Source organism: Ahaetulla prasina, chromosome 5 (assembly GCF_028640845.1).
Source record: "Ahaetulla prasina isolate Xishuangbanna chromosome 5, ASM2864084v1, whole genome shotgun sequence".
NCBI classification, from domain to species: Eukaryota; Metazoa; Chordata; class Lepidosauria; order Squamata; family Colubridae; genus Ahaetulla; species Ahaetulla prasina.
In genome coordinates, this window is record NC_080543.1 from 1,913,179 (window position 1) to 1,974,126 (window position 60,948).

Below are 60,948 nucleotides of genomic sequence, written 5' to 3' on the forward strand. Positions count from 1 at the left end.
TGCCACACCCACCAGGCCACGCCCACAGAACCGGTAGGGAAAAATTTTGGATTTCAGCCCCACCTCTTATCTTCCTCTTCCCTTCTAGCACTGATGGTGTTACCCAGTTGGGTCATGAAATATCTGCAAGAAAACCATCAGGCCCAGAGAGCACCAAGGCCACACAGTCCTCCTCCTCTTCCTCTTCCTCCTCCTGCTCCCCCTTCCTCCTCCTCCTCCTCTTCCTCCTCCACAAACCCTATCCACTTCTAGCACTGATGGTGTTACCCAGTTGGGTCATGAAATATCTGCAAGAAAACCATCAGGCCCTGAGAGCACCAAGGACCACACAGTCCTCCTCCTCTTCCTCTTCCTCCTCCTGCTCCCCCTTCCTCCTCCTCCTCCTCTTCCTCCTCCTCCTCCACAAACCCTATCCACTTCTAGCACTGATGGTGTTACCCAGTTGGGTCATGAAATATCTGCAAGAAAACCATCAGGCCCAGAGAGCATCAAGGAGCCCACAGTCCTCCTCCTCTTCCTCTCCTCCTGCTCCCCTTCCTCCTCCTCCTCCTCTTCCTCCTCCTCCTCCACAAACCCTATCCACTTCTAGCACTGATGGTGTTACCCAGTTGGGTCATGAAATATCTGCAAGAAAACCATCAGGCCCAGAGAGCACCAAGGAGCCCACAGTCCTCCTCCTCTTCCTCTTCCTCCTCCTGCTCCCCCTTCCTCCTCCTCCTCCTCTTCCTCCTCCTCCTCCACAAACCCTATCCACTTCTAGCACTGATGGTGTTACCCAGTTGGGTCATGAAATATCTGCAAGAAAACCATCAGGCCCTGAGAGCACCAAGGACCCCACGGTCCTCCTCCTCTTCCTCTTCCTCCTCCTGCTCCCCCTTCCTCCTCCTCCTCCTCCTCTTCCTCCTCCTCCTCCACAAACCCTATCCACTTCTAGCACTGATGGTGTTGCCCAGTTGGGTCATGAAATGTCTGCAAGAAAACCATCAGGCCCTGAGAGCACCAAGGACCCCACGGTCCTCCTCCTCTTCCTCTTCCTCCTCCTGCTCCCCCTTCCTCCTCCTCCTCCTCCTCTTCCTCCTCCTCCTCCACAAACCCTATCCACTTCTAGCACTGATGGTGTTGCCCAGTTGGGTCATGAAATATCTGCAAGAAAACCATCAGGCCCAGAGAGCACCAAGGAGCCCACAGTCCTCCTCCTCTTCCTCTTCCTCCTCCTGCTCCCCCTTCCTCCTCCTCCTCCTCTTCCTCCTCCTCCTCCACAAACCCTATCCACTTCTAGCACTGATGGTGTTGCCCAGTTGGGTCATGAAATGTCTGCAAAAAACCACCCAGCTCCAAGAGCACCGAGGGCTCCACAATCCCATTATTCTTGTCCAAGGGAAGAAAACACCATTTCTGGCTGCTCGTAAACTCGATGCATTTCAGGTCTGCAACAGCAAAAAGAATTGCCACTGCAGCTACGGATGGGCCCCTCCTCACTGCAGCGGCCGGGGGTTTGGAGGAAGCATCGACAGTGGCCCGGCTCCTGAGCGCGTGAGTAAGTACCCCAGAATCCCCAGGTCTTGTTTGGCAGTCCTTGGTTATGGTCTTTTTCTCCTCCTTGGCTTCTCATCACCATCAGCTCAAGGCTGGACTTCTGAAAACTTGTGTTTTCGAACACGTTGCAGGTAGTCCTCGACTTACGACCCCAGTTGAGCCCAAAATTTATGTTGCTAAGTGAGACATATGTCCCCCCCCCGCTCACGTTCCCACAGCTACAAGCCAGCCTTGCTGTGGCAGCCCTGAAGATTTCCAAAATGGTTTCAGGGCTGACATTAAGCAAATTCTGCCCCATTGGACGACATTCCTTGCCTAAAGTCATTAAGTGAATCACTGCAGTGGTTTAGTAACCTGGTTGTTAAGTGAATCCGGCTTTTCCCCCTGACTTTGCTCGTCAGAAGGTTGCAAAAGGGGATCACGTGGCCCCCCGAGACGCTGCGACCGTCATAAATGTGGGTCAGTGGCCAAGTGATCACATAACCATAGGGGTGCTGCAACGGTCGTAAGTCTGAAAAAGGGACGTAACTCCCTTTCTTCAGTGCTGCTTTAACTTTGAACGGTCACTAAACAAATGAGGAATGAGGGGCCATGATAGCTCAGGCTGTAAGAAGCCTGTTATTAGAACACAGCAGCCTGCAATTACTGCAGGTTCGAGCCCGGCCCAAGGTTGACTCAGCCTTCCATCTTTTATAAGGTAGGTAAAATGAGGACCCAGATTGTTGGGGGGGGCAATAAGTTGACTTTGTAAATATACAAATAGAAATGAGACTATTGCCTTATACACTGTAAGCCACCCTGAGTCTTCGGAGAAGGGCGGGATATAAATGTAAATAAATAATAAAAAAAGGAATATCTGTAATGGCTGTTGCTGAGAATTTGGGGAGTTCAAATCCAAAATATCAGAGGAGGCTAGCGTAGGGTTGACCCAGGAGCCAACTGTGGAGCCTTCTTCTGCTAGAGCTTCTACCTGTCACTTGGTCCTGAGGGTTACCTTAGAGGTCAGAAGGTCAACCTGTTTTGTTGCTATCTTCCAGAATCGAAAAAAACTTTAATGCTCGGTTCGATTATCGGGGTGGCTTTGCTTCTCCTGGCCCTCACCGCGATGCTGAAGAAGTTCCTACCAGTGTGGTAAGCAGGAGGTTGGGGAGGAACTTGGGCCAGTCCTGGGGGCTGGGGAAAGCTCGGACGAGGGCTCTGCGTCGGAGGCAGAGAGGGAGCTAGACAGCAGCGAGGCAGAGGAACAGCTGGAGCCCGTTCCCACTGTGCGCATGCGCAGAGCTGCCAGAAAACAAGAACAAGTAAGAAAACAGGGTCGACTCAGGAGTAAAGCCACACCTTGGAGGTGTTTGGCCCCTCCCATAGGAAACAAAAGAGGAGCGAACAGGGAGGGGGCTTTTGCAGGAAGCAATTCGTTCGTTCCGTGACTCCAAGAGACTCTGTGCCAAGTTTTGCCTTGTACAGCGGATGGAAAGAAGTTATGTGGCAGCTTGCCAAACGAGGTAAGGTATGCTGAGAAATATTCCTTTGAAAAACTGTTTGGACAAACCTTGCTGACTGCGAATGAACGGAATTCGCAGTCGTGTAAATAAAAGAGGTTTTGCCAGGATCAGTTCCTGCCTCCTGCTTGTTAAGGGAGCCTAGCTCAGACCAGGACCATCCTGGCCCAAGACAAGTTCTTTTGTCTCAAGAGGTCAGAGTTGAGAAAAAGGGGAAGTATTGTAGTGGTTTGCTAAGAAGAAGGATGAAAACAACCCCGGGTTTTTCCAATTCTTTCTCTCTTCCATCTCAAAAGCGCCACAACTTGGAGGCCTCGTCCGTTTCAGAAGGACTGGAGGAACATGGTCCCGACCCACAAACTGCTGATCGAAGGGTAGGCAAAGAACCAAGGCAAACGGCTTTCCGTTTTAGGTGGTAGACAACCAGGGTTAGAACTGACAGCACAGAGACGGGCAGAAGCTGGCTACAGACTAGGACTTACAGAATAGTTCTGAAGAAGATGCTTGGAGAAGATGCTCAGGTCTCCAAAGGTGTCTATGCCACCAAAGATCAGAAGAAGAGAAGCTATTCTGTGCAAGTCTTCTCTGGGACACTCTATGGACATGAAGGTTGGACTCTGAAGAAGCAGGAGAGGAAGAAGATGGAGGGTTTTGGTCTTTGGGGTTGGAGGAATCTCCTGAGAAGACCATGGACAGCCAAGAAAATAAATGAATTATAGATGAAATCAATCCACAGGTCTCACTCAGGATGTGGATGACCAGGTTCAAATTATCCTACTTTGAACACAGGATATCAAGACCCAACTGTCTTGAGAAGCCCATAAGTCTAGGAAAGTTGAAAGGAAGAGAAGAAATGGAGGACCAACAGAATGTGGATGGGTTCCAATTACACTGCTGTAAGATATACCATTGGAAGACCTGAAGGACCAGATTGAAGACAGATCTTCATGGGGAAAATTTGTGGTCAATGAGAACTGATCTGATGGCAGATAATCAATCCATGTGAAGACTCGGCTGCCTTGACAAGTCCACAATGCTAGAAAAGTTGGAAGGAAGGAGAACAGACTGACCAACAACAAAGGGGGAGGTCTCAGTGACAGCTATGATGGGGGCACCATTTGAAGAGCTGAAGGACCAGGTTGGGAGCAGATCCTCCTGGAGAAAATTTGTCTATATAGTCACCAAGATTGATCACCAACCTGATGCCATGTATCGGTCAATCCACAATACAAATGTAGAAAAATGGGGCAATCAATAGCATGGCGGTCCTGTACAAGAAGAGCTGGAGACTGGGAATTGGGAAGGGAAGGTGGAAATCTGGATGGCATAAAGAAGACCAATAGAAGAGAATATTTGTAGCTCTGGGTTGAACTTGGGGGGGGTGGTCCTTGGTTGATCTCTGAGCTTGGTGGCTTTCTTGCAGACATTTCATGACCAAGCTAGGTAACATCATCAATGCTAGAAGGGGGTAGAGTTGGAGGAGGAGGAGGAGGAGAAGGAAAATGATTGTTGGTTCCTTAGTGCTTTCTATGTTTTCTTGCAGATGTTTCATGACCAAACTATGTAACATCATCAGTGCTAAGAGGGAGGAGGAGGAGGAGGAGGACTGTGGGATTCTTGGTGTCTCTGAGCTTGGTGGTTTTCTAGCAGACATCTCACAACCCAACTAGGGAATATCATCAGTAGTAGAAGGGAGGACTATATAGAGGAATTACTGTATATAACTAGAGTGCTCTTTGTATATATACAATCATTTGACCTGTTAATGTTGATGAGAATCTTCTTGCTGGTTCCTTGAGTAGAAGTTTCTTTACTGTTTGGTTATTTGTCTGAGCTGGCTGTTCCTTGACCGGGGTGTTGTTTGCTGCTTGATTGTTGGTCCAGTGTTGATCTTGGCGTTAATTCTCGGGGCCTTGGAGCTTTCTGAGCTCGGTGGTTTTCTTGCAGACGTTTCATAACCTAACATCACCGGCGCTGTAGCAGTACTAAGTACCCCATTCTCTTTTAAAACTGATGACGCTGCTTAGTTGGGTCATGAAACATCTCCAAGAAGACAACCAAGCTCAGAAGAGAGCACCAAAGGACCCCGCCTCCATAAATAACGGAGCATGGAGGAATGGAGCTGGTCTTGAAGTTTGAGGAACCTTCTCCGTGAGAATTCCTCTCAAGCGGCCAAGAGATCCCACCCCCGCCAAAGGATTATTATTTATTTATTATTTATTTATTTATCATTTACATTTTTATACCGCCCTTCTCCCGAAGGACTCGGGGCGGTGTACAGCCAGGATTAAAACAATTAAATATACAAAATTAAAATATCAATTAAAATACATATTCAATAATGGCCAAATTAAAACCGTCAAATTGACCCAAACTAAAATACCCCATATAAAATTATTAAAAATTCAAAATTTGAAAATTTAAAAATCAAGCCAGTCCCGCTTGGATAAACAAATAAGTTTTCAATTCACGGCGAAAGGTCCGAAGGTCAGGTATTTGGCGTAAACCCGGGGGAAGCTCGTTCAAGAGTGTGGGAGCCCCCACAGAGAAGGCCCTTCCCCTGGGGGCCGCCAGCCGACATTGCTTGGCGGACGGCACCCTGAGAAGACCCTCTCTGTGTGAGCGTACGGGTCGGTGGGAGGCATAAGGTAACAGCAGGCGGTCCCGTAAGTACCTGGGCCCTAAGCCATGGAGCGCTTTAAAGGTGGTAACCAAAACCTTGAAGAGCACCCGAAAAACCATAGGTAGCCAGTGCAGACTGCGCAGAAGTGGTGTTACCCGGGAGCAACGTGAAGCTCCCTCAATCACCCACGCAGCTGCATTCTGGGCTAACTGGAGTCTCCGAGTGCACTTCAGGGGTAGCCCTATGTAGAGAGCATTGTAATAATCCAGACGAGAAGTGACGAGAGCATGAGTGACTGTGCATAAGGATGATAATGGTCCTTCAGAAGATGGAAGAGAAACTACCAATGACTACATTTCCGTAGCCTAATATCTTCACTGACCTTATACCTTTGGCTTCCATGATCCGCTAGGTCAAGGGTCTGCAACCTTAAACACCCAAAGAGCCATTTGGACCCGTTTCCCACAGAAAAGGAAACACTGGGAGCCACAAAACCCTTCCCCGTGCCTGACTATTTTTTGAGCGGCCATAAAACTAGCATCAGTAGTTGAATTAAACGTTCTGTTTTCTTCTGAAACTTTTCTTTTCTTGGATTTATCCATGGTTGGCTGACCGGGGGTTGAAAAGCTCAATATATTGCATGCCGATGGGTGTCGCACAATGGCGGTTGTGACGTATATTTTGAGTGACAGGGAGCCGCAGCAGAGGGGTGAAAGAGCCCCATGAGGCTCCAGAGCCACAGGTCACTGACCCCTGTGCTAGATGGAAGTCCCACCAACCTTTCTCTCTTTTGCAGGATTAGATATGGAGGATTGCTCAGGCAGAAAGTGTCCCCAGAACCCATCGATTCTGCTTTTGAAAGCACTGTGAGTATCTCCATCCCGTCTCCCCCAAGCTTCTCCTTTTCTTTGAAAAGCCTGGGGGCTCCTGAAAACTGCCAATGGTTTGAAAGCATCACCCCACCTTGGCCCATCGGTCTATGATTCCCGTCACCCCTCCACCTGGGGATGGAAGAACAGAGAGGAGAACCTTCCAACTGTCTTGACCGGACAACTTCAGACTTTGGAGATACTGGCCCAAAAGCTGGAAGTTTCTCCATGGCTCATATGGTAGATCTTTGCCATTGACTTGAGTCATTAAGCGGAAGAAGGTCCAGAGCAGTGGAAGTTAATGGGGTGCTGCTAGGGCTTGAAGGTCCAGGGCAGAGTCTGGCTCTTCGGTCAGTTCCTGAAGATAGGAACAAAACCATCTGCAAATCGGTAAGTGACCTCTGAACTCTTTTGCTGAATGGTGAGATTAAAGCCTAATGATGCACGCTTCGTACCCCTTGTCCACTTCCCTCTACCTGCTTGCTTTGAGTGACAGATTCTCCGTTTGTAGGGATCGGTGGCGGAATCCATTGAGGAGTCCACGGAAGGATCGGCAGGGAAAAATCCAACCCCAAACCGGATCTGAATCAGGATCATGTGATTTATTGGATGAGCTTTCCCCCCCCCCCCCCAGCCGTTTCCACCTTGAAAGACAACATGGCTTTTCCCTTGGGGCTTTTCTCAGCCCTGAATTGCTCTGGGACTCCAGAAAGAAAACATGTATTAAATAATAGCCACAGATACCATTCTAATGAGTCGGTTGCTTTTTTCATGCCCAGCCCCAGCTCGGATTGGGGGGGGGAACTGGAGGAAAGCACCCTGAGTTGCAAGAGAAGTTTAAAAATAAATCAAGGGTGGAATTTCTGGGTAAGGATGGATAGATGGATAGATAGATAGATAGATAGATAGATAGATAGATAGATAGATAGATAGATAGATAGATAGATAGATGATAGATAGATAGATAGATAGATAGATAGATAGATAGATAGATAGATGATAGATAGATAGATAGATAGATAGATAGATAGATAGTTAGATAGATAGATAGGAAAGAGAGAGAGAGAGAGAAAGAGAACATAGAAAAATGGATGGATGGATGGATGATGGATTACATAGAAAACAGAGATGGATGGGTGATGAGAGAGAGAGAGAGAGAAAGAAAGAGAAAGAGAAAGAAAGAAAGATGGATTGATAGATGGAGATAGATAGATAGATAGATAGATAGATAGATAGATAGATAGATAGATAGGAAAGAGAGAGAGAGAGAGAGAGAGAACATAGAAAGATGGATGGATGGATGATGGATTACATAGAAAACAGAGATGGATGGGTGATGAGAGAGAGAGAGAGACAGAGAAAGAAAGAAAGATGGATAGATGGAGATAGATAGATAGATAGATGATAGATGGGCAGATAGATGATAGATAGATAGATAGATAGATAGATAGATAGATAGATAGATAGATAGATAGATAGATAGAAAGAACATAGAATGATGGATGGATGGAGATGGATGGATGATGGATTACCTAGAAAACAGATGGATGGGTGATAAATAAGAGAGAAAGAAAGATAGATAGATAGATGATAGATAGATAGATAGATAGATAGATAGATAGATAGATAGATAGATAGATAGATAGATAGATAGATACAGATAGACAGACAGGTATGTAGACAGGGAAAAGGGAAAGGGGAGGGGAGGGGAAGGGAAAAGAGAGAGGAAAAAAGGAAGGGGAAAAAGGAAAGGGAAAAGGGGGAGGAGGAGGAAAAGGGGGGGAGAAACAAGGAAGGGAAAAGGAAGGAAGGAGTAGGAGGGAAAAAGGAGAGAGAGAGAGAGAGGAAAGAAACAAGGGGGGAAGAGAAAGAAAAATGGAGTAGGAAAGAAAGGGAAAAGGGAGGAAAAAAGGATGGGAGGGGAAAAAGGGGAAGGGGAAAAGAGGAAGGAAGGGATTCACAGCCAGTTTTCTATCACTGGAACTTGACATCAATACGAGATCAAGGCTTCTGGGTTTGTTATTATTATTTTTAATTAGCAGATGGTGCACCGCAGCTTCAAACCATTTGAAAATCAAATCCAGAAGGTGACCAGAGGCAAATCGTGGGCTGCTCGGAGCACAACACCAAGAGTCTCTGGTAGGAGCCGAGGAAGTTAAGCAGAGACTGGACTGGACAGCCACCTGTCTGAACCAGTAGAAAGTCTCCTGCTTGAGCAGGGGGTTGGACTAGAAGACCTCTGAGGTCCCTCCCAACTCTGATATTCTAACCTTCTAAGTCTGAAATAAGCAAATACAAGGAATATGTGCAGGGGCCCAGAGCTTCACAGAGGGATTCAATGCATCTGAGGCGGTCCACCAATGATGCTCCATCACTGGAGATTTTCGAGAGAAGCTTTCGAGATCTGGAGATTGGAGAAAAAATGCCTAATGGAGCTTCTCGGTCATTCAGGTCATGGTTGTCCCAAAGATGCTTTTGTCAAAAGGCAACTGGTTGTCGTTTTTCCTTGAAAATGTTTCGCTTCTGATCCAAGGAGCTTCATTCAGTTCCGACTCATCCAAGAAGCTTCAGTCAGAACTGAATGACGCCTTCTTGGATGAGAAGCGAAACCTCTTCAAGAAAAAAACAAAAATTCAGTAACAGAGTTGTTAATGCCTGGAATGCACTACCTGACTCTGTGGTCTCTTCCCCAAATCCCCAAAGCTTTAACCAAAAACTATCTACTATTGACCTCATCCCATTCCTAAGAGGTCTGTAAGGGGCGTGCATAAGAGCACCAGCGTGCCTACCGTTCCTGTCCTAATGTTCCCTTTGATTGTATCCAATTTCGTATTGTTTATTCCAAGGTGTGTTCTAAAAAAACAGCTTTAGAGAAGTTCCATCTGCAATTCTCCACAAGACTATATTGTAAATATTGGAAACCAGAAAGTACACAAGAAGTATTCTAGCAGGAATGAAAAATATCCCAGTTCTGCACTGCAATTATCTTAAGAAACATATGCACGTCTCTATTGCAAATCAGTAACTTGTTCCCTGATATTATTTCTAATTTTTACCCTCCCATTTGATAGTGTCTGACTGTCAGAGACTGGAGTTTTCTTGACAACCTTTTCCAGAAGTATTTACCATTGCCTCCTTCTTAGGGCTGAAATAAAGTGGCTGGCTCAATCACCCAGCTGCCTTTGTGCTCAAGACGGGATTAGAATTCATAGCTTCCCTGTTTCTGACCTGATGCCTTAACCACTACACTGAAGTGGCACTCTCTTTTTTTAAAAAAAAATATCTTGCAATATTTATAATTATATAATTAATTTATAGCTTTTATTAAAGCTTTGGGCTTAAAACAAAGCTGTGCATGAAACTTCTTATAAATCCCTATATATTCCCCAAGTGAATCAGATGAGCCCTGTGTGGATGTATGTGGAAATTATTAGAATTGCAATCTCCCCAAAAAATGACAACACTCCGTATCCCACTCACGAACAATTCCACAATTGTCATTTTAAGTTTTTGTCTTTTATTGGGAAAACCCCCCCCACTATTTTTAGAAAACGGCAGTTTATGCAAGGAACAAAACAGAGTTTTCTACCTCTTTTTTTTTTTAACTGCATGGATAAAATGCACCAAAAAAAGGGACAAAGCAGAGATGGAAAATATTTTTTAAATCATCAGTTTTTCCTTTTGCAGACAGACCTCGACTTACAACAGTTCATTTACTGACCGTTTGAAGTTAACATCTGTAACAATTCACTTAACAATGGTGGCAAGAAAGATCGTAAAATGGGACAGAGCTCACTTAACAAATGTCTCACTTAGCAACGAGAAATTTTGGGCTCAATTACGGTCGTAAGTCGAGGAGCACCAGTATCTTCAAACCTCCAAAATCAAATTCCCACTCCCCAAAATAGATAAAAAAAAGTGGGCCTTAACAAATCGGTTAAACGACAGACATAATTGAAAAACACAATCACAATTAATTGAACAGTCATTCCCTGCCGAAATCAAATCCCAATTCAGCCTTTGATTGTTTGACAATGCCCGCAGAATTTAAAAATAAAATAAAATTTAACAACAACAAAAAAAAATAAGCTCAACTTTTCCCATTCCAAAATTGCTTTGCGAATCGAGGTTCCCAAAGCCTTAAAATGTTTGTAGGTCAGGGTTGAACTGTGGGGATCCTTGGTGCTCTCTAGAGCTTGGCGATTTTCTTGCAGGCATTTCACAACCCAGCTAGGGAACGACATTAGTGCAGTGGGGATGCTGCACAAAGGTGAGGTTACTTTGTTTGGTAATGAAAGAAAATGCAAGAAAATTGCCAAGCTCAGGCAGCACCCAAGAATGTTGATCTTAAAGCAGGGATGTTGACTTTGCCAACTTTTAAGACTTTGGGGGACTTCAACTTCCAGAATTCCCCATGGCTGGGGAATTCTGGGAGTTGAAGTCCACCAATCTTATAAGCGGTCAAGATTGGACATCCGTGGTCTAAAGGGAAGCAAAACCAACCCCAAATATAGACCCTAAAGTCTGCTTTGCAGGTCCTGGATTAAAATCCTCTTTTGCTCAAAGGAGGGAGGGAGAGAAAGGAGGGAGGGTTTCAGGACAAAACGAAGGAAGGTTGCCGTATGTTCTGGCTTTGATTGCTTTATTGACTTTTAAAGCTCAGCATGATCTAAGCGGGAAGATGGCCGGCAGCCTATTTCAGCTTCTTTTCCGTCATGAGGCTGTCGTGAAGCTTGGAGACCTCGGGTTCAAAGGTTTCCATTACTAAGGTCCCATTGCCATCGAAGAATTTGGCGATGGATCGGGTGAATTCCGCCTCTCTCTGCTGCCTGCTTCGGCCGCTGATGAATGTCATCTTCAGGCTGTATTTGTCATCAAACCTGCCAAAAGGGAAGGGACCCAGACAGGATGGCTCAAGAACCACCCGGCAGGTAACGCCGGGGGTACTTTCCAAAACTCAGTGAAAGGAAGGGAAATATAAATTATAAAACAACGTAACATAAAATAACATAAAACATAAAACAATACAGAACAATGTAATGTAATATAAAATACAAATACAGACAAATAATAATACAAAATAAGGTAAAATAAAGTGAAATATAAAATAAAAAATAACATAATGTAAAATATAACATAAAATAAAGCAAAATTTAAAAAAATGAATAAAATATAAAATAAAATAAAAATACAACATATAAAATAAAAAAGTAAATAATATAAAATAAGGTTAAATAAAAATTGAATAAACTATAAAATTAAAAATTAAAACGATATAGAATGAAAAAAATAATAACATAAAATAAACACAAAATAAAATAAAAATTAAAAAAAGATAAATACCAAATAAAACAAAATAAAGAATAAAAGATTAAATTGTGACCTCCTGATGATAGAGGTACTCCTCACTTAATGACCGGTCACTCAGCCGTGGGTTGAGAAAAGGTGGGAACGCTTTTGCTGAGTTTGCAATCCAAATTATTTTGCGGCTGCATCCATGCAGGATGGCTTCAACATAACTCTGGGCATGGGGGGAGGGCCAATGGCTGGGCTTCTGGGACCTGCCCTGATTCCACACACACACACCCCTGGGATAACCCTTTCCCTTCTAGGCAGGCTTTAGGGGGTCCTGGGAGAGAAAGGGGGGGGGTTACCTTTTCAGACTGGAGGAAAGCTGCCAGATGTCGTCCGGGTCCATTCCTGTGGGGTCTTTCCTGTGCGCTACCAGGAAGATGCTCTTCTCCTTGTATGAGGTATAGATGGTCAGAATTCCCATCATTACGAAATACGTTGGGCCAGGTTAAAGAAAGAGACCAGAATCATAAAATCCTAAGGGACTTCAGAGGTCTTCTATCTAGTCCAACCCCTGTCCAAACTCGGAGACCTTATCATCCCAGACAACTGGCTATCCAACCTTTTCTCGAAGACTTCCAGTGATAGAGCACTCCAAACTCAAAGAGGCAAGCTGTTCCATCCATCCACCAAGCCACCTACCCACCCATCCATTGATCCAACAATCCAACCAACCAACCATTCATTCACCCATCCGTTCATCCACCCATCCATTGATCCATCTACCCACCCACCCATCTCTCTCTCTCTCTCCATCCATCCATCCATCTCCAATCCATTGATTCATCCACCCATCCATCCATCCATCCATTGATCCATCTACCCATCCATCCATCCACCCATCTCTCTCCATCTATCCAGCTACCTATTCATATCTATCCATCCATCTACCCATCCATCCATTGATCCATCCACCCATCTCTCTCTCCATCCATGCACCCATCTATCCACCCATCCATCCATCCACCCATCCACCCATCTGACATCTCTCTCTCCATCCACCTATCCATATCTATCGACATATCCATTGATCCATCCACCCATCTGTCCAACAATCCACCCATTCGTTCATCCATCTGTTCATCCACCAATCCAATGATCCACCCACCCACCATCTGACCCTCCATTCATCTCTCCTTCCACCCACCCACCCTCACCCACCCATCTCTCTCTCTTTCTCTCTCTCCATCCATCCATCCACCCACCTACCTAGCCTGTCTGGCTCATCCAGATGCTTGAATGTTGATAAATTGTTTTAATTTTGGATTAGGAGCTGCCCAGAGTTGGTTAAGAGAATGGGTGGCTATGTAAGGGCATAAATCAAAATTAAGTTCAGTTAAAACAAAACGGAAAATTCTGAAGGAATGGAGACCACCCATCTGTAGAGGTCAGAATAAATACAGGTAGTTCGCTATTTACAACCGCTGGTTTAGTGACCAAAGTTACAACTCCGGCCCACGAGAAGACCCTGGGATAAAGAGATAATAAATGAGATAAACCAGCGGTTTCTTTCCACTCGAAAATGGGCAGAGCATCAGACTTGGGAAGCTCAGCTAAGCCGAGCATTCCCTTAAACCTGGCACCAAAAAAAAAAAAAAAAAAAAAGATGGCAGGAAACTTAGCTCAGGCCTTCCTAGTTGCCCAACAAAGCAACCAGCAACGGCTGGAAAGCGAAGAATTCTCTTTCGAGACAGGGAGCAGCGGAAAAAGGATATGACACCACGCAGACGGCAAGCACCGGCTTCGATTCCGGAAAGGGGTGAAGATAATCCCATATTAAAGCCACAATGGCGAAGAGGCAGGAGATGGTGCAGATGATAAGGCGCCCGTCGATCAAGCAGAAGTTCTCTACGTATTTATACTTTTCCAAAAGGACCTGGTGGGGAAAGGAGGGCCCACGTCAGCCCGGGACTTGCACCCTCAAAGGGAAGGAAGGGGTTCGCCGATAAGAAGAGAATCATTGGGGCTCAAGGTTGGAATGGGGGAGGGCTTGGCGAACCATCATCGGTGCTAGGAGGGAGGGGGCTTTGCAGAAAGGAGGAGGGGGGAGGGAGGAGGAAGAAGAGGACTACGAGGTCCTTGGTGCTCTCTGTGTTTGCTGGTTTTCTTACAGATATTTTGTGACCCAACTGGGGATCTCTCCCTCCATGCTGGATGGACGGGACTGGGGTTTGCACGGAGGAGGAGGAGGGAACTATGGGGTTCTTGTTGCTCTCTGAGCTGGGTGGTTTTCTTGCCGACATTTTGATAACATAATCAGTGCTAAAAGAGGAAGGGGGGCTGCAGAGAGAAGGAGGAAGAGGTAGAAGGATGAGGATTGTGGGATCCTTGGTGCTCTCTGAACTTGGTAATTTTCTTACCGATGTTTGGTGACCCAACTGGGGAACATCATCAGTGCTAGAAGGGAGTGGGGTGTGCAGAGAGGAGGAGGAGGAGGAGAAAGAGAAAGAGGATGACTATGAGGTCCTTAGGTGCTCTCGGAGCTTGGTTGTTTATGCTTGGCAGACATTTCATCACCCAACTAGGAAACATCTTCAGTGCTACAAGGGAATGGGATTTTTGGACTGGAGGAGGGAAAAGAGGAGGAGGAGAAAGAGAAGAAGAAGAGGAGGAGAGGGAGGACTGGGTGCTCTCTTGAGTGTGGTTGTTTTCTTGTAGGCATTTCATGACCCAACTATAGAACATCATCAGCGTTAGAAGGGAGTAGGGTTTGCTTGTGATGAGGGAGCTGTCAGGGAGGCAGATCAACAGCTTGAGAAGGAAAGGGGTCCTTAAGCAATGCATGAAAACAAGCGGGGGGGGGAGGGCTGGGGGAATTAATAGGAAAGACATCGGAACTGGGGGGAAGAGTCCATCTATTCTATTCCAAAAGGGAGGAGGGTTTTTTTTTTTACCTTTTTGGCGGAGTCATCCAGTGAATTCTTCACCGCTGACCCGTCCCATTTGTCCACTTTCACGGGTTTGTCGTCGATTTTCCACTGTGAGGCAAAAAAAGTTTAGAAACAAATTTAGGGGGTTAGAAACAAATTGGGGGGGGGAGGAGGAGATGGCAAATGCTTCCTCACTTCCGCCCCGTGTTGGATTCACACAAAATTAAATTAAAACAACTGAATTATGCTTGGTAGGTTGTGTGAAGACTGTTGTTTGTCTTAACAAGCACTACTCTGGACCTGGTTGTGAAATTCAGATTTAACAACACAACTGCTGCTGGTGAAAAGACACACACAGGGTCGTCTTAGCAATTACATCAGAATTTAGAAATCATGAAGGCAGCCAGAATTAGCTTTCGTATAAAGCATTTCATCAATAATAGCTCAGGCTGTTAAGAAGCCTGTTATTAAAACACAGCTGCCTGCAATTACTGCAGGCTCGAATCCCACCAGGCCCAAGGTTGACTCAGCCTTCCATCCTTTATAAGGTAGGTAAAATGAGGACCCAGATTGTTGGGGGGGGCAATAAGTTGACTTTGTAAATATACAAATAGAATGAGACTATTGCCTTATACATTGTAAGCCGCCCTGAGCCTTCGGAGAAGGGCGGGATATAAATGTAAATAAATAAATAAAAAATACTACAATGAAACATGCGACCTTGCAACAATACAAGATGTCTTTTTTTAAAAACAAAAAAAATTGAGAAAAAGGAAAGGCGTACTTTCAGGAATCCTTAGGGGCAGCCATCTGCCCGAGAGAAAGTAATGGCGCTCACTTTTGTAGGATTCCAGAAAGTCCGTAACACAGGAATGGGCAACTCTGCAACTTTAGGACCTACGGACTTCAACTCCCAGAATTCCTGAGACAGCCGGCTGAAAGCTTTGCTCACACAAGCACAAAGCCCTAAGCACCAGCCTGAAGATGACGAGTGAGACCTCGTTGAAACGTCGCCAAGATACTCTCAAGCTTACATGGGAAAAGTCCTGAATACGCTAAGCCCTACATACCTATACCTGTGAAAACCTACGAAAATATATTATACAAGCATTAGACTTACTTCTTCAATGATAATTTCACCCACTATTTACCCAAAGCTCTTACTGGGCAAACTCTTCATCAAAACTGTATGACAATCAGGTGGATCACCCCCACCCACCGATCCCAAACCCCCAAGGGGACACACACACAACAATATGCTGTCCGATATGCTATGTAGCATGAAGGACCTAGTGCCAATGTTAATATTAAACATACTCCAATTTTCCTGAAATGCCAAATTTCTAGCATCTTCTCGTGCAAAAGCCACGAGGGTCTTGAACCCCGTAATAGCACCTGACTAAAGCAAGCAGAAGCTGGATCATGGCTGCCCGTGGATGCTCTCATTCGAACTTTGGAGTGCTGCTAGAGACGGGGAATTCTCGACCATTCTTTTTTTAGCAACCATTCAAAGCTACAGCAGTTTTGAAAAAAAGTGACTTAAGCCGTTTTTCACACTTACGTCAGTTGCAGCATCCCACTGGCCATAGGATCGGACGCTTGGCAACTGGCTCATCGTCCCAAAGTCACTGATCTCCGTTCGCGACCTTCTGCTTGGCAAAGTCAATGGGGAAGTCAGATTCACTGAACCACCACGCGGCTAACTTAAAAACGCCAATGATTCACTTAACAACTGTGGCAAGAAAAGTCGTAAAATGGGGCAAAACATACTTAAGAACCGTCTTGCTTAGCGAGGGAAATTGTAGGCTCAATTGTGGTCGTAAGCCGAGCACTAACCTGTATATGAACACAGCCTGCTGGAGTCAATCAATTAACTCTCTTATTAATGTCTAACTAATGTAACCTTACCTCACTTCTCATTTTGGTGCCTCTTCCTCCTACCGGTTGACTTCCTGTTGCTAGCTTCAAAGAAAGACACATCATCCTTCCTGAAACCCAACAGCCATATCTAAAAAAACTCAACTGTCAACGGTCTGGGATGACAACTTAATTCTAACCTTTTTTAAAAAAATCAAATTGGGCAGTAAACCTGCTTGTGGACCAGAATGCCCTCAGGCAAGAGCTGAAAGGCTCAGATCCAGACAACACCGTGTGTTTTCATTCTCAACACAGAAGCAAGGAAAAGAAAGCAGTGAAGTCAATGCTGCTATAAAAAGCAAAAACCGACGTCTGGACAGGACTAGAAATGAATAATTATTTGATTTTTTGTTTTCAATCTAAGGAAAGCTGCACAGGGTGAGGGAATCTGCCTGTGAAATTGAAATGAGACCAGAAGAAAACAGAGAGAAGGACATGATTCCCTTTAAGAATAAATAAGCGCAGCAAAAGAGGAAGGATTCCACACAGTACTTCAGACGTTTAAATACAGGTAGTCCTCGACTTATGAGCACAAGAGAGTCCAAAATTTCTATTGCCAAATAAGACATTCATTTAGTGAATTTTGCCCCATTTTACAACATTTCTTGCAAAAGTTGTTAAACTAGCAACATAGTTGTTACTTTGAGTTTCCTTGTCAGAAGGTCACAAAAGGGAATTGTATGACCCCGGGACACGTAAATATGTGACCGTCATAAATATGAGTCAGTTGCCAAGTGTCTGCCTGTGGGGATCCTGCAACGGTTGTGTGAAAATCAGTCACAAGTCACTTTTTTCAGTGACGCTCTAACTTCGGATGATCACTCAACAAATGGTTGTAAATTGAGGACTTATCGGTATGCGTATACTCTGATACTTGGGAACTGTAGCATGAAAAAAAGGATTAAAACACCACCCTCTGAAAAGCCAACCCAGCATTCCAAAGATATGGTCACTACTGTGTTCACAAGGCAAAGTTAAGAAACGTGGGTTAAGATTTACGTAATATGATGCAGGGATTAGTTCACCTTAAGCACACCAATTTTTGAGGGTGTGTGTATGTGTTTAGGACGCTGTTCAAATCCAGCTTGGTCCAGTGGAGTCATTTTTATTTTATTTAGCATATGGCCTCTACAGCAGTCATGCAGTCACTGACATACCACACTAATAAATAAACACATTACACAGGTAGTCCTCCATTTACGGCTATGCTTGAGCCCAAAATTTTTCTTGCTAAGGGAGACACTTGTTAAGTGAATTTCCCCCCATTTTATAATTAATTGTATTTTAATAGTATTTATATTGTAATATTATTGTTTATTTTATCTGGCTGTGAACCGCCCTGAGTCCTTCGGGAGAAGGGCAGTATAAAAATTTAAATAATAAATAAAATAATATAATATAACAACAGAGTTGGAAGGGACCTTGGAGGCCTTCTAGTCCAACCCCCTGCCCAGGCAGGAAACCCTACACTATCTCAGTCAGATGGTTATCTAACATTTTCTTAAAAATTTCCAGTGTTGGAGCATTCACAGGCAAGTTGTTCCACTTATTAATTGTTCTAACTGTCAGGAAATTTCTCCTTAGTTCTAAGTTGCTTTTTTCTTTGATGAGTTTCCACCCATTGCTTCTTGTTCTACCCTCAGGTGCTTTGGAGAACAGCCCGACTCCCTCTTCTTTGTGGCAACCCCTGAGATATTGGAACACAGCTATCATGTCTCCCCTAGTCCTTCTTTTTATTAAACTAGACATACCCAGTTCCTGATGAAAGGTCACGATTATGACCTTTCCTGCCACAGCTGTTAAGCAGATCACCGCACTTGCTAACTTAGTCACATGTTTGTTAAGGGAATCTGGCTTCCCCATTGACTTTGCTTGTCAGACGATCACAAAAGGGGATCACGTAATCCCCAGTACAGTGCAACTGTCATAAAGACAAGTCAGTTGCCAAGCGCCACAATTTTGATCGCATGTCGTGACCTCAGGACACTGCAAATGTCATAAATAACGCCAGTTACCAAGCATCTGACTTTTGATGACATGATCTGCAACAGTCATTAAGGGTGACAAACAGGTGTAAGTAACTTTTGAATGTGTCGGTATCATTTTGCTAAATGCTAAATGAACTATTTCAAGTTGAGGACCACCTGTACGTACCAGCACAAATATCAATGTAAATAAATAATCAACCAACACACATACTATAAAGTAATTTTACCTTATAAAGTAGTTATAAGGTAATTTTATCTTAAATTAGTAGATACAGACTCATAAATAAAAAGTGCACAATACAACATAGGAGATAAAATACTAATTTAAGGTAAAACTACACTCTCCCTGCAGCTGTTAAGTTAGTAACATGGTTGTTAAGTGAATCTGACTTCCCTGTTTGTCAGAATGTGGCAAAAAGCGGATCACGTGACCTCCAACCGTCATAAAGACAAGTCAGTTGCCAAGCGCCCGAATTCTGATCGCATGATGTGACCCCGGGACACTGCGAATGTCACAAACACACGGCAAGCATCTGACTTTGGATCACGCAACCAGGGGGATGCTGCAACAGCCGTTAAGCGCGGCAAACAGTCATAAGTCACTTTTGTCTGCGTCGCTGTCATTCCGGACACTAAATGAACCGTCGCAAGTTGAGGACCACCTGTACATACCAGCACAAATATCAACAGAAGGGCCGGTTAGCTCAGGCTGGTAATAGCCTGTTATTAAGAACACCGAAGCCTGCAATTATTGCAGGTTCGAGCCCGGCCCAAGGTTGACTCAGCCTTCCATCCTTTATAAGGTAGGTAAAATGAGGACCCAGATTGTTGGGGGGGCAATAAGTTGACTTTGTAAAAATATACAAATAGAATGAGACTATTGCCTTATACACTGTAAGCCGCCCTGAGTCTTCGGAGAAGGGCGGGGTATAAATGTAAACAAAAAAAAAAATAAAAAATAAAAATAAATAAAAATAAAAACATCCAACAAGAGACACATACAAAATCATATTTTTTTTTAAAAAAAAATACGTGGACAATTCAATATATACAAGATTTAAAATCCTAAATATAAGGTAGAACTACGGTCTCCCTGCAGGGTCAACCCGTGTGAATGCGGACCCTTAGAAATTCCCAGCTGGCCAATCAACGACGAGCAGCTCTTACTCTCTCCCCCCTCCCACCCCGCAAATCTGCGTCTCCCAGGCGGGCGGCTGAGGATTCTGGGAGTTGTAGTCCCGGCGCTTCTGACAGGCGCGGGGTTATCCCAGCGGGGCTCGGGCTCTCTCTCCTGAGGCGGAGAGGCCCCCTCAACTCCCGGGGCGACGTGGAGAGCCAGCCAGGCCGGCCTACTCGGGGTGGGGAGACGCTGCTGAGGAGAACCGGGAAGGGGAGGCCTTCACCCCGGGCGTTCTTCCCTGCCTCGTCCCGGAGGGGCCTTCTCTCGCCCCGCGACGCCCCGGAGGCCGAGGGGCCTCCCGCCCGAGCCGCTACCTTGTCCAGGATCCCGTTCTTGTTGGCTCCGCCGCCTCCGCCTCCCGCGCCGCCGCCTTTCGCCGCCATCTTGGCTCCTCTTTTTTCCCCCTTCGCGACCTGTTCGCCGCCGATTGGCTGAGCGGGGAGAGCCCGGCGCAAAGCACGCCGGGGCGGGGAAGCGCCGCCCTATAGGAAGCCGCGCCCGCGCGCGCGCGGAGCGGCCTGGGAAGTGGAGTTCCCGGCGGGCGGGTTGCCATGGCGACCGAGGGGCATCGGGAGGGAACCGTGAGGGAATCGTGGTTCTTTGGACCGGCGAAAGGAGCCCGAGGAAGGAAGGAAGGAAGGCCGGCTGGTTGGGGTTGAAGCCGGAGTCGGAGCCGCCGTCCTCCCTCCTGCGGAGGTGGGGGGGGGAGAGAGAGAAAAAGCGCGGGAGGCGTTCTAGCCACGGGAGGACGCGACGCTCTATGGTTTGCTCACACCCCCCCCTTTATTAAGAAACTTTAATTATGTCCTTTTTTCCCCCCTCCTGTTCATTCATTCATTCATTCATTCAGCTGTTTTTCCCCAAGTTGGGGGCTCTTTCCAGCCTGGGAATTACAAAGCCCATCTCCTGCCCCAGCTGGTCTGGCCCCACAACTGGGGCGGCTGTGGATTATGGTTTATGTCGTCCTCGCCCGTCACATACTGGGGGAGGAATAGAATGCAACGAATAAGGTAGAAGGGACCTTGGAGGTCTTCTAGTCCAGCCCTCTGCTCAAGCAGGAGAACCTATACCATTCCAGTCTATTCTTAAAAGCCTCCAGGGATGGGAGCAGCCACAACTTCTGGTGGCCAGATGTTCCACTGGTTAATCGTCCTCGCTGTTCAGTTTCTCTTTAATTCCAGGTTGCTTCTCTCTTTGGTGAGTTTGGTTCTCGCCCTGGTGCCTTGGAGAATAATTTGAGCCCCTCATCTTTGTGGCAGCCCCTCTAATATTGGAAGGCTGCTATCAAGTCATCCCTAGTCCTTCTCTTTGTTAGACTAAAAGAGTTGAAAGGGACCTTGGAGGTCTTCTAGACCAGTGGTCACCAACTGGTGGTCCGCCAGAAAATTTTGTCGGTCCGCAGAAAAAATATTTGCATTTTTTATATTGTACTAAATACTATTTATCTTTTTAAAAAATTCATATTAGTGATCCTCGAGATTTAAAATTATGTATTTAGTGGTCCCTGAAGTCTGAAAGGTTGGTGACCCCTGTTCTAGACCAACCCCCTGCTCATGCAAGAGACCTGTACCATTCAGAAGAACAGAATAACAGAGTTAGAGGGGACCTTGGAGGTCTTCTAGACCAACCCCCTTGCTCAAGCACGGGATCCTATACCATTCCAGACAAGTGGCTGTCCAATCTCTTCTTAAAAACCTCTGGCGATGAACCCCTTACAACTTCTGGTGGCAAGCTGTTCCACTGGTTAATTGTCCTCACTGTTAGGAAGTTTCTCCTCAATTCCAGGTTGCTTCTTTCCTTGATTAGTTTCCATCCCTTGTTTCTTCTCCTGCCTTCAGGTGCTTTGGAAAATAAGTTGAACCCCCTCCTCTTTGTGGCAGCCCCTCAAATACTGGAGCATTGCTATCATGTCACCCCTATTTCTTTTTTTTAGAGTAGCCAAACCCAAATCCTGCAGCCGTTCTTCATATGTTTTAGTCTCCAGGCCTTTGATCATCTTAGTTGCTCTTCTCTAAAGAGTAACTTTAGTTGCTTTCTAAAATCTCAACATCTTGTTTGTAGGTATGTTGATCAAAATTGGTTGCAGTTGCAGGTTGCAGACCTTGGCAGTTCCCCACTTTAGGGGTCAGGGCAATGGCTGCCTCCACAAGACATCCTCTTAACCTGGTCAGGCCAACGTCAGCAGAGACATTGGCCCAAACGGGCAAACCTGGGTCAAGGTTAACTTTTAGCTTTTGGTGGTGGTTGTTTTTCGGGGTTCGGTGTATTGCATAAACTCAGAAAAAAGCGGTTACTTCAACAACCACGTACGGTGTGTTAATGCAAACCCAGCCTGCAAAGTTGATAGGTCGGTGTTTATCGAGCAGCCTGGCCTACCTTGCAAGGTTGTCGGGAGGATTACTATATTCCTCAGTTTAGGATCACAACTGAGCCCCAAATTTCTGTTGCTAAGCGAGTCATTTGATGAGTTTTGTCCTGCTTTGTGACCTTTCTTTCCAAAGTTGTTAAGTGAACCGCTGCAGCTGTTAATTTAGCAACAGGGTGGTTTAAGTGAATCTGGCTTTCTCACTGACTTTGCTTGTCAGATCACTTGACCCCAAGACATGGCAACTATCATAATGTTATTTACATATTTTGCTAATATACAAACAATACAGATGAAATTGGTTTAAAGAATGATCTTATATTGTAACGATATACAGTCATCAGACGGTGCAGTCAAACTTTGGGAATTGAAGCAGAAGTAATGGACAAGGGTGGTTTAAAATCTGGGATTTCTAAGCCCAGGGTGTTCTGTCTCCCTCCGCACTTCACAGAGAAGACGCAGAGACTCGTGTCCCACAGTCCTTTATATTTGCAACAGACCTGATTTTCTGGCCTGCCAAGTTCTGAGTTATTTATCTCTTACGGAGACAGAAGCCCACATGTCCAAGATCCGTTGCCAAGAGCTCATAGGAAAAAGCCTTTGCACAGTCCAGGCCTTTAACTCCCAAACGACCGATCTGCAGTTTGCACTTGGTAGCTTTTGTCCGTCACAAGAGCCAGATGGCAACTCCACCCGCTTTTATCCCCTGTGGGGTGTGGCTCAGTGACTCAACAATCTCTGAGCCTGCCACACCTCTTCCTTTGCTGCGCGCGCTTATCTTTTCGTTGCTGCCTCGGGTCAATCCAAGATTGATCCTCAGCAGCTGGAGCCTGAGGTGTTGCCAGGGAGGAGGAGGGTCCGGGAGAGGGAGGCCTTATCAGCTCCTCCTCCTGGCCTGCAGCTGGAACTTGGGGCGGTGCCAGAGAGGAGGGTCCTGGAGAGGGAGGCCTTGTCGGCTCCTCCCCATCACTCTCAGAGTCATCCTCCTCCATGAGGACAAGCTCGGGGGGGCGGGGCGGAGTCACAACACAGGGTTTGAACAGTTATAGCCACCCCAACCCGAGAACACGCATGGCCCTTTGCTTACTTTGTAGCTGGCATTTGCTGCGCACCGTGAGGGGGGCGGCAGGCTCCGTGAGGGGGGGGACGAGGTCTCCGGGGGCTGGCATTGGAGCGGGACGTTGCAGCAACGGTTCACGTTGATTTGAACCCTCACATCGCCATGTGTCACCCGCATTGCTGGTCTGGGCAGGTGGTGGTTTCCTCCTGGCAGGGCCTGCTGAGAAGGGTCCCTCTGGCCCGTGTCACAGAGGTCTGGCTGCTTTGTTAAGCAGTGACATGAGGGGGGGGGTTTTGCAAAGGGGGACAAATAACAGAATCAGGAGGGACCCTGGAGGTCTTCTAGTCCAGGCGTCTCCAACCTTGGTCCCTTTAAGACTTGTGGACTTCAACTCCCAGAATCCCTCAGCTAGCATGGTCCTGAACTTACAACCATATGTTTAGTGACCCTGTGAAGATAACAAGGGCACTGAAAAAAAGTGACGACCGTTTTTTCACGCTTAACGACCATTGCAGCATCCCCACGGTCACGTGATCAACATTCAGAGTCAGCTTGGCCACTGACTCGTCTTTATGACGGTCGCAGCTTCCTGGGGTCACCTGATCCCCTTCTGCGACCTTCGGACCAGCAAAATCAAAGGGAGAAGCCAGATTCCCTTAGCAACCCTGTGACTCATTTAACAGCTGTTGTAATTCACTTAACAACTGCGGCAAGAAAGGGGTGAAACTCAACAAATGTCTCGCTTAGCAACAAAACGCTTGAGCTCCATTGTGGTTGCAAATCTAGGACTACCTGTAAACTTCAGCATTTACTCAGTTATGCAAATATTCAGGATTTCTATGACATAACTAAACCATAACTTAACCATGCGCTCCAAATAGTCTAACAAAGTGAGGTTCAGAGACCATTGTCTTGTCTGGGGTTCAGTCCGCTTGCGGGGAACCATCATTTCGAGCGGATGAAAACTTTTGTGGTTTTATTTCTCTAGGAACCAGGAAGTAATTTTATGCCTCAAGCTCGGCAGATGCAGATGCAGGACTTTATTGAGGGAGATTTCAAAAGCTGGAAAGGTGTTAATTAACATTTTGGTTTGCCTGAAGGGCTGAAAGAAGACCATGGCGGCCTTGTATAAACTGGATGATGGGCAGTGTTACCCCACCAACTGTTTTCCAGCGAAAAGCCTTTTGCAGCCACGATACGAAGAAGGTAACGTGTCCGGATAGGCAGTTTTTAAGAACTGGGGAAGGTTCAAGGATCTTTGCAGCTGAAAAAGGAGAGAATTCTGGAAGCGCCTCCCCAGAGCGGCCCTGCTTATCTTTCTAGAGTAGTGCTACCAGTTTGTAGCCTGTCACCCTCTCAAAACATTGAGGCAATGAAAAGGTCTCCCAGTTGTGCAACTGAGTGCAAATGTATTCTGTGAATGTCTCTTCTGCTCTGTTTGTAAAAGGAAAAGATTCCCGTAGAAGAGAAGATTTGTAGCTCAGGGCTGAACTTTGGGGTCCTTAATGAGCTTTTATGCCTAAGCCAGGACTAGAACTCACGGTCTCCTGGTGATTGGCCAAAAGTCACCCAATCATCTTTCATGGCTAAGGCAGGACTAGAACTCACCATCTCCTGGTGATTGGCACAAAGTCACCCAGTTGGATTTTATGGCTAATTTGGGACTAGAACTCACTGTCTCCTGGTGATTGGCCAAAGTCACCCAGTTGGGTTTTATTTATTTATTTATTTATTTTGTCACAGCAATATATGTAGGAATCATACAAAAGATTATATAGTATATAAACATATATGGGTAAATATAAGGAGGTATAAGCATATATATAGAAAGAAGAAAAGAAAAACAATAGGACAGGAACGGTAGGCATGTTTGTGCGCTTATGCACGCCCCTTATGGTCCTCTTAGGAATGGGGTGAGGTCAATAGTAGAAAGTTTTTGGATAAAGCTTTTAGGATTATGGGAAGAGACCACAGAGTCAGGTAAAGTGTTCCAAGCACTGATGATTCTGTTACAGAAGTCATATTTTCTGCAATCTAGATTAAAGCGGTTTACATTAAGTTTAAATCTATTAGTTGCTCTTGTATTATTGCAATTAAAGCTGAAGTAGTCTTTAACCGGAAGGACATTACAATAGATGATTCTGTGAGTTAAACTTAGGTCTTGTCGAAGGCGACAGAGTTCCAGGTTTTCTAAGCCTAGGATTTCAAGTCTGGTGGGATAGGGTATTCTATTGTTTTCAGAGGAATGGAGAACTCTTCTTGTAAAATATTTCTGGACACGTTCAATTGTATTGATGTCAGAGATGCCTAAGGCGGGACTAGAACTCACTGTCTCCTGGTGATTGGTCCAAGTGAACCAGCCGACTTTCACACCTAAGGTAGAACTTACCATATACTGGTTTAACCACTAGACTAGACTAGACTAAAGGAACTTAAAGTTCACCTTAGTTGAGTTCTCCTAACCGGGTGCACCTGGTTTTTGTTTCTGCACCTATCACTCCAGGAGCCGGTCACTGGCAGGTGGCTCGTCATAATGTGGAGAAAACCAAAGTCGAATGGCTGTTTGGCAGGAAGGTTGCCCAGCAGAGCTGGCAAGAGTGTTTGCGGAAAGCCCAGTGCCCCAGGCCAGAGAAAGTCCTCAATGGGGCCCAGCTGGTGAGCGTGGTCTTCGTTGTGCTGCTTGGTTCTCCTGCCCGTTGCAGAGGGTTAGACTAGATGACCCTCAGGGTTCCTTCCAGCTCCACAACACTAGGTGGAGCCAGAACAACGAGGCCCTGTTGAAGAAAGAGGTGGCTGTAGCTGCTTCGACTGCCCAGGCAGCCGCCTGATGGACCTTGCGGAGGGTCACTTCCGCCTTCTAGAGTTGTAATCTTGTATCAGGGACGCGGTGGCTCAGTGGCTCAAATGCTGAGCTTGCCGATTGAAAGGTCAGCAGTTCAGCGGTTCGAATCCCTAGTGCTGCCGTGTAACGGGGTGATCTCCCGTTGCTTGTCCCAGCTTCTGCTTCGAAAGCACGTAAAAAATGCAAGTAGAAAAAACAGGGACCACCTTTGGTGGGAAGGGAACAGCGTTCCGTGCGCCTTTGGCGTTGAGTCATGCCGGCCACATGACCATGGAGACGCCTTCGGACAGCGCTGGCTCTTCGGCTTTAATCCTCTCCCTAGAGTCGGGAAGGATTAGCACTTACGTGTGAGGGAAACCTTTACCTTTACCTTATTCTTGTATCGCCAAGGCATAGGACGTCGGTTTTTGGCAGCAGGGACTTGACTTTTCCGTTCTTGCTTGGCTGACTTCACTTTCTCTGGCTTGTGGTTTCCAGATTAAGCTCCACCATGTGCAAACACCTTCGGATTTGTGCTCCGTGAATATCAGCCACCAGAATTTCGCCTTGGTGAGTAGGAATTCTGAACCTGCAAACATCCCTTTGCTTCAGGGGGAGGGGCCGGGTGGGTCCTCCAGATGTTGGGGTACAGAGGGCCCTGGGCCCTTTCGGATCGCATTTTGGGCGCCTTGGTTCACTTTTTCTCTTGGGTGGCTGGGACTTGCTTCTTATTTTCACAGGTAGTCCTTGACTTACAACTGTTCACTTAGTGACCGTTCAAAGTTACAACGGTGCTGAAAAAAGTGACTTGCTTATGACTGCTTGGCACACTTTACAACCGTTGCAGCATCCCCATTTGGTCACGTGATCAAAATTGAGCCGCTTGGCAACTGATTCGTACTTACGACGGCTGCAGTGTCCCCTTTGGCGACCTTTTGCCAAGCTGAGCCTACAGGGGAACCCACGGTTCACTGTGTTATTAGCGTCACAGCCGCAGTGATTCGCTTAACAAATGTGGCAGGAACGGTCGTAACACGGGGCAAAAAAACTCACTCAACTCCTCCCTCGCTTAGCAGCAGAAACTCGGAGGCTTCAGTTGGTCCAGAATGCAGCTGCGCGGGTGATAGAGGGAGTCCCACGTAGCTCCCATGTAACACCGCTCCTGCGCAGACTGCATTGGCTTCCTGTTGCCTTTCGGGTGCATTTCAAGGTTCTGGTTACCACCTTTAAAGCGCTCCATGGCTTAGGGCCCGGGTACTTACGGGACCGCCTGCTGTTACCTCATGCCTCCCACCGACCCGTACGCTCACACAGAGAGGGACTTCTCAGGGTGCCGTCCGCCAAACAATGTCGGCTGGCGGCCCCCAGGGGAAGATCCTTCTCTGTGGGGGCTCCTACTCTTTGGAACGAACTTCCCCCGGGTTTACGCCAAATACCTGACCTCCGGACCTTTCGCCGCGAATTGAAAACATATCTGTTTATTCGCGCGGGGCTAGCTTAAGCTTTTTAAACTGTTTAGTTTTTAAATTTTAAATTTTATTTATGTTTTAAACTGGGGTTTTTAGATTTATAAATATTTTAATTTCTCGGCCGATTGTGTAATAAGTTTCTTAATTTAGTTTTTTAAATTGTATATTGTGTATGTTTTTTAGCCTGGCTGTACACCGCCCTGAGTCCTTCGGGAGAAGGGCGGTCTAGAAATTCAATAAATAATAATAAATAATAATAAAAAGAAATCTCAGGCTGCATTGGGGTTGTAAGTCGAGGGCTAACTGTAGCTCAGAGGGATTCTGTCAAAGGATGGGGTGCTGGGCCACCTCCTGTGGGTCAGCTGGTCAGTGAAGGTACCGAGTTGTTTGCTTTTCCCGTTTCGACAGGCAAGGGAGAGCGACTTCATGCAGTTCGATTCCGTCGCTTACATCAACGCCACCGAAAACCTGCTGACTTTACGTAAGGAAACAACACCCGTAATTTCCAGGGTGGCTTGGATGGGTCATGTCTGGTTGGTCCATTCTGACTAGAGGCGGTGCTGAAGTTTATGTGTGTATTTACGTCATGTGATCAAAATGAGGCAACGGGCATGTCATTAAGTGAATCTGGCTTCCCCCACTGACTTTGGCAGAAGCCTCACCAATACGTGCTGGTCACTTAAGCACCCAAATTTCTATCACGTGGCCACGGGGATGCTACGATGGTCATAAATATGAGGACAGGTTGTAAGTCCCTTTTTTTTGGTGCCATTGTAACTTTGAATGGTCACTAAATAAACGTTTGTAAGACGAGGAGTAGCTGTAACCGGTAGCTGTAAGCAGGTGCCAAACTTTTATGCCAAAATAAAAACTGCGTATATGAGCAGGGTTGTTTTTTTTAAAAAAAAACCCACACCAATATTTTTGGCAATATCAGGGAGATCTTTCATTAGTGGTGGTTAAAATACCACCGAATGTTTTATCATTGGCTGCTGGATCCTTGGGCCAAAACAACAGTCTATTTCAGATGGCCGCCTTTTAAACATGTCTCTTATTTTAACATTCATCTAGAAACTTTTCGTAGCTTTCCTGGCCTTCGGGAGCTGGAACTTTCTCTGAACGGTCTGAGGAATCTTAAAGTGAGGACTGGGGATTTTCCTCACTTGGAAGTAAGTTCGGAGGGCAAAAGTGAAAGTTGCATGAATCCCAGCTGGGAATCGGGCAGGACGGGGTTAATTTTTTTCCAATTTAAAAACCAGTTTCACATGTTCTATATATTGTGTGTACACTCCATTTGGAAAGGCCTCCTCAGCTCCAGGCACTTTTGCTGCTAAATTGCACGTTATATTTGATAGATAGATAGATAGATAGGTAGATAGATAGATAGATAGATAGATAGATAGATAGATAGATAGATAGATAGATAGATAGATAAATAGATAGATAGAATGAATAGAATAGAATAGAATAGAATAGAATAGAATAGAATAGAATAGAATAGAATAGAATAGAATAGAATAGAATTTTTTTATTGGCCAAGTGTGATTGGACACACAAGGAATTTGTCTTTGGTGCATATGCTCTCAGTGTACATAAAAGAAAAGATACCTTCATCAAGGTACAACATTTACAACACAAATTATTATTATTATTATTATTAATCATACTTATATACCGCACCATCTCCCGTAGGACTCAGGGCGGTTATGATGGTCAATATATCAATATAAATCATAAGGCTTACCAGCAACAAGGTTACAGTCATACAGTCATAAGTGGAAGGAGATGGGTGATGGGAACAATGAGAAGATTAATAGTAGTGCAGATTTAGTAAATAGTTTGACAGTGTTGAAGGAATTATTTATTTAGCAGAGTGATGGCCTTCGGGAAAAAACTGTTCTTGTGTCTAGTTGTTCTGGTGTGCAGTGCTCTATAGCGTCGTTTTGAGGGTAGGAGTTGAAACAGTTTATGTCCAGGATGCAAGGGGTCTGTAAATATTTTCACGGCCCTCTTCTTGATTTGTGCAGTATACAGGTCCTCAATGGAAGGCAGGTTGGTAGCAATTATTTTTTTCTGCAGTTCTAATTATCCTCTGAAGTCTGTGTTTTTCTTGTTGGGTATAGATATAGATATATATGTAGGTCTTTGGTTATTTGGGTTTTCTCCCGCGTAAAATTGGAAAACAGATATATATCTATATATCTATAGATATCTATAGATATAGATGATAGATAGATAGATAGATGATAGATAGATAGATAGATAGATAGATAGATAGATAGATAGGCAGGCAGGCAGGCAGGCAGGCAGGCAGGCAGACAGACAGACAGACAGACAGACACTCATTCCCTCACTCACTCACTGTCTCCTGGTCATCCAGCTGGGTTTTGTGCCTAAGATGGAACTAGAACTCACCATCTCCTGGTGATTGGCCCCAAGTCACCCAGCCAATTATCATGGCTAAGGTGGGACTAGAACTCACCGTCTCCTTGCGATTGACCCAAAGTCGCCCAACCGGCTTCTATGCCTAAGCCAGGCCTAAAAGCCATCCAGCCAGGTTTGGCGCCTAAAGTGGGACTAGAACTCACCATCTCCTGGTTTCTAACCTGAAGCCTTAACCAATAAACCATGTTTATCGTGACTTCCACGCTTGCTGGAATTAGACTCCTCTGAAGCGGGTGCCTTGCAGTGGTGGGTTGTTACTGGTTCGATCCGGTTCTTGCAAACCGGTAATAACGGCTGCGAGAGGCTCCGCCCACCCGCCTGGACGTCATCACAGATGATCTGTGCATGCGCTCCCGTTGCGAACCGGTAGCGAAGGTAAGTGAAACCCAGCCCTGGTGCCTTGCCTTTTTTTCCATTCTCAAGCTAATAATGGTTTAAATGGGGGCTAAGGCGTTTTGCTTCTTCCCCAGATCTTGGATCTCTCCTACAACAACTTATCTCCTGAGGATGTGCAGTCGCTGGGAATTTTACCGCGTCTGAAAGCTCTTCACCTGACGGCCAACGGACTTTCTTCACTTCCCCTCAATCTGGCTGCCCCGGAGAGGTAAGTTCCTGGCCGACCTAAAAGGCAGGTCCCCTCTTCTGTGAGCCCAAGGAAGCCTATTTAGGATTTCCCATGTTGGTTTACTCACCTGGATCCTGGTTACCTTCCATTCAGCTCAGCGTCTACGAAATTGTGAGTTTTATCTTGCCAATAAAGGGGAATATTTATAGCTCAGGGTTGAATTGTGGGGTCCTTGGTGCTCTCTGAGCTTGCTTTGTTTTCTTGCAGACGTTTCATGACCCAACTAGGTAATACGATCAATGGTAGAAGGAAGTGGGATTTGCGAGGAGGATGTTGTGGCCCGCCAACAGCCAGCAGAACTGGCAGCAGATTTGGACAGTGAGGAGGTTGGGGAGGAACGTGGGCCGGTCCTGGAGTCTGGGGAAGGCTCGGACGAGGGCTCTGAATCGGAGGCATAGAGGGAGCCAAGGCCATCTGGTAGTTCTTTGCTGCCTCCGGAGTCTCCAGAGTTTGACATCAGTGAGGCAGAAGAACAGCCTGAGCCTGTTCCCAGTGTGCACATGCACAGAGCTGCCAGGAGACAGGAACACTTAAGGAAACAGGGTCAACTTGGGAGTAAGGCTTGGAGATGACTGGCCCCTCCCATAAGACATAAAAGAGAAGCAAATGGAGATGTGAGTTTTTGCAGGAAGCAATTGATTCATCTGGCCGATTCAAGATTTGAAAATTCTTTTTGTGACTCTGTACCAAGTTTGGCCTTGCCCTGCTTCTGGAAATGAGCTCTTTGGCAGCGTTCCACGTGAGATAGGTGGGTGTTCCTCCGAAAGACTGTTTATCAAGCCTTGCAGACTGTAAATGAAAGTAATTTACAGCTGTTTGAATTAAAGAGGTTTGCTGGGACTAAACTGCAAGGTGCACTGAATATGTTACCTAGCTGGGTCATAAAATGTCTGTAAGAAAATGATCAGGTTCAGAGAGTACCAAGATCTCCATAGCGTCCTCCACCACCACCACCTCCTCCTCCTCCTCCTCCTCCTTCTCCTCCTCCTTGCAAATCCCACTCCCTTTCGCCACTGATGATGTTACCTAGTTGGGTCAGGAAACGTCTGCAAGACAACCACCCAGCTCAGAGAGCACCAAAGTTAGCTTCTCCGAAGACAGCGAAGAGAAGCAGGTCGACAGCCACAGGAGAGTTTTCCATATAACCCAGAATTCCTGTTTGGACTTGAGTGGATTTTCCTCTGGGAGATGAAACTAGGACTTTTGTCTCAGTTCCCCAAGAAACAGAAGGTGGGAGAGGACAAGGGGAGAATGGCAGGCAGGAGAAACAGCAAAGATGGGGATTAAAGTGGCCCGTAGACGTTTTCTCTTTCTGTCAACAGCTGGAACTGCCCGAAGTTCCCAGCGTTGGAGGTCTTGCTTCTAGATGACAATCATCTCTCCGACTCCAGTGTCTTCCTCAGTCTGGCCAATCTTCGAAGGTAGGCGAGACCTCACCGGTTTGTAGCCTCTTCAAGAACCCTAACCAATAGCTTTTCGAATGGAAAATCATTCGAAGGAGAGAAGCAACCTAGAACTAAGGAGGAATTTCCTGACAGTGAGAAGAATTAATCAGTGGAACTGCTTGCCTCCAGAAGTTGTGAATGCTCCATCACTCCATCACCTTTGGGACGACCGTGACCTGGATGGCTGAGAATCTCTACTATAGACTTTCACCTGCTGGTGCCCCCAATGGGGTGACTTCCACGTAATTTTCGAGCTTTCTGTAAGAGATGAGAGATGGCAGATGACATTAATGGTGGCGTGGGTTTGCCCCCAAAATTTGTTTAACAGATTAACAGAGTTGGAAGGGACATTATAGGTCATCTAGTCCAACCCCCTGCTCAAGCAGGAGACCCTATACCATTTCTGACAAGTGGCAGTCCAGTCTTGTCTTGAAAGCCTCCAGTGATGAAGCTCCTACAACTTCCGAAGGCAACTTCTGTTCCATGGGTGGATGGTTCTCACTGTCAGGAAATTTCTCCTTATTTCCAGGTTGAATCTCTCCTGTTCAGTTTCTGTCTGGCCTTCAGGTGCCTTGGAAAATAGCTTGATCCCCAACTCCTCTCTGTGGCAGCCCCTCAAATATTGGAAGACTGCTATCCTGTCTCCCCTGGTCCTTCTCTTCACTAGACTAGCCAGGCCCAGTTACTGCAATCGTTTATCGCATGTTTGAGCCTCCAGTCCCCTCATCATCCTGGTTGCTCTTCTCCACCCTTTTTCTAGAGTCTCAACATCTTTTTTATAGTGTGTTGACCAAAACTGGAGGCTGTACTCTAGGTGTGGTCTTACTAGGGCTTTATAGAATGATATTAGTACCTCCCTTGATCTTGATTGTATCCCTTTGTTAATGCAGTTTAGGATTGCCTTGGCTTTTGTGGCTGCCGCTGCACACGGCTGGCTCATATTTATCCGATTGTCCACTAAGACTCCAAGATCCCTCTCACAGTTGCTACTATTAAGCCTGGTTTCTCCCAGTTTATATATGTGGTTTTTTGGTTTTTCTTACCTAAGTGTAAGACTTCACTTTTCTCTACATTGAATTTCATTTTGTTAGATAGGGCCCAGTGTTCAAGTCTGTCAAGATCCATCTGGCTTTTGAGCCTATCTTCTAGAGTGTTAGCTATTCCTGCCAGCTTAGTATCATCTGCAGATTTGGTGAGTTCCCCTTCTGTTCCCTCATCTAAGTCGTTTCTGAAGATATTGAAGAGTCCTGGGCCTAAAACGGAACCTTGTGGCACCCCACTGCTTATTTCTCTCCAGGTAGACTTAGACCCCTTAAGGACTACTCGTTGAGTACGGTTTGTCAGCCAGTTGTGAATCCATCTGGTGGTGAAGCTATCAATCTCACTTTTTTCTAGCTTGCAAAGAAGTAGATTGTGGTCTATTTTGTCGAATGCCTTGCTGAAGTCTAAGTATATTATGTCCACAGTATTTCGCTGGTCTACTAATTTAGTCACTATGTTGAAGAATGAGATAAGAATGGATTAGCACGATTGTTTTTAACAAACCTCTGCTGACTGTGAGTTATTACTTTACTCGTTTCTAGGTGTTGGCAGAGCTGTATTTTTATTATCTTTTCCAGTTTCTTCCCGGGTATTGATGTTAGGCTGACTGGTCTGTAGTTTCCTGGGTCTGTTTTTTCCCCTTTTTTGAAGATGGGAACCACATCAGCTCTTTTCCAGTCCTCTGGTAGTTTCCTGGTGTTCCAGGATTTTTGAAAGATATAGTTCAGTGGTTCTGAGAGGAAATCTGCCAGCTCCTTTAGAACCCTGGGATGTAATCCATCCGGTCCTGGTGATTTGTATTCATCGAGATCAGATTTGGGATTGTTGTGCTGTAATAAACTGAGAACTGATACTTTTCTCTCCTTAGGCTAAAGCAGCTGAACTTGGACAAAAACGGGATTAAAGAGGTCCCGTATCTCCATTACTTGGGCCACGATCGCTTCTCCATCCATCCTTTATCGGCAAAGTCAGGCATCCGGGCAGGCTTACGTTGCCGGAAAAACTCTCCCCCAAAGCCCCCCCCGGATCGGTCCCCGAGGCTAAACCAGCAGTACAGTTACATTATCACCCAAAACACCCAGGATCCAGAGAAGACAGGTAAGGCCTCCTTTCAGTGGTAGAAGAAATACTTACTTACTCAGGGTGGAATGCATTTCTCCCTTCCTTCCTTCCTTCCTTCCTTCCTTCCTTCCTTCCTTCCTTCCTTCCCTTCCCTTCCCTTCCCTTCCCTTCCCTTCCCTTCCTTCCTTCCTTCTCAAAGTGGTGAAGAAATGTTTTATCCACCCAGTCGTTAAGGAGATTTTATTTACTTTAGTGATCATTTGCTCCCCAAAGAGTCCTTTCCAGCTGCATGTTTATCACACGTTCCACTTTTAGATTTCTATAAGGCCGTCACTTTAACCAGCTTGGATCCTGTGCCTTCAGTGGGGTCCCTGGTGCTCTCTGAGCTGGGTGGTTTTCTCGCAAACATTTCATTACCAAACTAGGTAATATCATCAGTGCTGGAAGGGAAGAGGGGGGGTTGTGAAGTGGAGGAGGAGAAGGAGAACTGCAGGGTGTTTGGGCTCTCTGAGCTTGGTTGTTCTCTGGATGGATGGATGGATCCTGCTAGCTGCTTCCCCACAGCCCTGCCATGCTTGCCTGCCTTCCACATGGCTTCCGCTTGCCTGCCTTCGCAAGCTGCCCACTGGAACACCGGGAAGGTAGCATGGAAGGCAGGCAAGCATGGCAGGACTGAGGGCTTTGGCCGGTTCGGGGACGTGGCCAGCCAGCCATTGCTCCCAGTTCCGCTACCTATTCTCCCGATCTGGTCCGATCCAGTAGCATTTCACCCCTAGATAAATAGGATAGGATAGGATAGGATAGGATAGGATAGGATAGGATAGGATAGGATAGGATAGGATAGATAGATAGATAGATAGATAGATAGATAGATAGATAGATAGATAGATAGATAGATAGATAGATAGATAGATAGATAGGATAGACAGAGGATAGATAGACAAACAGGTTGATGGATGCATGGTTGGGTGGATGATAGAGATGATAGATAGATGATATAGATAGATAGATAGATAGATAGATAGATAGATAGATAGATAGATAGATAGATAGATAGATAGATAGATAGATAGATAGATAGATAGACAGATAGATAGGATAGACAGAGGATAGATAGACAAACAGGTTGGTTGATGGATGCATGGTTGGGTGGATGATAGAGGTGATAGATAGATGATATAGATAGATAGATAGATAGATAGATAGATAGATAGATAGATAGATAGATAGACAGACAGACAGACAGACAGACAGACAGACAGACAGACGACAGACAGACAGACGATGGATAGAAGCAACTTAGAACTAAGGAGAAATTTCCTGACAGAACAATTAATAAGTGGAACAACTTGCCTGCAGAAGTTGTGAATGCTCCAACACTGGAAATTTTTAAGAAGAGATTGGACAACCATTTTTCTGAAGTAATGTAGGGTTTCCTGCCTGGGCAGAGGGTTGGACTAGAAGACCTCCAAGGTCCCTTCCAACTCTGTTGTTGTTGTTGTTGTTGTTGTTGTTGTTGTTGTTGTTGTTATAAATAGATTAGATAGATAGATAGATAGATAGATAGATAGATAGATAGATAGATAGATAGATAGATAGATAGATAGATAGATAGATGGATGGATGGATAGATAGATGTACTGCAGAGGGTGACAAGGGGAGAAGTATCCCTAATCCCAGGATTTTCCTTGATGTGTTGCCTTATTTTATCAAGAGTTTTTGTAGACCAGCCTGTACATCAAATACTGTGACAAAGCAGAGCCCGCAGGGAAGGCTGAAGGTTGCAAACCTTCCCCGAAGTCCTCTCGGCCAAGATCCAAAACGGGTTTAGCCTTGTTGGCATCTTAGGAGGCGGCTGCCTCCCTTTTCAAGCACCTTGATGCCACTGTGTTTCTGTTTTTCAACAGAGGTCGTCTTTCAGGCCAGAACTCCGGAAGAAACGGCTCGGGTAAGATCTCCTTGACTTCCGATTCTTCTCTCTGCCTTTCTTGACAATTTGGCGAGGTAGCAAATTTTGCCAAAGACATCCAGTTCTTTTTGGGTGGTTGAAACAAAATAGGAGCAATTCTTGTTTCCAAAGAATTGTTGCTGGTGGGGGAAACGGAGATTAAATTAGCAATTGCAGAGCAGTGCAGTATAACCAAGGGTCAATTAATGTTAATTAATCAATGAATTAATATCAATTAATTAATGAGAAACTTCCTGACAGTTAGAACAATAGTGGAACGGCTTGCCTCCAGAAATAGAGGGTGCTCCAATACAGGTAGTCCTCAACTTACAACCACATTTAAGTTATTATGTGACTAAGCGATAAATTTGTTAAGTGAGTTTTGCCCCGTTTTATGACTTTTCCCACATTTGTTAAGCAAATCAATGCGGTTATTAAATGAGTCACACGTTTAAGCGAATCTGGCTTCCCTATCGACTTGGCTTGTCGGAAGGTCACAAAAGGGGGTCACGTGACCCCGGGAACTCTGCAACCGTCATAAATATGAGTCAGCTGCTAAGCATCTGAATTTTGATCACGTGACCGTGGGGCTGCTACAACCGTCGTTAAGTGTGAAAAACAGTCGCAAAGTCACTTTTTTTCAGTGCCATTGTAACTTCGAAGGGTCACTAAATGAACTGTTGAAAATCCAGGACTACCTGTAATGGAGGCTTTCAAGAAGAGATTGGAGAGCCATTTGTCTGAATTGGTAGAGGGCCTCCTGCTTGAGCAATGGGTTGGACTAGAAGACCTCCAAGGTCCCTTCCAGCCCTTAGATTTTATATCATACATAGGATAGATAGATAGATCAATGATAGATAGATAGATAGATAGATAGATAGATAGATAGATAGATAGATAGATAGATAGATAGATAGATAGATAGATAGATAGAAAGATAGATGAGAGAAAGAAAGAAAGAAAGATAGATAGATATAGATCATGATAGATAGATATAGACAGATGAGAGATAGATGAAAGAAAGAAAGATAAATAGATAGATCATGATATAGATAGATGAGAAAAGGAGATGAAAGAAAGAAAGAAAGAAAGAAAGAAAGATAGATAGATAGATAGATAGATAGATAGATAGATAGATAGATAGATAAAGAGAAAGATAGATGAGAGAAAGAAAGAAAGATAGATCATGATAGATATAGATAGATGAGAGAAAGAAAGGTAGATGAGTGATAGATAGATAGATAGATAGATAGATAGATAGATCATGATAGATATAGATAGATAGATGAGAGAAAGAAAGGTAGATAGATCATGATAGATAGATATAGATAGACAGATGAGAGAAAGATAGATAGATAGATATAGATAGACAGATGAGAGAAAGAAAGATGAGTGATAGATAGATAGATAGATAGATAGATAGATAGATCATGATAGATATAGATAGATAGATGAGAGAAAGAAAGGTAGATAGATCATGATAGATAGATATAGATAGACAGATGAGAGAAAGAAAGAAAGATAGATAGATCATGATAGATATAGATAGATAGATGAGAGAAAGAAAAAAGATAGATGATAGATAGATTACGATAGATATAGATAGACAGATGAGAGAAAGGAAGAAAGGAAGAAAGAAAGAAAGAAAGATACAGACAGACAGACAGATGATTGGTAGATGATTGACACATCGACAGATCTATGGAACAGCCTACATCCCAGACTCGTGGTTGCTCCATCACTGGAGGTTTTTAAGAAGAGACCAGACAGCCATTGGTCTGGAATCGTACAGGGTCTCCTGCTTGAGCAGGGGGTTGGACTAGAAGACCTCCAAGGTCCCTTCCAGCTCTCCTGTTATTCAACCTTGAAGAGGCTTGAGTGGGTTGTCACCGAGTAGGAAAAGGATCCTGGGGGTTTGGATGTCCTCTTCAACGAGTGATGGTCCCAGGTGCCTGCAGGTCCAGTTCTTCCTGTCTTTCTTCCAGGAAAGGCCTCCTTCACCTCTGGAGGATTCCAAGAGCCCCTGGCCCAACATCAGCACGGAGTTCCTCCTTCCCTTACCGGAGCTGAGATTTCTCAGTCTTGCCAACAACCAGGTGACCGGGGTCTTCTTTCGATTTTGTGACCACCTGGAGTACCTGGAAATGGTGAAAAACTTGAATCTCTCTGGGGATGCTCCATTATCCAGGTCATGGTTGCCCCAAAGGTGCTTTTTCCAGAAGGCAACTGGACTTTTTCAGTTTCCCACGTATCGTCCACGTAGCTATGCCAGTGGGTGGGTGGAAGCCTTGTGAAGGAGTTTAGGGCCTTGGTTCCGACTCCTTCCACGTAGGGATTAGCCACAATTTATTTATTTATTATTTATTAAATTTATATACCGCCCTTCTCCCAAAGGACTCAGGGCGGTTTACAGCCAGATAAAAACAGATTACATAAAAATTTAAGAACATTTTAAAAATCTAATTCAATTCAGCCGAAACAAAATTTAAAAATTTGATAGAACCATGATAAACCCCATGTTAAAATTAAATTAAGCCAGCCCTGCGCGATAAAACAGAAAGGTCTTTAGCTCGCGTCTGAAGGTCCGGAGGTCAGGGAGTTGACGAATCCCTGGAGGCAGCTCATTCCAGAGGGCAGGTGTTAAGTTCGGGAAGTAACGAGGCTGGAGACCAGGGTAGTGACAACAGCTCTTTTAATATAGGGTGAACCCAGCGACAGGCTGGGCGAAAACCCTCTCCTTTTATATAGTTCTGTTGGAGGTTTTGACCAATCAGCAACGTGCTGATTTCCCGCTCAAATATTTAAAGGTACAGCATTAATACATAACACTCCTCCCCTCCCAGAAAACACTTTACCTCTATTTACATAAATATTTACATGTTATTTTTCGACGTAGTCACGCAAATAACCTGGGCGTCTCCTAGTCCTTTCTGACCTGCGCGGTTCAGTTCTGGGTGGTGTTTTGAGCTGGTCGGAGGGGCTGTTTTCTCCTCCCAGCTCTTTCTCTGGGCCAACGGGCTCCGGATTGTTGGCCGACTCTTTTTCTTGGCCATCGGGCCTTGGATTACTTTTTTCAATTTCCCTGCCGCTTCCCTCGGGAACCTGATGGCGTCGCTGGAACTCAGGGACCTCAGCTAAGTCTTGCGCCTCCCCCGGGTCATTGTTGGCTGTGGAATCAAATTGGTATTGATCATGATATGTTTCATTTGGTTCAGTTTGGTCGGTTATTCGTTTCCTTAACTGATCTATGTGGCGCCTCCACACTCTGTTGTCGGGTAGTTCTACCACGTATGATTTTGGTCCAGTTACTTTAATTATTTGTCCTGTGAGCCAACTAGGGCCGTCCCCATAGTTTCGGGCCCACACCTGGTCGCCTATGCTCATTTCCCTGGTCTTTTCTAGTTTTCCTTTGTAACCCTCTGGTGTGTAATGGGGATTCAAACGGTCCAGTGGGCACGGAGTTTCCGTCCCATTAGCAATTCGGCTGGGCTTTTCCCGGTGGCCGTGCTTGGGGTTCTGTGCTGGATTGCTAGGAAAAAGTCTATTTTTGTTTGCCAGTCACCTGGCTTTAGCCTGGACAATGCCTCCTTAGCGCTCCGGACGGAACGCTCTGCAAGGCCATTCGACGCAGGGTGGAAAGGCGCAGAGAGGGCATGTCGGATGCCTTCCTCTGCCAGGTATTCTTCAAACTGGGCTGCCGTGAATTGAGGCCCATTGTCGGACACCAGAGTGTCCGGCAATCCGTGAGTTGCGAATAGGTGGCGCAGGGGTTGCGATTACTGCTTGGCCGTAGTGGATTTCATGAGTATGACCTCCAACCATTTTGAAAATGCATCCACAACTATTAGGAATGTTTGGCCGTGAAAAGGGCCAGCAAAATCAATGTGGATTCTTGACCAGGGCCCTTGGGGCTTTTCCCATTCTCTGACTGGGGCCGATGGGGGTAGAGGTCTGGATTCTTGGCAAGCCTGACATTTCCCTACCCTTTCAGCAATCTCTGTGTCCATAAGTGGCCACCATACATAGCTTCTGGCTAACCCCTTCATCCTTACGATCCCTGGGTGACCCTCGTGGAGGAGGTCCAATACCTTTCCCCTTAACTTTTCAGGAATTATTACACGATCACCCCATAACAGACACCCCCCTTGAGCTGAGAGCTCATCTCGTTTTTTGACAAATTCTTTGAACCTTTCGCCCGGCGCAGCGGGCCACCCTCTCTGTACCCAACCGAGTACAGTCCTTAACACAATGTCCCGGTATGATGCCCGAGCCACTTCCTTAGATGTGACTGGGCCAGAGTCCAAGGAGTCAATAAGTAGGATGGGTGTCCCTGGAGTGGGGTCTTCGGTCGCCCCAGGTAATGGGCATCGGCTTAATGCGTCTGCATGCCCCACTTCTTTTCCTGGTCGATGTTGCAGCTTGTACGAATAAGCGGCTAAGAATATAGTCCATCGGGTCAATCGCGGCGAAAGTGCCACAGGCGTTGGGCGGTCGCCAGCCAGTATTCCTAGTAGCGGTCTGTGGTCAGTCACGATTTCGAAATTCCGCCCAAATACATACTCGTGGAATTTCTTGACCCCTGATACAATGGCTAGTGCTTCTTTGTCTAACTGGCTGTAGTTCCTCTCTGGGGAGGACATCGTTCTCGAATAGAACGCTATAGGGGCTTCTGTACCGTTTGGAAGTCTATGGCTGAGTACAGCCCCCACCCCATAAGGGGAGGCGTCGCAAACTAACACTAGGGGTAATGAATCGTGATATTGGATGAGCAGGCTATCACTTGAGAGCAGGTTCTTTACTGCTTCAAAAGCCCTATTTTCCGACTTTCCCCAAGACCAAACAGTATTTTTCCCTAAGAGCTTATGCAGCGGTTCCGCAACGGTTGCTTTGTTCTTTAAAAAGACCGCGTAAAAATTAACCAATCCTAGGAATGCCTGCAGCTCTGCTTTGTTTTTGGGCGCTGGAGCCTTTCTAATTGCCTTAACCTTGCTCTCAGTAGGGTGAATTCCTTTCTTGTCTATCCGGTAGCCCAAGAAATCGACGGATTCGACCCCGATCTGGCATTTGTTTGTCTTGACTTTTAACCCGGCTGTCCGGAAAATGCTCAAGACCTTTCTTAACCACTCCCCAATTCCTCCATGTTTTCCCTGAAATTAGGACATCATCAAGTAAGGAACTACCCTGGGAGCCCCTGCAGTAGTCGTTCCATCAGGTTTTGGAACAGCCCTGGTGCCACACTGACCCCAAATTGTAATCGGTGCACTTGAAGGCACCCCTGTGCGTCTGTCGTTTGGGCTTCGGCTGTGCGGGCGTCTACTGGCAGTTGTTGGTAGGCCTGGGCCAAGTCTAACTTTGCAAAGACTTGCCCTTGCCCCAAAGAGTGCAATAAGTGTTGCACTACGGGAACCGGGTAAGCGCTTTTCTGTAAGGCTTTGTTAAGCGTCACCTTGTAGTCAGCGCAAATTCTAATTGACCCGTCCGGTTTTATGGGGGTGACGATTGGCGTCTCCCACCTTGCGTGATCGACTGGCACCAAGATCCCTTGATTTATGAGCTTATCCAGCTCCTTATCAATTTTTGGTTTTAGGGCAAAGGACTCTCCTCGCCTTAAGCCTAATGGGGCTACCTGGGGTCTAAGTTGAAGGAAATAGGGGTCCCTTGTACTTGCCCAGGCAGTCCTTGAAGACATCTTCGAACTCGTTAAAGAGAATGTCTTTCAGGTTACAGTCACTTCGGTAGATGCCAGTCACTCCCATGCCCAGGGCACGAAACCAGTCTAGCCCCAACAGACTGGGCAGAGTTCCTTCGACGATCGTGATGGGCAGGGTCTTTTTATGTGGACCATACTCGACTCAAACGGAGGTGGTCCCTCGAACAGGGATGCGATTCCCCTGGTAGTCGTGCACTCGTAGCCGTTGTGCTTGCAGGTGGCGCTTTGCGACGGACGGCAGCGACTTCGCCAGAGTGTCCCAGGACATGATGGTGATCGCTGATCCCGTGTCCACTTCAAGCCTGCACCGTACTCCCTCGATCTTGGGCTTTGTGAAAATCTTCTTTTCCACTTTGGTTGAGGCGCGGCCTATAATGACAGTCGCTTTGGTTAGACTGCGCCTTTCTTGTTTGAACCAATCGCGGGCCGCCTTTCCGGTTCCGCTTTGATTGGCCGATTTGAATTTTCGGCGGAAGGTTGGGCCGCTCTGCAGACCTGAGCTAAGTGCCCTTTCTTCCCACACCGCCGCATGTTGCGTCTTTAAACCTGCAGCGTTGGCGCTGATGCTGCCCTCCGCAGCTTCCGCACTCGCCACGGTCCTCAAAGTCGCTTTCTCAGTCCGGCAGACCCTTCCTCCTCCTCGCCTCACCGCCGGAGTCGCACTGAATCTCCTCCTGGTGTACTCGCGTTGGCTTTGAGCTCGCCCTGGATCCAAGAGGCTTATGCAGGGTCTCTGCTGCTTTAGTAGACATTTCGTGTGCTCTGGCTTCGTCCAGCGGTTTGGCTAGTGTCAGGTTGCTCTTGGCTAGCAGCCGTCGCCAGACGGATGTCCTTGACCTCGGATGAGTTGTTCGAGTAGCACCTCGTCTAGGTCTCGGTATCCGCAGTCCTTGGACGCTCTTCTTAAAGCGGCCATATAGTCACCGGCGGACTCGCCTCCATCTGTCTACGTTCTCCGAATTCAAACCGCTGCACGTATTTGGACGGCGTCGGCGCGAAATGGTTCTTCAGCAAAGTCTGCAGAGTCGGCCACGATACCGATTGTATCGGCGTTGGCTCTGCCAGGGCTTCCGCAATCTCGATGACCTCCGGCCCACAATGGCTTAAGAAGTAAGCCCGTTTGCGGTTATCCGGGATCCCCTGTAGTTCGTTGGCTTCTAGAAAGCTTTCGAAACGGGTCATATACGTTCCCCATTTCTCCTTGACCGGGTTGTACGGTGCGGGTGGCGTGTTTGCCATTTCCGCGTTTCTGCCCTGAATTTGCTGGGTTCGGAACTATCGTGCTTCAGCTCGGTTCTGGTTCTCCTTAGCCTCGAGATCCCACCTTCGTCGCCAATGTTAAGTTCGGGAAGTAACGAGGCTGGAGACCAGGGTAGTGACAACAGCTCTTTTAATATAGGGTGAACCCAGCGACAGGCTGGGCGAAAACCCTCTCCTTTTATATAGTTCTGTTGGAGGTTTTGACCAATCAGCAACGTGCTGATTTCCCGCTCAAATATTTAAAGGTACAGCATTAATACATAACAGCAGGGGTCCTCACAGAGAAGGCCCTCCCCCTGGGGGTCGCCAGTCGACATTGTTTGACTGACGGCACCCTGAGGAGACCCTCCCTATGGGAGCACACAGGTTGATGGGAGGCAATCGGTGGCAGCAGGCGGTCTCGTAAATAGCCCGGTCCTAAGCCATGGAGCACTTTAAAGGTGGTAACCAACACCTTGAATTGCACCCGGAAGACCACCGGAAGCCAGTGCAGCCTGCGCAGGACAGGTGTTACATGGGAGCCTCAAGTTGCTCCCTCTATTACCCGCGCAGCTGCATTGTGGACCAGTTGGAGCCTCCGGGTGCCCTTCAAGGGGAGCCCCATGTAGAGAACGTTAAAGTAGTCCAGGCGGGAAGTGATAAGGGCATGAGTGCCCGTGCAAAGAGAATCCCGGTCAAGGAAGGGACGCAACTGGCGGATCAGGCGAACCTGATAAAAAGCTCCCCTGGCGACGGCCGTCAATGGGGGAGGGGGGACACATGTGAGCTCATGGCGCAGTTGTGGTTTTTGTCTGTAGAAACCTTTGCTGTACTTAAGATAGGTCATGATCGTGAAGGGTGCTTGGCGCTCTCTGAGCTTGGTGGTTTTCTTGCAGATGTTTCATGACCCAACTAGGCAATAGCATCAATGCTAGAAGGGAGGGAGGGAGGGAGGGAGAGAGGGGGAGGAGGAGGAAGAGGAGAAGGAGGGGAAGGGGAAGAAGAAGAAAGGAGGAGGAAGAAGAAGATGAAAAGGAGGAAGGAGGAAGAAGAAAGAAGAGGAAAAGGAGGAGGAAGAGGAGGAGGAGGAGGAGGAGAAGAAGAAGAAGAAGAAGAAGAAGTATTATTATTAATAGTAGTAGTCATCTTTAGTGCTCTCTGAGCTTGGTGGCTTTCTTGCAGATGTTTCATGACCCAACTAGCTAACATCATCAGTGCAACTGCACCCTCCGCCTGAACAGCTTCTCCGTCCTTTTTTGCAGATCGAAAATGAAGAAGACTTGCTGGCCGTGGCTCTCTTCCCTTCCCTGACGGAGCTGACCTTCTACGGCAACCCGTTCACCACGTCTAGAAGCGGTACCACCTGCCTGGGGGGTCCACGGGTGGGGCCTTCCCTGGGGCAGAAGAGGGACCGTCCCTCTCCACCCCCAGATTCTGCCACTCCTTCCCTTTATGGGCCTGGAATAATCCCTTTAAGAATCTACATGTTCTGTACAAGCATGTTATCACCCAGCTCCCCAAACACGACAAACCCTCTCTATTTAAATCAATGATTCCTTTTTTTAGGAGCACCAGCAGCCCCGGCAGAAAGTTTCTCTCTCAACGCAGGCTAACAAGTCTGGCCGGCCGGGAGATTAATATTGTCTGCCACATCTCTTCATCTCTGCCCCCTGCCTTTTATCTCCAGAGCTAGGGTGGGGCCTCGCTAGCAGCAGTGGCTCTTCTGTCCCAAGGACCAGCCCATAGATTTCCACTGTTCTCCTCTCCTCTGCTTTCTGCCCATCTATGTGTCAGGCACGGGACCCAGCTGTTCCTCCTCTTCCTCATCAGCCACCTCCAGACCTGGGGGCTCTCGACTCTCCATCTGAGGGCTGACGGGCGGCCCAGGCTCCACCTCTGTCTCTCTGCCAGCTCCATTCCCTCTTCCCCCTCGGAGCTCCCAGGTTTCCTTGATGCTGACCCCGACTCCCACGCTCCCTCCTCCTCCTCCTCTGAGTCGGCTGCAGGAGTGGCCAGCATCCGACGGGCCACAACAAAGCAAATACAAGTACAACGACGCTATAGAGCACTGCACACCAGAACAACTAGACACAAGAACAGTTTTTTCCCCAAAGGCCATCACTCTGCTAAACAAATAATTCCCTCAACACTGTCAAACTATTTACTAAATCTGCACTACTATTAATCTTCTCATCGTTTCCATCACCCATCTCTTTCCACTTATGACTGTATGACTAACTTTTTGTTGCTATCATTAAGTGTTAAATTTGTACCCTATGACTACCATTAAGTGTTGTAAGTGTTGTACCTTGATGAAGGTATCTTTTCTTTTATGTACACTGAGAGCGTATGCACCAAGACAAATTCCTTGTGTGTCCAATCACACTTGGCCAATAAAATTCTATTCTATTCTATTCTATTCCTTGACTTATGACCACAATTGAGCCCCGAAGTCGTGTTAGTCATTAAGCAAGTCATCCCATTATTGACATTTTTTTTGGTGGTGGTTGGTTTGCCGGGCTTGCAAATGCGATCACGTGAACTCAGGGCAGTAAAGATGGAGGACAGCTGTCAGAACTTGGAGTCCAGATCATAAAAACCATGTTGGGGGTCTGTTGTAACGTGGAACGGTTGTTTTGCATCCGGTCATAAGTTGAGGACTCCCCGCCAACGAAGAGAATAATTTTTTTCTTGCCAGGTGTGTAAAAAGCGATCTTTCTCTTTTCCTGTCCCCTCCTTCCCTCTTCCCCAAGGTGACCCACCTCTGCTCACCAGTTTCCTCCAAAACAAACTGGGAATTAAGCTGGTTAGGAAGAAAGTTTCCAAGCTGGAGAAGCCGCGAGTTTTTATACCCATCAAAGCCAGCCGGGAGGTACAAACTTTGAGAAAATAGGTGATAAAAACGCTTCATTAAATAGAGATTTGGGGAGGAGTTGACCTTGTCTGGTTTTGGTCCAGGGGGAGGAATCGGGAAGGGCTGGGGGGTTAGTCCCTTGGGTTCAGAGAGGCCCCCACCTAGGTTGGCTTAAAGCAGGGGTCTTCAACCATGGCCCCTTTAAGACTTGTGGACTTCAACTCCCAGAGTCCCTCAGCCAGCAAAGCTGGCTGAGGGACTCTGGGAGTTGGAGTCCACAAGTCTTAAAGGGACCAAGGTTGGAGACCCCTGCCCTAGAGCAAAGCTGGCTGAGGGACTCTGGGAGTTGAAGTCCACAAGTCTTAAAGGGACCAAGGTTGGAGACCCCTGCCCTAGAGCTAAGCTGGCTGAGGAACTCTGGGAGTTGAAGTCCACAAGTCTTAAAGGGACCAAGGTTGGAGACCCCTGCCCTAGAGCAAAGCTGGCTGAGGGACTCTGGGAGTTGAAGTCCACAAGTCTTAAAGGGACCAAGGTTGGAGACCCCTGCCCTAGAGCTAAGCTGGCTGAGGAACTCTGGGAGTTGAAGTCCACAAGTCTTAAAGGGACCACGGTTGGAGACCCCTGCCCTAGAGCAAAGCTGGCTGAGGAACTCTGGGAGTTGAAGTCCACAAGTCTTAAAGGGACCACGGTTGGAGACCCCTGCCCTAGAGCTAAGCTGGCTGAGGAACTCTGGGAGTTGAAGTCCACAAGTCTTAAAGGGACCACGGTTGGAGACCCCTGCCCTAGAGCTAAGCTGGCTGAGGGACTCTGGGAGTTGAAGTCCACAAGTCTTAAAGGGACCAAGGTTGGAGACCCCTGCCCTAGAGCTAAGCTGGCTGAGGGACTCTGGGAGTTGAAGTCCACAAGTCTTAAAGGGACCAAGGTTGGAGACCCCTGCCCTAGAGCAAAGCTGGCTGAGGGACTCTGGGAGTTGAAGTCCACAAGTCTTAAAGGGACCAAGGTTGGAGACCCCTGCCCTAGAGCTAAGCTGGCTGAGGAACTCTGGGAGTTGAAGTCCACAAGTCTTAAAGGGACCAAGGTTGGAGACCCCTGCCCTAGAGCAAAGCTGGCTGAGGAACTCTGGGAGTTGAAGTCCACAAGTCTTAAAGGGACCAAGGTTGGAGACCCCTGCCCTAGAGCAAAGCTGGCTGAGGAACTCTGGGAGTTGAAGTCCACAAGTCTTAAAGGGACCAAGGTTGGAGACCCCTGCCCTAGAGCAAAGCTGGCTGAGGAACTCTGGGAGTTGAAGTCCACAAGTCTTAAAGGGACCAAGGTTGGAGACCCCTGCCCTAGAGCAAAGCTGGCTGAGGAACTCTGGGAGTTGAAGTCCACAAGTCTTTAAACCCCTGGCTTAAAGGGAATAAAATTTAGGACAGGCAGTCTTTACCTTACAACTGTTCGTTTAGGGACCGTTTAATGTTACAGCGGCACTAAAAAATGTGACTTGTGATTGGCTTTTCACAGTTACGACCTTTGCAGGTCATGCGATCCAAATTCAGAGGCTTGGCAACTGGCATGAACTTACGACGGTTGCAGCGTCCCCCGGGGGGAGGGGGGCGTCACGTGATCCCCTTGGGCGACCTCCCGACAAGCAAAGTCAATGGGGAGACCGGATTCCCTAAACCACGGTGTGACAAATTGAACCGCGGCAGCGATAGACTTAAGAAACGTGGCAAGGAAAGTCCTAAAATGAGGCAAAATTCAACAAAGGTCTCACTGGAGAGCGGAAAGGTTGGCCTCAATTGTCGTAAGTCCGAGGACTGCCTGTACTTGCGACCAAAGTGGAGCCCCAAAATGTCCACTGCTAAGCAGGGCAGCTGTTGAGTGAGTTTTGTCCCCGGTTTACAGCCCTTTCTTTGCTGCAATTGTTAACCAAATCACTCTAGCTGTTAAGTGAATCATGCGGTCGTTGAGCGAATCGAATTCCCCCCCATTGACGTTGCTTGTCGGAAGGTAGCAAAAGGGGATCACGTGTCTCCCGGGGACATGGCCACCGTCATAAGGACACGCCAGTTGCCAAGCCTCTGAATTTTGATCCCCCTGTGATCATGGAGATGGCTGCAACGGCCGTAAGTGCGAAAAACGGTCCTAAGTCACTTTTAACCAGCGCCATTGTAACCTTAAAGCTGCACTAAATGAATTGTTGTAAGTGGAGGGTATTGGCACTCCGAGAGGGAGCAGAGCGGCCACTGGGAGAAAGTAATTTTTGGAGAAAAATGGGTTTCTGGCTTGACTTTGTAAACCATTCTTGGTCACAAGGTGTTCCATCTAAAGCAGAGGGTCTCCAAACTTGGCAGCTTTAAGACTTGAGGACTTCAACTCCCAGCTTTGCTGGCTGAGGAATTCTGGGAGTTTTTTTTATTTATTTATTTTTATTTATTTATTTTGTCACAACAATATATATAAGCATCACACAAAAAGATTATATAGTATATAAACATATATATGAGGAAATATAAGGAGGTATAAGCATATATATATATATATATATATAAGCATATATATAAGCATATATATATATATATATATTTGTTTTCTGAGGTTTTCACGGGTGTTTGTATATAGGTCTTTGGTTGTTCGGGTTTTCTCCCGTGTAAAATTGGAAGTGTCTTGGCGACGTTTCGACGAAGTCTCATTCGTCATCTTCAGGCTTCAGCTTCGTGCTTCTGGGAGCAATGTGTGATCGCAGCTGTTTCTTCCTTTTAACTGCTAGTGGGGGTTTGAACTAATTGGGTGGGAGCTTGGCTGTGCTCTGATTGGATGGGGTTTTTTCTGTGCTCTGATTGGCTGGGGGTGTGTCCTGTGTTGGTGGGGGCTTGGTTGTGCTCAGTCTAGTCTGTGCTGCAGGGGGATTTGAGCTGGTGAGCTGCACCTCCAATCCATTCATGCAGCAGATTGACACCCACTATGAAGCTGTAGCACGACCACAAAGCCAAACAACAGCTATGCAGCTCACCAGAGGAATGGAGAACTCTTCTTGTAAAATATTTCTGGACACGTTCAATTGTACTGATGTCAGAAATGTGGTGAGGGTTCCAGACAGGCGAGCTGTATTCTAGAATTGGCCTAGCAAATGTTTTATATGTTCTGTTTAATAGTGTAGTGTTTTTGGAAAAGAAGCTACGCAAGATTAGGTTTACAACTCTTAGAGCTTTTTTTGCTATGTAATTGCAGTGGGCTTTGGCACTTAGATCATTTGATATGAAAACTCCAAGGTCTTTAAAAGGATGGGGGTCATCTGTAAGGTAATGTCCATCAAGTATGTACTTAGTGTTTGGGTTCTTTTTTCCACTATGTAAGAAAGTTGAGTTGAAGTCCTCAAGTCTTAAAGTTGCCAAGTTTGGAGACCCCTGATCGAAAGAGTTCGGCATGGGACAGAGAGCTGATGCTTGGAAAAATACGGCCGCATAAAAATATAACTGTAGGAAGGAAAGTATTCTCATCTATTTGCCCCTTGCCTTGCAGCTATTTAAGGGGACAATTTAAGGGGACTATTTCGTTATCCAGATAGGTAAGGGAGGAGGATTTGTGGCCAGGAGGAGGAGGAGGAGGATGACTGTAGAATCCTTCATGCTCTCTGAGTTTGTTTGTTTTCATGCAGATGTTTCGTGACCCAACTAGGTAATGTCATCAGTGCTATAAGGAGGAGGGTTTGGGGCGGTGATGGGTTTCAGATTTTTTTACTATCGGTTCGGTGGGTGTGGCTTGGTGGGTGTGGCAGGGGAAGGATACTGCAAAATCCCCATTTCCTCCTGATCAGCTGGGACTCGGGAGGCAGAGAATAGATGGGGGCTGGGCCAGTCAGAATTTTTACTACCGGTTCTCCGAACTACTCAAACTTTCGGCTACCGGTTCTCCAGAACTGGTCAGAACCTGCTGAAACCTACCTCTGATTTGGGGAGAGGAGGAGGAGGAGGACTGTGGGGTCCTTTTGTACTGTCTGACCTGGGTTGTACTCTTAAGAGACATTTTATGACCCAATTAGGGAACAACATCAGTGCTAGAAGGGAGTGGGATATTGTTCTGATCTAGGCTTCCTTAGAAAGGATACAGCACAGTCTTAGTCCCAGCAAACCTCTTTAATTCATATGGCTGTGAATTATTGTCATTCCCAGTCTGAAAGGCTTCTCAAACAGTCTTTCAGGGGAGTGTTTACAAACACCCACCTTATCTCCCTTGGAATGCTGCCAGAGAACTAATTGCCACACACAGGGCAAGGCCAAACATAGCACAGAGTCAAACAGCTTTTCCACAGCTTTTACCGACCAGATGAACTAATTTTTTCCTGCAAAAGCTCACGTCCCATTTGCTTCTTTTTTATATCTTATGAAAGGGGCCAATCATCTCCAAGCCTTACTGCCAAGTTGACCCTGTTTCCTTAATTGTTCCTGTCTCCTGGCAGCTCTGCGCATGCGCATACTGGGAACAGGCTCACGCTTTTCTTCTGCCTCGCTGATGTCAGACTCCTGAGACTCTGGAGGCAGCAAAGAACTACCAGATGGCCCTGGCCCCCTCTCTGCCTCTAACTCAGAGCCCTCGTCCAAGCCTTCCCCAGACTCCAGGTATGGCCCACGTTCCTCCCCAACCTCCTCACTGTCCGAATCTGCTGCCAGCTCTGCTGGCCACTGGCAGGCCACAACAGATATATACAAGCCAACAGAGAACAAACCTCACTCCCTTTTAGCACTGATGATGTTCCCTAGTTGGGTCCTAAAACGGCTGCAAGAAAACCACCAAGCTCAGAGAGCATCGAGGACTTCTCTTCCTCCTCTTCCTCTCCACACACCCATTCCTTTCTACCATCGATGAAGTTACCTAGTTGGGTCATGAAACATCTGCAAGAAAACCACACAGCTCAGAGAGAACCAAGGATCCCACTGTTGTTGTTGTTGTCCTCCTCCTCCTCCTCCTCTTCCTACCCCCCAATCACTCCCATCCAGAACTGATGCTGTTCCCTAGTTGGGTCATGAAAAGTCTTCAGGAAAACCACTGAAGTCCCCACTGTTCCACCCTGATCTTCAGAGATTACCTTCTGAAGTCCTGAGATGCTTCAAGAGGAATGTCTAGTGAACTTCAGAAGGCTGAGGCCTCTGTGGTTACGATTCCCCCTCTCCCGATCTTCTCTGTGTCTCTCTAGATTAAATCCCGGCTACCTAAGATCCGAAAGCAGCCCATGACGGTCGAAAGGTCTCTGGAGACCACTTTCTGGCAGCTGTGGATGGGAGCAGATCTGGATCCTGACAAAAGACTGGGTTCACTAGCTGTTCCAGACAGCCGATCCTTTTCTATGGCCTACGATCCCGATCAGCCCATCCTGTCCCCTCTTCGGCCAGAGGAGAGGTCAGCCTGCATCTCTCTGACCACTTTATACAATGAAGCCTTTACCCCCGGGTCCTCCCTCGAGGGAACGTCCTACGGAAGCGACACTCCGCGCGAGTCTTCCGTAGACCACATCCTGGCTGGGAAGGTTTCTGCATCTCAGTCCCGGTTGGGCCCGAGTCCTTCCGAAGTTCTCCCCCCGTCTCAGCTGGCTTCGCAAGGTCCCCCTGGGTTGCCAGCACCAAGAGAGGCACCTTCATCAGGCCACCTTCCGTCTGAGCCTCCACTTCTAGCAGAGGGCAGGTCAGAATCCGTACCTTACCTGAGGACTTCTTCAGGAGAACATCTACCGGAGGTACACTTGGAACCTGTTGCCCCTCCAAACTCGCCTTCGGAGGAACAGGATGGGTCAGAATCGGTTCAGATGGTTGGACCAGAAGAAGAAGAAGAAGAAGAGGGAGAAGAAGAAGAAGGTAGAACTTTCTTTTCCACTGCTTCTGGTGAAGAGCTGACTCAGTCTTTGCTGGAACAGAAAGGATCCGAACCGCTGGTATCGTCTGAACCTGGCCTCGGAGAAGAAGACTTGAGTGTCCCTCTTTCACCCGTCCGATCGCTTTCAGCGGAAAAGGATCTCCCATCAAGGGGATCATCTGCAGAAGATCAAGATCGGGAGGAATCTGTGCCCATCTCCTATCCCAGCGAGGAGGATTTAGAAGAAGGCGTCCCGTTAATTGGATCAGGGGAGCTTCTTCCAGAGGTGGCCTTGCCCACTGTTTCTTCAGAAGAAGAGGAAGAGGAAGAGGAACCTTCTCAGCTTCCCACCTTTGTGTTGGAAGACATGACTCTCTTGGGTTCTTCAGAGGAAGAGGAATACCCTGGATCTCCAAGCTCTCCTCTTGGCGAGAAGGAGAACCTGACGTTGGTGGATCTGTCGACACAAACATCTTCACGGTTTTTGGTTCCGCCCTCCCGATCCGTTTCTGGAGACCTGTACAAACTGTTTGCCCAGGTCCGAGACTACGCCTTGCCTCCAGAACCCGAGGAAGATGCTTCCATGGTGGAGGAGATGCTCACGAGTAGCGGACAAGGTGTCACCGAACCCATCTTCATAACTCAGGTGGGTGAGCCGGCGAAATGCCAGATTACAGGTAGTCCTCAACTTATGACAACGGAGCCCAAAATCTCTCTGTTACTAAGTGAGATACAGTTGTGAGTTTTGACCCATTCTACCCCCTTCCCTGCCACAGCTGTTAATGAATCATGCCTAAGGTGGGACTAGAACTCCCTATCTCCTGGTGATCGACTTGAAGTCACCCAGCTGCCTTTCATGCCAAGGTGAGACTAGAACTCACTCTCTCCTGGTGATCGGCCCAAAGTCACCCACTTTCTTTCCATTCCTAAAGTGGGACTAGAACTCACCATCTCCTTGTGATTGGCCCAAAGTCACCCTGAAAGCTTTTGTGCTAAAGGCAGGACTAGAACTCCCCATCTCCTGGTGATCGGCCCAAAATCACCCACATTGTTTCCATTCCTAAAGTGGAACTAGAACTCCCCATCTCCTGGTGATCGGCCCAAAATCACCCACATTGTTTCCATTCCTAAAGTGGGACTAGAACTCCCCATCTCCTGGTGATCGGCCCACAATCACCCACATTGTTTCCATTCCTAAAGTGGGACTAGAACTCCCCATCTCCTGGTGATCGGCCCAAAATCACCCACATTGTTTCCATTCCTAAAGTGGGACTAGAACTCCCCATCTCCTGGTGATCGGCCCAAAATCACCCACATTGTTTCCATTCCTAAAGTGGGACTAGAACTCCCCATCTCCTGGTGATCGGCCCAAAATCACCCACATTGTTTCCATTCCTAAAGTGGGACTAGAACTCCCCATCTCCTGGTGATCGGCCCAAAATCACCCACATTGTTTCCATTCCTAAAGTGGAACTAGAACTCCCCATCTCCTGGTGATCGGCCCAAAATCACCCACATTGTTTCCATTCCTAAAGTGGGACTAGAACTCCCCATCTCCTGGTGATCGGCCCAAAATCACCCACATTGTTTCCATTCCTAAAGTGGGACTAGAACTCCCCATCTCCTGGTGATCGCCCAAAATCACCCACATTGTTTCCATTCCTAAAGTGGGACTAGAACTCCCCATCTCCTGGTGATCGGCCCAAAATCACCCACATTGTTTCCATTCCTAAAGTGGGACTAGAACTCCCCATCTCCTGGTGATCGGCCCACAATCACCCACATTGTTTCCATTCCTAAAGTGGGACTAGAACTCCCCATCTCCTGGTGATCGGCCCAAAATCACCCACATTGTTTCCATTCCTAAAGTGGGACTAGAACTCCCCATCTCCTGGTGATCGGCCCAAAATCACCCACATTGTTTCCATTCCTAAAGTGGGACTAGAACTCCCCATCTCCTGGTGATCGGCCCAAAATCACCCACATTGTTTCCATTCCTAAAGTGGGACTAGAACTCCCCATCTCCTGGTGATCGGCCCAAAATCACCCACATTGTTTCCATTCCTAAAGTGGAACTAGAACTCCCCATCTCCTGGTGATCGGCCCAAAATCACCCACATTGTTTCCATTCCTAAAGTGGGACTAGAACTCCCCATCTCCTGGTGATCGGCCCAAAATCACCCACATTGTTTCCATTCCTAAAGTGGGACTAGAACTCCCCATCTCCTGGTGATCGGCCCAAAATCACCCACATTGTTTCCATTCCTAAAGTGGGACTAGAACTCCCCATCTCCTGGTGATCGGCCCAAAATCACCCACATTGTTTCCATTCCTAAAGTGGGACTAGAACTCCCCATCTGGTGATCGGCCCAAAATCACCCACATTGTTTCCATTCCTAAAGTGGGACTAGAACTCCCCATCTCCTGGTGATCGGCCCAAAATCACCCACATTGTTTCCATTCCTAAAGTGGAACTAGAACTCCCCATCTCCTGGTGATCGGCCCCAAATCACCCAGATGGCTCTCAAGTCTGAGGTGGGACTAGAACTCACTGACTCCTGGTTTCTAAGCCAGCACTTTAACCCCTACACAAAAACCCGCTCTCTAAATTGCTTGACTCTGGATGCCTTGCAGTCCAATTAAAAACATAACCAAAAAAATATATGAAGATAATAAATACATTAGAATTAGGAAAGAAAGAATTCAGATAGCCACATAAGATCGTGGAAATGTATGACAGCTTCCTTCCAGAAGTTGCAGGTGTTCCATTCCTGGAGGTTTTCCAAGAACAGATTATACAGCTGCTTGTCTGAAACGGTAGGGGGATTGAGCAGGGAGTTAAACTAGAACAGGGGCCTCCAACCTTGCCAACTTTAAGCCAGGAGAATTCTGGGAGTTGAAGTCCTCCAGGCTTAAAGCTGCCAAGGTTGGAGACCTCTGGACTAGAAGACCTCCGAGGTCCCTTCCGATTCTCAGCTATTCTCTTATCCTGACCTTGGAAGTCAAACCAAGGCTCTAGTCAAACCTTCTTCCTCAAAAGCCTCGTTTGAAAATAACACTCAGTTTGTCGTGATCTCTTTTTCCCGCTTTCCTTCTCCTGGGGGGCAAGGTGGAGGAATCTCTCGATTCCAGACGGTCCCGTTTGAACCTGGGGAAGGTGACCCTCAATGTGCCGGAGAAGCTTAGGGGTTACGAAGAGCTGCTGGGAGGAGACCCCGGATCAGATTTTGTGGAGCCGAAAGGTAAGTTGATCCCTCTGCCCCTCGTTGAGGGCGCCCCATTGGCTGGCTTGGAAGGGCTTCTTTTTGGAGTGGGGGGTGGGTGGGTTGGGGTACCTGAAAAAAAAGATCAGAAAGGAGACAACCCCCTGTTCGGGTCCTCTCCAAAGGAAGCTGATGGCCATGGGATTGACAGGATCCTGACGGGAGGGGCTTATCAAAGAAATCAAAAAGATGTTTAAAAACATCGTCTGCCAAATGTTGGAAGTGTAACTACTTAACGTATTTTTTCGGAGTATAAAATGCACCTTTTCCCCCCAAAAAAGAGGGTGAAAATCTGGGTGCATCTTATACTCTAAATGTAGCCCTGGCCAGCTTCTCAAACGGAAGTTTCAGAGGCTGAAAAAACGGAGCTTCAGAAAACAAGCCCCCAAACAGAGCTTCAGAAAAGAAGGCCCCAAACAAAGCTTCAGAAAAAAAGTCCCCAAACGGAGCTTCAGAAAAAAAGCCCCCAAACAGAGCTTCAGAAAAGAAGGCCCCAAACAAAGCTTCAGAAAAAAAGCCCCAAACGGAGCTTCAGAAAAAAAGCCCCAAACGGAGCTTCAGAAAAAAGCCCCCAAACAGAGCTTCAGAGGCTTTTTTTCTAAAGGTCTGTTTTGGAGACTTTCAGAGGCAGAAAAAACTTTTTTTTCTGAAACAGAGTTTCAGAGGCAGAAAAAAAAAAAAAGCCAAAAAAAGCAAGGCCCAGAGCTCACAACCAATCTGTTGCTAAAAATCACCTCTGGGTACCGCTGATTGGGGGTATTCCGGGAGGCCGATCCACCTGCCAATCAATTTTTTTCTTATTTTCCTCCTCAAAAACTAAGGTGCGTCTTATACTCCAGAAAATACGGTATAATTCCCAACAGAAAGACTTCTGGCTTAAAATCTATGTGTTTTTTAATCATTTTTTCCTACCACGTGTGTATTTTAGTCCAATATCTTTTCACATCAACACATGTCCACCACATATGGTAATATGATCCAGGTGTCTGATGACACGTCCAGCATTTTTCAGATTTATCCTTAAACATTCTGGCGATTCTTGTCGGATGGTTGTTTCCTTGAAGACGTTTCAGGACCCAGCTAGGGAACATCATCAATGCTAGAAGGGAGTGGAGGGTTTGCAGAGAGAAAGAGGAGAAGGACAGGAAGGACTTGGGGGTTTTCCGGTAGACATTTCATCACCCTGCCAAGTAACATCATCAGGGCTAGAATAGCATAGAACCAACTCACAATTCCCCTACTAAATGATAATGGAGAAATCGGTATTTTTTTCCTTTCCATCATGTGCCTTGAACCAGGAATACAACAGAACGTCCAAGCTTTGGAGAAGGCCCTTCGCTATCCACTGGTCTACCGTGACCCAAAAGCCAGGCTGGATTCCTACCAGAAACCTTACGTCTCCGCCAAAAAGAAGGTCGGGAGATCCTTGGGGTGGGGAGTGGGAGAGGGGTTGGGGGGGGGACGATCCCCATCCTGGATCCAGCCAGCTTTTTTTGCCTTCAGTCTCCTCTCGTTAAAATGGACATGAATCGTGCCAGTCATTATGCAGGGTATCACCATGGCCATTTAAGTAAACCTGCAGTCATTAAGTGGAGCCATTGTCTGCAATGGCCGTGTGTTGCCAGAAGCCGGCCCAACAGCTCCTGAATCGTGGCCACATGAGGATGGGGCCGCTGCAAAACAGTCATGCGCGGGCTGGTTGCTGAGCCACAAAAATGCAACCGCATGGCCACTGTTTTGCTCGTCTACATTTTGTGCAAACGACAACCATTGTGGTTCAGTGCAGGGGTCTCCAACCTTGGCAACTTGGAAGATTTGCAGACTCCAACTCCCAGAGTTCCTCAGCCAGCTTTGCTGGCTGAGGAACTCTGGGAGTTGAAGTCTGCAAGTCTTCAAGTTGCCACGGTTGGAGACCTCTGGTTTAGTGTTCATATTTTACAGGAACTCAATGATATCTGGGCTTTAGCCCGACAGAGTGCAGGGCATCCTCAACTTACGCCCATGGCCGAAACCAGAATTTCCATTGCTAAGCGACACAGTTTGTGAGTCACGCTAAATATTATGACTTTTTTTTGCCAAGATTGTTAAGCAAATCGTTGCGGTCATAAGAGTGAAACACATGTTGCTAAGCAAATCTGGCTTGCCCGGTTGCCTTCGTTTGTCAGAAGCAAACGGCAGTCCCGTCTCCCTGGGACGTTGCAACCATCATAAATACATGCCCCTCACCCAAACTTTATCCATACGACCGTGGAGATGCAGCGATGGTCGTAAGTTTTAAGTCGCTTTTTTTTTCAGTGCTGTTATAACTTAGAACAGTCACTAAGCGAACGGTTGTACGTCAAGGACTACCTGTATGGTATTTATGGCAGTTTGTTGACTTCTGCAAATTTTATAGACAAATTATGGGCCTAGAAATGGAGAAACCAGACGGAGGCTGGAGGTGGAATTCATCCTTGCTCAGTAGCTTTCAATCTGCTTTTTAACAGAATACCAGAGTTGGAAGGGACCTTAGAGGTCTTCTAGTCCCACCCCCTGCTCAGGCAGGAGACCCTATTCCATTCCAGACAAATGGCTGTCCAGTCTCTTCTTAAAAGCTTCCAGTGATGAAGCAGCCACAACTTCTGGTGGCCAGCTGTTCCTCTGGTTAATTGTTCTCACTGTTAGGAAGTTTCTCCTTAATTCCAGGTTGCTTCTCTCCTTGATCAGTTTCCACCCATTGCTTCTTGTCCTGCCTTCAGGGGCTTTGGAAAATAAGTTGACCCCTCTCTTCTTTGGGGCAGCCCCTCAAATATTGGAAGATTGAGATCGTGTCACTCCCCTCCAGTCCTTTTTTTCATTAAACGAGATATACCCAATTCCTGCAACTGTTCTTCATATGTTTTAACAGAATATAACACAATAACAGAGTTGGAAGGGACCTTGGAGGTCTTCTAGTCTAACCCCCTGCTGAGGCAGGAGAAACTTCCAATGTTGGAGCACCCATAATTTCTGGAGGCAAGAAGTTCCACTGATTAATTGTCCTGTTAGGAAGTTTCTCCTTAAGTCCAGGTTGCTTCTCTCCTTGCTTAATTTCCATCCATTGCTTCTTGTCCTGGCTTTGGACAACAGGTTGACTCCATCTTCTTTGGGGCAGCCCTTCAAATATTGGAAGGCTACCATCACTTCACCTCTCGTCCTTCTTTTCCTTAAAGTAGACAATTACCCAGTTCCTGAAACCGTCGTTTATATTTCCACACAGGTCTTGAGGGTCCCTGCGCCAAAACCTCGGAAGACCAGGATGGAACGGCTGGAGGAAATCCTGCTGGACCTGAGGAAGCCCAGAAACATCGTCCACATCCCTCTAGGTAAGGGCTGAAGTGCTTGGATGCAGCACCCGAGAAGGACCCCCAAGGCCGGTGCTCAATCCCAGGAGGGCTTTGGGGAGACCTGGAAGAGGGGAATGCCCCTAGATCCCTTTCAGGGAAAGGCAGCAGCTGTCCTAGTTTGTTTGTTCACAAAGCGAATCAGAGGTCTGGAGGCCAATTCAAAGGAAGAATGGCTGCAGGAACCCGGTTTGTCTAAGCCAGGGGTCTGCAAACTTGGCTCTTTTAAGACATGTGGACTTCAACTCCCAGAGTTCCTCAGCCAGCTTTGAAATCCACAAGTCTTAAAAGAGCCAAGTTTGCAGACCCCTGGTCTAGGGCAGGGATCTCCAACCTTGGCAACTTTAAGACTTGTGGACTTCAACTTCAAAGCAAAGCTGGCTGAGGAACTCTGGGAGTTTTTTTTTTTATTATTTATTTACATTTATATCCCGCCCTTCTCCGAAGACTCAGGGCGGCTTACATTGTGTAAGGCAATAGTCTCATCCTATTTGTATATTTATATACAAAGTCAACTTATTGCCCCCCCAACAATCTGGGTCCTCATTTTACCTACCTTATAAAGGATGGAAGGCTGAGTCAACCTTGGGCCTGGTGGGACTCGAGTGTGCAGTAATTGCAGGCAGCTGTGTTTAATAACAGGCTATCTTACAGCCTGAGCCACACCGCGGCCCTGGCTTAAAAGAGCCAAGTTTGCAGACCCCTGGTCTAGGGCAGGGATCTCCAACCTTGGCAACTTTAAGACTTGTGGACTTCAACTTCAAAGCAAAGCTGGCTGAGGAACTCTGGGAGTTGAAATCCACAAGTCTTAAAAGAGCCAAGTTTGCAGACCTCTGGTCTAGGGCAGGGATCTCCAACCTTGGCAACTTTAAGACTTGTGGACTTCAACTTCAAAGCAAAGCTGGCTGAGGAACTCTGGGAGTTGGAGTCCACAAGTCTTAAAAGAGCCAAGTTTGCAGACCCCTGGTCTAACAGAGAAAGTCTAAGGCAGGGGTGGGATTTAGCCATTTCAGACAAACCGGCTGTTAATATTAACCTGGTTCACTGAACCAGTAGTTGCAAGGACTGGCTGACCCTGGCCACCCCACCCCTCCCAGGAGTCTCCACACAGCCCATTTTGGATGCCAGGTAAATGCAGGGCCCGCGTGGAAGGGGCCCGCGTGAAGGCTGGACAAGGAGCAACGGATGGAAACTCATCAAGGAGAGAAACAGCCTAGAACTCCGGAGAAATTTTCTAACTGTTAGAACAACCAGTGGAACAGCTTGCCACCAGAAGTTGTAGGTGCTCCAACACTGGAGGCTTTTAAGAAGAGATTGGGCAGCCACTTGCCTGGAATGGCACAAGGGTTTCCTGCTTGAACGGGGGGTTAGATTAGATGACCTCCAAGGTCCCTTCCGGCTCTATTCTTAAATACAAGTCCCTTTTTTTCCTGGCTGGTCATAAATTTGTACAGTTGCTAAGCAAAAAAAAAAAAGCCAATTGGGGAAAACTTGATTCACTTAATAACTGCTGATTTGCTTAACAACTGCTGCAAAAATATATTTTTAAAAATCGGATCCAGTCACTCGATGGCCCCAATGTTGACCAAAATGACCTACAACTATAATTCCAGGCTCAAGAACAGTCATAAGTCGAGGGCTACTGGTAAGCAGGCTACTTCACTGGCTTCTTTCGATAGCCCAATTCCATTTTAAATTGTACTTTTTTTTTTTATCGGATTTTAGTCCTAATTTGTGTTTGGAATTCTGCGCTTTTGGCATGGCCCGTGGGCTAATCAATAAACTAACTTCTCTTGATAGCCACATCACACGATGCACGCATTGGGATGTCTGGGTAGTTTTGCAAAATCTTAACTGGGTTAGAAAGCGGCTGATGGTGGTTTGCTTCCGTTTCCCCCTTAGTGTGCATCTTGCGGCGGAGAAAAGAGAATTGGCGGGAATACCGGGAAGCTTTGGAACTCCTGAAGGAATTTCAGAGAAATTATAAAGCCACGGTGGCCGTTTGCAACAAGGCCAATGAATCCAGGGCAATTGGTAATGCCCAGGTTCCCAAAACTGACCTCAACCCCATCCCGAAGTTCCGAAGTCTTCCTGAGATCAAGGCGAGGAGAAAGGCGGAGGAGTCCTCCGCTCAGGCCCTTCAAGAGAAGAACGACTCCCTTCCAACCAGCCAATAAAAGAGATCCCACCTAGTTTGGCGGGCCGTAACCTACCTACCTGTTGTAGAAGATCTTCAAGTACGACGTGGCCTCCTGGAGAACTTTTGCTGAAAGAAGCTGCAGCTGATGGAGCAGTGATGACCCATGGTCCTATCTACCCCATGGAGGAGACACCATCCTTGTTTCCACGACTCCATAGACTTGAACAGGGGTCTCCAACCTTGGTCCCTTTAAGACTTGTGGACTTCAACTCCCAGAGTTCCTCAGCCAGCTTTGCTGGCTGAGGAACTCTGGGAGTTGAAATCCACAAGTCTTAAAAGAGCCAAGTTTGCAGACCTCTGGTCTAGGGCAGGGATCTCCAACCTTGGCAACTTTAAGACTTGTGGACTTCAACTTCAAAGCAAAGCTGGCTGAGGA

The 60,948-nt window shown here is 46.8% G+C and overlaps 2 protein-coding genes across 4 annotated transcripts; one reads left to right on the forward strand and one right to left on the reverse strand.

Annotated features, from left to right (window-relative positions):
* Positions 1-11,148: 11,148 nt before the first annotated feature.
* On the reverse strand, positions 11,149-20,402 carry SPCS2 (signal peptidase complex subunit 2). Of its 2 annotated transcripts, XM_058186066.1 has the most exons (6): positions 20,149-20,402; positions 16,311-16,398; positions 14,774-14,857; positions 13,595-13,755; positions 12,182-12,316; positions 11,149-11,407 (listed from the first exon to the last, which is right to left on the reverse strand). In XM_058186066.1, the coding sequence occupies exons 1-6, from the start codon at positions 20,385-20,387 to the stop codon at positions 11,221-11,223; spliced, it is 894 nt and encodes a 297-aa protein (XP_058042049.1). In that variant the 5' UTR covers positions 20,388-20,402; the 3' UTR covers positions 11,149-11,220. The 2 variants fall into 2 exon arrangements, with proteins under 2 accessions (XP_058042049.1, XP_058042050.1); XM_058186067.1 differs by lacking the exon at positions 16,311-16,398 and having other exon boundaries at positions 20,149-20,301.
* XRRA1 (X-ray radiation resistance associated 1) lies at positions 20,403-60,712 on the forward strand. Of its 2 annotated transcripts, none has more exons than XM_058186056.1 (18): positions 20,403-20,597; positions 24,360-24,465; positions 25,763-25,914; positions 26,579-26,650; positions 27,958-28,030; positions 28,621-28,718; positions 30,465-30,598; positions 31,942-32,040; positions 33,974-34,203; positions 36,075-36,115; positions 38,101-38,211; positions 44,327-44,420; positions 45,818-45,936; positions 51,095-52,393; positions 54,857-54,989; positions 56,309-56,424; positions 58,249-58,354; positions 60,275-60,712. In XM_058186056.1, exons 2-18 carry the CDS (start codon positions 24,375-24,377, stop codon positions 60,547-60,549), a joined length of 3,243 nt encoding a protein of 1,080 aa, XP_058042039.1. In that variant the 5' UTR covers positions 20,403-20,597; positions 24,360-24,374; the 3' UTR covers positions 60,550-60,712. The 2 variants fall into 2 exon arrangements, with proteins under 2 accessions (XP_058042039.1, XP_058042040.1); XM_058186057.1 differs by having other exon boundaries at positions 20,419-20,530.
* Positions 60,713-60,948: the final 236 nt, after the last annotated feature.

Excerpts from the sequence above, each read along its gene's own strand:
- SPCS2 (XM_058186066.1), bottom strand. The coding sequence starts at position 20,387 with ATGGCAACCCGCCCGCCGGGAACTCCACTTCCCAGGCCGCTCCGCGCG. Across the intron at positions 13,756-14,773 it reads TGGATGACTCCGCCAAAAAG|GTCCTTTTGGAAAAGTATAA; the intron begins GTAAAAAAAAAA and ends TTTCCCCACCAG. Across the intron at positions 12,317-13,594 it reads CTTGCCGTCTGCGTGGTGTC|GTATTTCGTAATGATGGGAA; the intron begins ATATCCTTTTTC and ends ACCTGGCCCAAC.
- XRRA1 (XM_058186056.1), top strand. The coding sequence starts at position 24,375 with ATGGCGGCCTTGTATAAACTGGATGATGGGCAGTGTTACCCCACCAAC. Across the intron at positions 25,915-26,578 it reads TCCTCAATGGGGCCCAGCTG|ATTAAGCTCCACCATGTGCA; the intron begins GTGAGCGTGGTC and ends TGTGGTTTCCAG. Across the intron at positions 32,041-33,973 it reads AGTCTGGCCAATCTTCGAAG|GCTAAAGCAGCTGAACTTGG; the intron begins GTAGGCGAGACC and ends TTCTCTCCTTAG.